Source organism: Zea mays, chromosome 2, assembly GCF_902167145.1.
Source record: "Zea mays cultivar B73 chromosome 2, Zm-B73-REFERENCE-NAM-5.0, whole genome shotgun sequence".
Lineage (NCBI taxonomy): Eukaryota > Viridiplantae > Streptophyta > Magnoliopsida > Poales > Poaceae > Zea > Zea mays.
Window position 1 is genome coordinate 6,988,416 of NC_050097.1, and position 70,894 is coordinate 7,059,309.

General features: G+C 51.1%; 3 protein-coding genes and 1 long non-coding RNA gene across 4 annotated transcripts; 2 read left to right on the forward strand and 2 right to left on the reverse strand.

Annotated features, from left to right (window-relative positions):
- Positions 1-16,181: 16,181 nt before the first annotated feature.
- Positions 16,182-47,975, forward strand: LOC103645876 (MICOS complex subunit MIC60). Its single transcript, XM_008670584.4, has 12 exons — positions 16,182-16,434; positions 16,515-16,578; positions 17,522-18,199; positions 20,366-20,452; positions 20,614-20,769; positions 21,006-21,083; positions 21,431-21,523; positions 21,687-21,806; positions 45,943-46,020; positions 46,141-46,320; positions 46,718-46,819; positions 47,297-47,975. The coding sequence occupies exons 1-12, from the start codon at positions 16,415-16,417 to the stop codon at positions 47,525-47,527; spliced, it is 1,887 nt and encodes a 628-aa protein (XP_008668806.1). The 5' UTR covers positions 16,182-16,414; the 3' UTR covers positions 47,528-47,975.
- LOC109943950 (uncharacterized) lies at positions 18,667-21,678 on the reverse strand. The gene is made up of 3 exons (XR_002267054.2): positions 19,592-21,678; positions 19,385-19,503; positions 18,667-19,289 (listed from the first exon to the last, which is right to left on the reverse strand). It is a non-coding gene; the product is annotated as an uncharacterized lncRNA (long non-coding RNA).
- A 381-nt stretch (positions 47,976-48,356) lies between the features above and the next one.
- Positions 48,357-51,326, reverse strand: LOC100191465 (uncharacterized). The gene is given in 4 exon segments (NM_001136898.1): positions 48,357-48,858; positions 48,997-50,217; positions 50,455-50,524; positions 50,948-51,326. Coding segments are annotated over 4 exon segments (1,863 nt in total). The 5' UTR covers positions 51,022-51,326; the 3' UTR covers positions 48,357-48,360.
- Positions 51,327-52,383: 1,057 nt separating this feature from the next.
- Positions 52,384-55,911, forward strand: LOC103645877 (uncharacterized). Its single transcript, XM_008670585.4, has 12 exons — positions 52,384-52,708; positions 52,807-52,917; positions 53,031-53,093; positions 53,175-53,288; positions 53,401-53,550; positions 53,647-53,724; positions 53,789-54,010; positions 54,079-54,165; positions 54,708-54,827; positions 55,034-55,126; positions 55,314-55,350; positions 55,453-55,911. Exons 1-12 carry the CDS (start codon positions 52,451-52,453, stop codon positions 55,494-55,496), a joined length of 1,377 nt encoding a protein of 458 aa, XP_008668807.1. The 5' UTR covers positions 52,384-52,450; the 3' UTR covers positions 55,497-55,911.
- The last annotated feature ends 14,983 nt before the right edge of the window (positions 55,912-70,894 follow it).

Below are 70,894 nucleotides of genomic sequence, written 5' to 3' on the forward strand. Positions count from 1 at the left end.
CAGAGGCAAATAGATGAAGCTTCCGAAGAGGTTCGTCATCTTGTTCAAGATGATCAAAACCGAAGGCCTCCACGCAGAGAGTTTCACCAGGAAGACTTCCGTAATGAGGATGACTGGTATGACGATTTCCATCATGGAAACTTTGCTTTTGATGATGCTTCTCCTCTCTCAACAGAATTGCAGGCTACACCTTGGCCACAGACTTACAAGCCACCCCAGCTTCCTATATATGACGGTCACTCAGACCCCAAGCAATTTCTAATGAGCTATGAAGCAACTATATCTTCGTATGGTGGCAATACGGCAGTCATGGCAAAATCCTTTGTTATGGCCGTCAGAAGCGTTGCTCAGACTTGGTACTCTTCTCTTCGGCCAGGGACAATCACTTCTTGGCAGAAATTGAAGGATATGCTGATAACTAGCTTCCAAGGGTTTCAGACGAAGCCGGTCACTGCTCAGGCTCTCTTCCAGTGTACCCAGGACCATGAAGAGTACCTTCAGGCATATGTCCGAAGGTTTCTGCGATTGAGGGCACAGGCGCCAACAGTGCCCAATGAGATTGTCATTGAGGCTATGATCAAGGGGCTTCGGCCAGGGCCGTCAGCACAGTATTTTGCCAGGAAGCCACCACAAACGCTGGAAAAGCTACTCCAGAAGATGGACGAATACATTCGAGCTGACAATGATTTTCGTCAAAGAAGGGAGGAGGCTTTCAGGTTTTCTGAGATGACCAGGGGCTTCGGAGGAAGGTTTTACCCGAGGCATGTCAGGTCAATTCACAATTCTACTCAAAATGATGATAAAGGGAGTCAACAGCAAAGGCCACAATACTCCTCACAGGCTTCGGGGCAACAGCAAAGCTCTTTCCGACCACCAGCTCCAAGAGGCAGAGGCGCCAGGGGCTTCGGAGGAAGATTTGGCGATCAACCGAGAAGAATCTTTTGCTTATTCTGCGGTGAGAACAAAGGCCATACTACCAGGATGTGCCATGTTACTATTCAGAAGCAAAAGGAAATAGCTGAAGCAGCAGCACAACAAGCCCAGCCGAAGCAGGTCATGCATACAGCTTCGTATCATTCGCCCTACATCCCAGAATATGTGGGCAACCATCCTGCAGTCTCTGTTGCTTCGGCGAGTCAGCCTCAAGCTTCCTGGCAACAGCCTCCGCCTCCACCTCCGTTGCAACAAGGCCAGCAGCCAGAAGGGAGTCAATATGCTCCGCATCAAAGGGACTTCAGAGAACAGTCCGAAGCTCGCACGGTCAATAGCACTGTGCCAGAATCAAAGCACATCTATTGACAAATATCCTACCTTGATAGTAATATTTTTCATTCAGTTTTATTTTTTGTGTAATAAGGACATTGTTTAGATTTCATGAAAATAGTTCCCACAAGGAAAATATATAATCTTCACAGGCTTCAGTTGTTGAAGTTTAAGGATTTGTCATAACAGAGAGGACCTTCGAACTATCGAAAAAATTCTTCGAAGCAACGAAAAGTCGTTCCAAGGAACGCAGAGTAAGTTTGACGAAGTCACAAAAAGTCGTTCCGAAGGGAGCGCAGTGTAAGTTTTCTGCTCCAAAGTCGTTCCAAAAGGAATGCAGAGCATACAGCGAAAAGTCAACGCTGATTCCGCCTAAGTAAAAGGCGAAGAAGCTCCAAAGTCGTTCCTAAGGGAATGCAGAGCTTACAGCGAAAAGTCAACGCTGATTCCGCTGAAGTAAAAGGCGAAGAAGCTCCTAAGGGAGGCTTATAGCGAAAAGTTAACGCTGATTCACAAAAAGATTATGTGTTTTATCGCGCAGATATGCGTGTACCTTCGGAATATCACCTTACATAGCATAACATCATCACATCATTTTGCATAACATAAGCATCATACATCATACTGCATGTGGCATAAGAAAGAGATATGATATCAATCTTCGGGAAAAACGCTTTGAAAAAGGGGCAAATCATGCCAGGTCACAAGGAGAAACAATATTGATCTCTGAAGTATAGCCTTGAGGAATGTTTCTACGAAGCTTCAACACTTTTCGGGATACTTCGGATATTGTTGTGATAAATGGTAATTCTTCTTCACGAAGCATGAAAAGAAGGGAAGGTGTTTTTTCGCCAGACTCAAAAACGGTACGTATGTAAAGTTTCATGCATCGTAAAGAATTGAACCATAAAGAAAAATAAAACAAATATATTACATAAAGGATTACAAGATATTACACATGTTACATTTAAAATGTTTTTACAATAGCATTTAGTCTTCCCTAAGTACCACTTCTGCAGCTTCGTTCAACAGTCGATCGACGACTTCATCCATAATAGCTTCAGCCATCTTTTTAATCTCATCGTCACCCCTAGGCCGTGCACCCGGAGATACTTCAGTAGGATCTGGGGAAGGACAGGACACGGCTACATTGCTATTACAAATCGCAAACAAATTTTAAAGCCTAAGATTACTGAAAGGGAATTAGGCTTACACCTAGTTCCTAAATAATTTTGGTGGTTGAATTGCCCAACACAAATATTGGACTGACTAGTTTGCTCTAGTGTATAAGTTATACAGGTGTAAAAGGTTCACACTCAGCCACTAAAAAGACCAAGTTTTGGATTCAATAAAGGAGCAAAGGGGCAACCGAGGGCACCCCTGGTCTGGCGCACCGGACTGTCCGGTGTGCCACCGGACAGTGCACAGTACCTGTCCGGTGCACCAGGGGACTCAGACTCAAACTCTTCGCCCTCGGGAATTCTCGGAAGCCGGCGCGCTATAATTCACCGGACTGTCCGGTGTGCACCGGACATGTCCGGTGCTCCAAGGAAGCTCGGCCTCCTGAACTCGCCAGTCTCGGGTTCGCGCGGCAGCCGCTCCGCTATAATTCACCGGACTGTCCGGTGTACACCGGACTGTCCGGTGTGCCAGCGGAGCAACGGCTCCCTGCGGCGCCAACGGCTCCCTGCGGTGCATTAAATGCGCGCGCAGCGCGCGCAGAAGTCAGAATCGCCCATACCGGTGCACCGGACATCAAACAGTACATGTCCGGTGTGCACCGGACACCCAGGCGGGTCCACAAGTCAGAAGCTCCAACGGCTAGAATCCAACGGCAGTGATGACGTGGCAGGGGCACCGGACTGTCCGGTGTGCACCGGACTGTCCGGTGCGCCATCGAGCAGACGCCTCCAGCCAACGGTCACTTTTGGTGGTTGGGGCTATAAATACCCCAACCACCCCACATTCATTGCCATCCAAGTTTTCCACTTCTCAACTACTACAAGAGCTCTAGGCATTCAATTCTAGACACATTCAAAGAGATCAAATCCTCTCCAATTCCACACAAAACCCTAGTGACTAGAGAGAGTGATTTGCCGTGTTCATTTGAGCTCTTGCGCTTGGATTGCTTCTTTTCTTTCTCACTTGTTCTTGAGATCACAACTCCATTGTAATCAAGGCAAGAGGCACCAATTGTGTGGTGGCCCTTGCGGGGAAGTTTTGTTCCCGGCTTTGATTAGAGAAGAGAAGCTCACTCGGTCCGAGGGACCGTTTGAGAGAGGGAAGGGTTGAAAGAGACCCGGCCTTTGTGGCCTCCTCAACGGGGAGTAGGTTTGCAAGAACCGAACCTCGGGAAAACAAATCTCCGTGTCTCATTTGCTTATTCGCTTGGGGTTTGTTTTGCGCCCTCTCTTGCGGACTCATTTATTATTACTAACGCTAACCCCGGCTTGTAGTTGTGTTTATATTTGTAAATTTCAGTTTCGCCCTATTCACCCCCCCCCCCTCTAGGCGACTATCAATTGGTATCGGAGCACGGTACTTCATTAGAGCCTAACCGCTCGAAGTGATGTCGGGAGATCACGCCAAGAAGGAGATGGAGACCGGCGACAAGCCCACTACAAGCCAAGGGAGCACCTCATCGGAAGAGTCCCGCACCAAGAAAAGGGAGAAGAAGAAGAACTCCTCCAAGCGGAAGGAGAAAAGATCTTCCTCTTCTCACCACAAGGAGAAGAAGGAAAAATCTTCTTCTCACAAGCCGCATCGGAGTGGGGACAAGCACAAGAGGATGAGGAAGGTGGTCTACTACGAGACCGACACTTCATCGACATCTACCTCCGGCTCCGACGCGGCGTCCGTCACTTCTAAACGCCAAGAGCGTAAGAAGTATAGTAAGATTCCCCTACGCTATCCTCGTGTTCCTAAACATACACCTCTACTTTCCGTCCCATTAGGTAAACCACCAACTTTTAATGGTGAAGATTATGCTATGTGGAGTAATTTAATGCGATTTCATCTAACCTCTCTCCACAAGAGTATATGGGATGTTGTTGAGTATGGTGTACAGGTACCATCTATAGGGGATGAGGACTATGACACAGACGAAGTGGCCCAAATCGAGCACTTCAACTCCCAAGCCGCAACCATCCTCCTTGCCTCCCTAAGCAAGGAGGAATACAACAAAGTACAAGGGTTGAAGAACGCCAAAGAGATTTGGGATCTTCTCAAGACGGCGCACGAAGGTGATGAACTCACCAAGATCACCAAGCGGGAAACGATCGAGGGGGAGCTCGGTCGCTTCCGTCTTCGCCAAGGGGAGGAGCCACAAGACATGTACAACCGGCTCAAGACCTTGGTGAACCAAGTGCGCAACCTCGGGAGTACAAAGTGGGATGACCACGAAGTGGTTAAGGTTATTCTAAGAGCTCTTATTTTCCTTAACCCCACACAAGTTCAATTAATTCGTGGTAATCCAAGATATCCACTAATGACCCCCGAGGAAGTCATCGGGAATTTTGTTAGTTTTGAATGCATGATTAAGGGCTCCAAGAAGATCAACGAGCTTGACGAGCCCTCCACATCCGAGGCGCAACCGGTGGCCTTTAAGGCAACGGAGGAGAAGAAGGAGGAGTCTACACCAAGTAGACAACCAATTGACGCCTCCAAGCTCGACAATGAGGAGATGGCCCTAATCATCAAAAGCTTTAGGCAAATCCTCAAGCAACGGAAGGGGAAGGACTACAAACCTCGTTCCAAGAAGGTTTGCTACAAGTGTGGTAAGCCCGGTCACTTTATTGCAAAATGTCCTATGTCTAGTGACAGTGACAGGGGCGACGACAAGAAGGGAAGAAGAAAGGAGAAGAAGAAGTATTACAAGAAGAAGGGCGGCGATGCACATGTTTGTCGGGAGTGGGACTCCGACGAAAGCTCAAGCGACTCCTCCGACGACGAGGACGCCGCCAACATCGCCGTCACCAAAGGCCTTCTCTTCCCCAACGTCGGCCACAAGTGTCTCATGGCCAAGGACGGCAAAAAGAAGGTAAAATCAAGGTCCTCCACTAAATATGAAACATCTAGTGATGAGGATGATGATAAAAATGAGGAGGATAACTTGCGCATTCTTTTTGCTAACCTTAACATGGAACAAAAGGAAAAATTAAATGAACTAATTAGTGCCATCCATGAAAAGGATGATCTCTTGGACTCCCAAGAGGACTTCCTAATCAAGGAGAATAAGAAACATGTTAAGGTTAAAAATGCTTACGCTCTACAAGTTGAAAAATGTGAAAAATTGTCTAGTGAGCTAAGCACTTGCCGTGAGATGATTAACAACCTTAGAAATGAAAATGCTATTTTAAATGCTAAGGTTGATTCACATGTTTGTAATGTTTCAATTCCCAATCTTAGAAATGATAACGTTGACTTGCTTGCTAAGATTGATGAATTGAATGCATCTCTTGCTAGCCTTAGATTAGAGAATGAAAATTTAAGTGCTAAGGCTATAAATTTTGATGTTTGCAATGCTACTATTTCCGACCTTAGAACTAAGAATGAAATGTTGCATGCTAAGGTTGTAGAACTTAAATCTTGCAAACCCTCTACATCTAATGTTGAGCATGTTTCTATTTGCACTAGATGCAGAGATATTAATATTGAGGCTATCCATGATCACCTAGCCTTAATTAAAAAACAAAATGATCATATAGCTAAACTAGATGCTAAAATTGCCGAGCACAACTTAGAAAATGAGAAATTTAAATTTGCTCGTAGCATGCTTTATAATGGGAGACGCCCTGGCATCAAGGATGGCATTGGCTTCCAAAGGGGAGACAATGTCAAACTTAATGCCCCTCCTAAGAACTTGTCTAACTTTGTTAAGGGCAAAGCTCCCATGCCTCAGGATAACGAGGGTTACATTTTATACCCTGCAGGCTATCCTGAGAGCAAAATTAGGAAGATTCATTCTAGGAAGTCTCACTCTGGCCCTAACCATGCTTTCATGTATAAGGGTGAGACATCTAGTTCTAGGCAACCAACCCGTGCCAAGTTGCCTAAGAAGAAAATTCCTAATGCATCAAATGATCATGCCATTTCATTTAAAACTTTTGATGCATCTTATGTGCTTACTAGCAGATCCGGCAAAGTAGTTGCCAAATTTGTTGGGGGCAAACACAAGGATTCCAAGACTTGTGTTTGGGTACCCAAAGTTCTTGTATCTAATGCCAAAGGACCCAAAACAGTTTGGGTACCTAAAGTCAAGAACTAAATTTGTTTTGTAGGTTTATGCATCCGGGGGCTCAAGTTGGATACTCGACAGCGGGTGCACAAACCACATGACCGGGGAGAAAAGGATGTTCTCCTCATATGAGAAAAACAAAGATCCCCAACGAGCTATCACATTTGGGGATGGAAATCAAGGGTTGGTCAAAGGTTTGGGTAAAATTGCTATTTCACCTGACCATTCCATTTCCAATGTTTTTCTTGTTGATTCATTAGATTACAACTTGCTTTCTGTTTCCCAATTATGTCAAATGGGCTACAACTGTCTTTTTACTGATATAGGTGTCACTGTCTTTAGAAGAAGTGATGATTCAATAGCATTTAAGGGTGTGTTAGAGGGTCAGCTATACTTAGTAGATTTTGATAGAGCTGAGCTCGACACATGTTTAATTGCTAAGACTAACATGGGTTGGCTCTGGCACCGCCGACTAGCCCATGTTGGGATGAAGAATCTTCATAAGCTTCTAAAGGGAGAGCACATTTTAGGACTAACCAATGTTCATTTTGAGAAAGACAGGATTTGTAGCGCATGCCAAGCAGGGAAGCAAGTTGGCACTCATCATCCACACAAGAACATAATGACGACTGACAGGCCACTGGAGCTCCTACACATGGATCTATTCGGCCCGATCGCTTACATAAGCATCGGCGGGAGTAAGTACTGTCTAGTTATTGTGGATGATTATTCTCGCTTCACTTGGGTATTCTTTTTACAGGAAAAATCTCAAACCCAAGAGACCTTAAAGGGATTCTTGAGACGAGCTCAAAATGAGTTTGGCTTAAGGATCAAGAAAATAAGAAGCGACAATGGGACGGAGTTCAAGAACTCTCAAATTGAAAGCTTCCTTGAGGAGGAGGGCATCAAGCATGAGTTCTCTTCTCCCTACACGCCACAACAAAATGGTGTAGTGGAGAGGAAGAATCGAACTCTATTGGACATGGCAAGAACCATGCTTGATGAGTACAAGACACCGGACCGGTTTTGGGCCGAAGCGGTCAACACCGCCTGCTACGCCATCAACCGGTTATATCTTCACCGAATCCTCAAGAAGACATCATATGAACTCTTAACCGGTAAAAAGCCCAACATTTCATATTTTAGAGTTTTTGGTAGCAAATGCTTCATTCTTATTAAAAGAGGTAGAAAATCTAAATTCGCTCCTAAAACTGTAGAGGGTTTTTTACTTGGTTATGACTCAAACACAAGGGCATATAGGGTCTTTAACAAGTCCACTGGACTAGTTGAAGTCTCTTGTGACGTTGTGTTTGATGAAACTAACGGCTCTCAAGTAGAGCAAGTTGATCTTGATGAGATAGGTGAAGAACAGGCTCCATGCATCGTGCTAAGGAACATGTCCATCGGGGATGTGTGTCCTAAGGAATCCGAAGAGCCTCCAAGTACACAAGATCAACCATCCTCCTCCATGCAAGCATCTCCATCAACTCAAAATGAGGATGAGGCTCAAAATGATGAAGAGCAAAATCAAGAAGACGAACCACCTCAAGATGATAGCAATGATCAAGGGGGAGATACAAATGATCAAGAAAAGGAGGATGAGGAAGAACCAAGACCGCCACACCCAAGAGTCCACCAAGCAATCCAACGAGATCACCCCGTCGACACCATCCTCGGCGACATTCATAAGGGGGTAACTACTCGATCTCGGGTTGCTCATTTTTGTGAACATTACTCTTTTGTTTCCTCTATTGAGCCACACAGGGTAGAGGAAGCTCTCCAAGATTCGGATTGGGTGGTGGCGATGCAAGAGGAGCTCAACAATTTCACGAGGAATGAGGTCTGGCATTTAGTTCCACGTCCTAACCAAAATGTTGTAGGAACCAAATGGGTCTTCCGCAACAAGCAAGATGAGCATGGTGTGGTGACAAGGAACAAAGCTCGACTCGTAGCCAAAGGGTATTCACAAGTCGAAGGTTTGGATTTCGGTGAAACCTATGCACCCGTAGCTAGGCTTGAGTCAATTCGCATATTATTGGCCTATGCTACTTACCATGGCTTTAAGCTCTATCAAATGGACGTGAAAAGTGCCTTCCTCAATGGACCGATCAAGGAAGAGGTCTATGTTGAGCAACCTCCCGGCTTTGAAGACAGTGAGTATCCTAATCATGTCTATAGGCTCTCTAAGGCGCTTTATGGGCTCAAGCAAGCCCCAAGAGCATGGTATGAATGCCTTAGAGATTTCCTTATTGCTAATGGCTTCAAAGTCGGCAAGGCCGATCCTACACTCTTTACTAAAACTCTTGAAAATGACTTGTTTGTATGCCAAATTTATGTTGATGATATTATATTTGGGTCTACTAACGAGTCTACATGTGAAGAGTTTAGTAGGATCATGACACAGAAATTCGAGATGTCGATGATGGGGGAGTTGAAGTATTTTCTAGGATTCCAAGTCAAGCAACTCCAAGAGGGCACCTTCATTAGCCAAACGAAGTACACTCAAGACATTCTTGCTAAGTTTGGGATGAAGGATGCCAAACCCATCAAGACACCCATGGGAACTAATGGGCATCTCGACCTCGACACGGGAGGTAAGTCCGTGGATCAAAAGGTATACCGGTCGATGATTGGTTCATTGCTTTATTTATGTGCATCTCGACCGGACATTATGCTTTCCGTTTGCATGTGTGCAAGATTCCAATCCGACCCTAAGGAATCACACCTTACGGCCGTAAAACGAATCTTGAGATATTTGGCTTACACACCTAAGTTTGGGCTTTGGTACCCTCGGGGATCCACGTTTGATTTGATTGGTTATTCGGATGTCGATTGGGCGGGGTGCAAAATCAATAGGAAGAGCACATCGGGGACTTGCCAGTTCTTGGGAAGATCCTTGGTGTCTTGGGCTTCAAAGAAGCAAAATTCGGTCGCTCTTTCCACCGCCGAAGCCGAGTACATTGCCGCAGGACATTGTTGCGCGCAATTGCTTTGGATGAGGTAAACCCTGCGGGACTACGGTTACAAATTAACCAAAGTCCCTTTGCTATGTGATAATGAGAGTGCAATTAAAATGGCCGACAATCCCGTCGAGCATAGCCGCACTAAGCACATAGCCATTCGATATCATTTTCTTAGGGATCACCAACAAAAGGGGGATATCGAGATTTCTTACATTAATACTAAAGATCAATTAGCCGATATCTTTACCAAGCCACTTGATGAACAATCTTTTACCAGACTTAGGCATGAGCTCAATATTCTTGATTCTAGAAATTTCTTTTGCTAAGCTTGCACACATAGCTCTTTTGAATACCTTTGATCATATCTCTTTTATATGCTATGACTAATGTGTTTTCAAGTTTATTTCAAACCAAGTCATAGGTATATTGAAAGGGAATTGGAGTCTTCGGCGAAGACAAAGGCTTCCACTCCGTAACTCATGCTTCGCCAGCACTCCGAGCAACTCTCTCTTCTTTGGGGGAGAAATGAGCATCAAAGAAAAGAACTTCATCCCTGGGGAAGAGAGTAAAAGCTCAAAAGCTTCGCTTTTTGGTATAATCTTAACTCATTTATTTTATGACCAAAGGGGAAGATAGCACTTAGAGGGCTCTAATGATTCCTTTTTGGCGATTCATGCCAAAAAGGGGGAGAAATGAGCCCAAAGCAAAAGGACCGCACCACCACCACCAAATTCAAAAACTTAGTGCTTTCCAAAGTCTTTATCATTTGGTATCCTATTGTGTTCAAAAGGGGGAGAAAGTAGTATTTCAGAAATGGTATATCAAAACCCTCTTGAACACTAAGAGGTGGATCTCTTTTAGGGGGAGTTTTGGTTAGTCAAAGGAAAAGCATTTGAAATAGGGGGAGACAATTTCAAATCTTGAAAATGCTTTGCAAACTCTTATTCATGTACCTTTGACTATTTGCAAAAGATCTTTGAAATGGATTTACAAAAAGAATTTGCAAAAACAAAACATGTGGTGCAAACGTGGTCCAAAATGTTATATAAGAAACATTCCTTGCATATCTTGTAAGTAGTTATATTGGCTCAATTCCAAGTAACCTTTTCACTTACATTATGCAAACTAGTTCAATTATGCACTTCTATATTTGCTTTGGTTTGTGTTGGCATCAATCACCAAAAAGGGGGAGATTGAAAGGGAATTAGGCTTACACCTAGTTCCTAAATAATTTTGGTGGTTGAATTGCCCAACACAAATATTGGACTGACTAGTTTGCTCTAGTGTATAAGTTATACAGGTGTAAAAGGTTCACACTCAGCCACTAAAAAGACCAAGTTTTGGATTCAATAAAGGAGCAAAGGGGCAACCGAGGGCACCCCTGGTCTGGCGCACCGGACTGTCCGGTGTGCCACCGGACAGTGCACAGTACCTGTCCGGTGCACCAGGGGACTCAGACTCAAACTCTTCGCCCTCGGGAATTCTCGGAAGCCGGCGCGCTATAATTCACCGGACTGTCCGGTGTGCACCGGACATGTCCGGTGCTCCAAGGAAGCTCGGCCTCCTGAACTCGCCAGTCTCGGGTTCGCGCGGCAGCCACTCCGCTATAATTCACCGGACTGTCCGGTGTACACCGGACTGTCCGGTGTGCCAGCGGAGCAACGGCTCCCTGCGGCGCCAACGGCTCCCTGCGGTGCATTAAATGCGCGCGCAGCGCGCGCAGAAGTCAGAATCGCCCATACCGGTGCACCGGACATCAAACAGTACATGTCCGGTGTGCACCGGACACCCAGGCGGGTCCACAAGTCAGAAGCTCCAACGGCTAGAATCCAACGGCAGTGATGACGTGGCAGGGGCACCGGACTGTCCGGTGTGCACCGGACTGTCCGGTGCGCCATCGAGCAGACGCCTCCAGCCAACGGTCACTTTTGGTGGTTGGGGCTATAAATACCCCAACCACCCCACATTCATTGCCATCCAAGTTTTCCACTTCTCAACTACTACAAGAGCTCTAGGCATTCAATTCTAGACACATTCAAAGAGATCAAATCCTCTCCAATTCCACACAAAACCCTAGTGACTAGAGAGAGTGATTTGCCGTGTTCATTTGAGCTCTTGCGCTTGGATTGCTTCTTTTCTTTCTCACTTGTTCTTGAGATCACAACTCCATTGTAATCAAGGCAAGAGGCACCAATTGTGTGGTGGCCCTTGCGGGGAAGTTTTGTTCCCGGCTTTGATTAGAGAAGAGAAGCTCACTCGGTCCGAGGGACCGTTTGAGAGAGGGAAGGGTTGAAAGAGACCCGGCCTTTGTGGCCTCCTCAACGGGGAGTAGGTTTGCAAGAACCGAACCTCGGGAAAACAAATCTCCGTGTCTCATTTGCTTATTCGCTTGGGGTTTGTTTTGCGCCCTCTCTTGCGGACTCATTTATTATTACTAACGCTAACCCCGGCTTGTAGTTGTGTTTATATTTGTAAATTTCAGTTTCGCCCTATTCACCCCCCCTCTAGGCGACTATCAATTACAATACGATAAAAACTATTATTTAATACCTAATTGACCTTCGGCCCCTGCGCTTTTTTCAGCAGCCTCAGCTACTTCTCTAGCATCGTGAATGCCCTTTTCACTTCTTCGAATAATTTCTCCGGCCATTTCTCGGCCACCATTATCCCAGATATCGGTGAAAAATTTTCCACCAATTATGCTAGCTTCGGCCGAAGGATCTCTTGTATCTTCAAAGGACAAGGCAGCTTCGGACTGTGCTAAAATTTTTATATGTTCGCAGCCCTTTTTCTCTAAGATGGTGGCAATCCCTCTGGCGCCAGAGAAGGCACATATATCTCCTCGGCTATTTAGAATTTCTTCGAAGGCTTCAGCTTCGTGGCCAATCCATTCGATAACACCTTCGGGATTGCCTCTCGAAAAGTTTTCCTCACTTGAGAACGCGCCAACCTTGGCGAAGCTAGCCTTTAATTTCTTAACACAATCTACAGATTTGTTGTAGCATCTCTTTTTGGACGAACGAAGCTCTTCAACAATAACTTCTAGGTGATCTGCCCATTGATCGCTGAGTTCACGTTTTGTTTCTTCAAGTATGCGTTCCTCCTTGGCTCTGGCCAGTTGTTTCCGAAGGTCTTCAATTTCGCGTTTCTGAACTTCAGCTTGGCTTTTAAAAGCAGCTTCGTCTTCCTTTATTTTATTTATCAATGAGTATAATATTTTATCTTTTTCCAGACCTTCGTTCCTCAGTTCAATTACTTCGAAACGAAGGTTGCTCAGGGCTATAGTACATCCTTCGTCCTCAGCATCTTTCTGTGCTCTGAGGGCATTGCTGAGTATCAGGCCCTGCAAAGAGGAATATGTCTGTGTTAATAGGTTTAAACAAACGAAAAATTGTAAGCTAGGCTGTCATTTGTCGCACCTTTAAGCTATTGTAAGCTAGGCTGTCAGCCAGATCGTTCTTTGACAGCACCGAAAGTCCGTCTTCTAAAGTTGGGAATCCGAAGCTCCTGCTCATCTCCCGACAGACAGAAATTTCCTTGCTGTCGGGGAGACAATACAAGAAGTCTTCTTCTCCACTGCCATTGAATATTAACGCCCCTTTGGATATTTCAGTTTTTGGGCATAGTGCTGAGCCTCTTGCTCTTCTTTTTCTGATAGTTTTTTCCCCGAAGCATGACAAAGAATATAGTCACGAATTTTGGAGGATGCTTCGGGGGCAATAACACCGGTTTCTTCAACAAAGGTTGGCTTTGTTATTTTTTCTGCCTCACTTTCCAAGGGTTTTATCTTTGTGGGCTCTGAAGGCCCAGCTTCGGTTTCAGTCTCTTGACTTGGAGCTTTAGAATCAGAAATTTCAGTTGTTGTTTCAGGAGTAACAGCAGCCTTCTTCGGAGGTGTGCTTGAAGATTTAATCGTTTCCAGTACATCTAGCACATTAGTCATTCTCTTTCTTTTCGGAGTTACGGCTGGCACTTTTTCATTTTTTACTCTCCCAATGCTTGCTGCAGGACTCAAAACTGCTGATGTTTTGGAGCCCTCAGTTGCTTCCTTTACCTCCTCCATTTTTTCTGTGGATGGCGCTTCGGCCTTCTCTTTCGTTTCTGATATCAAAATCTTTGATTGCTCCAATTTTGTCTCTGTTGGCACTTCGGCCGTTTCTGCGACTTCTGGCAGCAAAGTTGGCTCGATTGGTTTTTCAGCTTCGGCGGCCGAAGGAATTTCTCCAGTAAACTCAGGCACCGAAGCTGGTTCAATATAGCGCGGCCGATGTGTGAGAACCTTTATTTTCTTTCTTTTTGGTTCTGGCTCGTCAGAAGCAATTGTAGCTTCTTCTTTTGCAGAGGTTGTGTTTTTTCTCTTCTGCCTTTGAATGGGATAGCAATAGTCAGGGTAGACAAACCCGATTGCATCGAATACCCGATTCAGCCTCTTCTTCTTTCGGCCTCCGAAGGCTGCCGACATTGCAGTATCTTCGGCCTTCGAATAAGCCCCAAGCAGTTCATCACTTAAATTTTCAATACTTTTTAACCAGTCGTCATCTGGCTTGACGAATTTATCTCCAAATTTAAAAGTGTACTTCAACCTGATAAGTCCACCTTCGTCGGCTTCTTTTACGGTTTCTTGTGGCATTTCCCATTTCTCCGCAAGTGGCCATACCCTGAAGGCAATGTGCTCTTGAACTAAGTCTCTTGTTCCAATAAAAGAGCAGACTGCGCCGAAGGCCCTCTGACATTCTTCGGCAGATTCAGTCATTTCAACCTTCGGCCTCCGAAGGCCGAAGCTTTGCCAAATAGGGCGCATAATTATGCCTTTGATATCTTCTCGCGCTGACAGATCATTTTTCACATAGAACCATTCTGTCATCCAGTCTCCGGGCCATCTTTTCCGAAAGGTTGGCACGGGGCAGCTTGACCCAGACCGAGAAACAAAACTGTAGCAGCCAAAATTGTTGTGATACTGTTCCTTGCCCCAAGGTTTTGTTTCATATAATAATTCATGTATATTGCAGAAGCTTTTTGCGTCAGGCTTCAGACCTTGGCTTCTCACGGCCCACACGAAGACATTCAGTTTTATAATTGCCTCGGGCGTAAGTTGATGGAGATAAACTTCGAATATTTTCAGTACCTCCACAACGAAGCTGCTCAAGGGAAATCGCAATCCAGCTTTCAAAAAGCTTCGATACACTACAACTTCATTCTCTTCAGGGTGTGGGCAAGTTTTTTCACCTTCATCGGCCCTCACAATGGACAAATCCCGGAAATACCTTCCTCTCATGTTGGCAAGATGATTCTTTTTGATAGTTGATTTACCATAAACTGAATGGCTTGGTCGCCATGGCCGATCTTCGGAGTCCTCGCCACCACTGTCCACATCATAGCTGTCACTGTCACCAGTATCTTCGGACAAACCTTCCAGAATCTCCTTAGTAATCTTTTCTGTATTGGTCTTTGACATCGCTATAAGAAACCCCAAGTTTTTCTCTTCGTCAAGGCTCAGCTTCATCTCAGCAACAGCCTTCTTATCTTCAGACATCTTCGGAGACGCTAAAAAACTATTTTCAAAGCCGAAGCTTCAAAACCGAAAGCCTAGCAAATCGCAGTGCACAAGAGCTAAAAATTGAGTAAGCGGGAACAGTTGGCCAGAAAGCGTGTCAAATGAGTTTGCGGTATGCCCGTATTTATACGCCAAGAGCGTTGACAATTCAAAGACCCCGCTTGTCAGTGAATGTTGCTATTCTAGCAAAGGGAAGGTGTTTTTTCGGACCTTCGGCGTAAAGCCTTCGTTCAGGTCGCAATCTGAATTCGTTATTATAAACAAATTAATATTGCGAGGGGCTACTGTTGGGGACCTTCGGCATCCGAAGGTCCTCAAAAACAGGATTTAACAGTATTTCTAGAGTACAATGTGTGAACAGGTATCTTCGGACTAAAGTCGGCATCGCTGTAGACCGGAATAATACGAAGGTTGATACAGAGCCGAAGGTGCGAGCAGGAAAGCTTCGGCGTGACAGCAAAGAGTGGAACCGACTTAAAGATGAAAAGGCTATTCAGACCTCGATAGACTACTATAGAATTATTATCAAATGTAAAGGGCATGAATGTAATTTTACATGGGCTGTGTCCTGTGCCTATAAATAGGTGAACAGTATCCCCGTACTGTTCACGCTGACTTGACATTCACTTTTTGCGTCACGCTTGTATTGTCATCCCCTCTTGACTAAAGGTACACTTGTGATTCAATAATATTTCCGTTTATGCTTGATAATAATAAATAATTGTTCATGTTGTCTTTTACATCCTTTACATTTTTACCTTCGTCATTGCTTAATGATTTTACGAAGGTACGTCCTTCATAACCTTCGTCCGTAAATCATTATATCCTAAGGGAAATAATGCTTCGGAGGACAAAGGATTTTAACAACTAACATTTTCTATGTTGCCTTGTTCTTAACTCTTAGCACTTGAGAACAAGTCTCCAACACTGTCCCCATTGAGGAATGCATCCCTGTGGAGAATTGACATGATTTTGCTCCATTCTAGAGTAGCTTTGCTCTAAAATTTTGGGTGAAGCAGCTCTGCTCCGAAGTCAAGATTGTTTTTTATAACTAATAGCAGATAAATACATTAAATTCTATGTCTAGATTGCTTTTTAAGTATTTTTAAAGGAGCAAAATAGATACTTCAAAAAAAAAATGTACTGCAGGTCTCAAAACTCTACATGCCCTAATCGAACCATCCTTGTGCTTCGGCATTATCCCCAGCTTTTTCTCCAAGCGTCCGTTCAGGAAGCTGTCCGGCAACGAGCCGCTCGGCACTGGGCGGTGGCCGTGCAAGAGCGATCGGGACCGCATCGCTCGTCTGCTCCTCCAGGCCTCCGCCTCCCTCATCATCACTGCAGCGGCGAGAAGAACAAGGGACGGTCCGGCGGTGGTCTCCACTGACATCGCCTACCATGGCTACCATGCTGCGCCGGTACGGGCACTGACTCTGGTCTCAACCCACCACGAACTAGGGTTTCGATGCCTAATGCTCTGTTCTTCCTGCCACTGCAGGTGCATGCGGGATCTGCGCCCGCTGCGGTCTCTCGCGAGGGTCCCCAGACCGATCTTCGGCGAGGTACGCGGTTCCGTTCCCTTTGGTTGTCAGTTAATCAGGTTGTTTGTTCTCGTAGTTGTCTGTTATGTTAGATTTTGGTTCTTCTTAATGCAATGCCCGGGACTGTATTACGCCTGCAGGTCTGAGTTAGAAGATTGGTTTTCCGTTTGAGCTTAGTCAGGACACTTTTGAATTGATGGATTAGCTAGGTAGATTGCTGCTGCCTTAATTAGTTAGAAATGCTGCTAAGGCTGGTAATTGCATATGGTGTAACGGTAGGGATTCTAGAGTTTCCACATTTTGAGGTTGAACAAGGATTTTTTAGAATGCAATGCTGTGACGCTGTGACAGGTGTGTTGATCCCCTTGTTCACATGTCTGAAAAAGTTCCAGGATCTAGGATGATTAGGGGACTCGAGCTAACTGTAGTGTCTACTTGTTGGCTATAAAAGTAATATCAATCCCATTTCATGTTTGGTTCAGGTATTCAATATTGGGATACTTAAGTTCATATCATAATGGATTATTGTTGGTGACTGGAGTACTGATCTCCACAAAGATTATTGAGATGCTTTATTTTTTTAATCAGGAAAACCTATTTTCTGTGAGAGTTTGAAGCTGTTCCCGGCTATGCCTGATTGTTGTAATGTTATTGGTTCCTGTGTAGTAAGCTTTTGATGGAGTTATTTAGTTGTGGTACTTAAGTTCATGTCACAATGGAATGCTATATCCCACTTGGATTGGAGTCTGTGTTACACATGGCCATGTTGTTTGTTGGTTAAACCTAACAAGGGTTAACGATTCTTTTATCTTAGTATGCTATGACCAGTTTTTTTTGTACTTTTGTTTTGATTTCCGCAGAGCACCGAATATAATCCTGCTGTAATTATTTTTTCCTACTGCTTTCATAAAGTTTGTCTAGATAGTATATGTTCAGTGGAACTGACTTGACATATCCGGTCCAGAGTCCAACATTTCTTAAATGTAGAAGCAACTCAACAAAGGCATCTCCAAAGAGTTCTACACAGAATGCTGCCCCAGGTCCTCAAGGACAACCTTCTCAGTCGGGAAGTAATGTTTCAAAGCTTGCTCTTGGAACTCTTGTGGTCGGTGCAGCAGCTATAGGTGCACATCAACTTGGTTATATAGATCTTCAATTTAAGGACAAGACATTGCCTTTTAGCTTAAAGAAGGAAGATGTCGGAAAGGTGGTATATGAAGATCTGAAGATTCCTTCTGAACAGAAGGTTGACCAGACACAAAACATGTCAGGACCAAACACTGAGATTGTTCAAGAGAACAATAATGAGACTCATACTTCAAAGGACTTTCGAAATGGTGGGGTGGGGGCACCAGAGCTTCCAATCAATGGGGATCAGCTTGTTCCTGCAGAAGAAAAGAAATCAGAAACCCTAGCCCATGAGACAAATCCAGTTCCAGATGAACCTGGATCTGATACTGAAATGCCATCTGAAGATTCTCCAGCTGTTGATATAAGGACAGTTGCCATCGATGCTACTGAATCTAGTGAAGTTCCTCATGAACAGCAAACTGATAAGATAGACGGCACAGTTACTCCTGTACAGTCAACCCCAACAACAGTTAGTACTTACGATCACCCCACAGATCCAGACTCACCAAAGGTATATACATATCTTCCTCTGTTGTCATTGTTGCCTTCTTATCATAACATTTGCATGTTGATCAATAGAGATAGTATCTTTGTTTCCTAGTTCCAAATTGGTACTTGAACAGATTCTGAGTGTAACATGGATTCTATATCAGGTTCTATTGGTCTTATTAAATTCCTAAAAATTGCAAATGAAATTCTCTTGCAGTTTGGTTTACAAAAAACATGTTAATATGCCCTACATAGCATAGTTTTCAGATCGCCTGATCGAAGCCACTGGGCGATCAGGCGATTAGGCGTCGATCAGGGCGATTAGTCGCCCCTTATCGACCCTAATCGTCCTGTGTATTCCAGGACACACACACACACACACACACACACACACATATATATATATATATAGTCATATATAACACTATATATAGATATATAATTATATAGTATAGAGGCTTGCAGCAGTATAAATACTTAAATAGTCCATAACAGCACAACAAGTTTATTATTTATATAAGACTATGAAACTGCAAGTCTACAACTTACTAGACCAGTAGATTAGTAGACTATGACCAAGGTCCAAGAAGGCAACACCTATATGGCTATATGAGATCATCATCCAGCTTGAATTGATCACCAGCAGCTCCAGATTCTTCTTCATCATCAATCGCTTTTTCTGCAGCATCTTGGTCATTTTGAGTTGGCTCTCGATGATCATTTCCGTTGTGACTGTCACTGCTACTGCCATCTCCTTGCTGCAAGTCCTGAGCCACTGTAACTTTTTGGCGCTTCCTACTCCTAACATAGGTCTCGGAGTAGGTCCTCCCACCATGTGTAGCTGCTGCCCTAGGCAAGTTTCTGCCCTGGGTAGCTTGAGTTGCACCTAAAACTTCATCTACTGCACTCCAAAGCTCCTCACCTTCTTCAGACTCCTGAACCCACTCATTTTCCCACAAAAGCTCTTCAAGCGCTAGTGGGTTGCTTTTCTTTCCCTTTGAACCTTGCTCTCTTATCTTTGTAAATCTGTTGTTCATCTTCCTGTTGTAGCTCATATAGACCAACTTGCATAACCTTTGATGCTCTAGCCGGTTCCTCTTCTTGGTGTGGATCTACACATGCAAATTCAAGAAGTCATCAAACACTTACTGCATATTTCAGTTACTGCATATGAACATTGAACAAACAACAAAGTAGAGACACTTACTGCTGAAAATTCACTCCAGTTTCTCTCACAACCAGAGGCCGAGCAACAGAGGCTTATAACTCTTTTTGCAAGGGTTTGTAGTTCGAAAGCAAACCCTCCATATGCACCCCACCATAGCACTGAAGTAGACAAACACTATAAGTTTAGTCGCAAACACATAAACTGCATATTTCAGTTAATACAAAGAGAATTTAGAAATAAACTTACAGGGATATTTTCCCCCTATCTCTTATTTCGGTTGGACTTCTCAGCTGCTGTTATTCGCGACTAAAATGGCGGAGAAGGCTGCTGCTGCTGACTGCTCACGTCTAAAATGGGGGAGAAGGCTGGTGCTGCTGACTGCTCACGTCCAAAATGTCTTTTGGCCTCCCAGACAGCATTTAAAGGACTGCTGACTGCTCACGTCTACCCAGGATGTATCTGAAGGGATTGGGCGTCCTTTGGCCTCCCCCAGACAGCATTTAAGCCTAAAATGGCTTTTGGACTACCAGGCCTATCGGCTGATCGCCCAACACGGCGAGTAATCGCTATAAATCGCGATTAGGCGGACGATAAGGACGATCAGCTACCCTGATCGAATCGTTACACCTTATCGAGTTCTAACAACCGATCAGACCGACTAATCGCGATTAGTCGGACGATATGTAATCAGAGCTACATAGTGTGCATATCCCACAGTTCATTGTTGCATTATTGGATCTATATTTGTCTATGACTATTTAACTGGACCAGACAGCTGGCACTCTTGAACAACATTTTGATTGTGAACTGGTTTTTATTTATAGGACTCTTAATTTGAGTACTGGAGCTGTTTGTTTTTGTCAGGAGGGACCCATACAGTTTAGCTTTGCGTTGTCATAAACTATTTTGTTTCTGTCTTCACTTCAGCATCCTCCATTTGTAGTATCCATATAGCACAAATGTTGAGAAACTCTTCTATATTACTATCTTGCTGATTACTGAATCAATCCTTGTCTGTAGGATCTCACAATAGCTGGTGCTGTTGAGCAGAAATCTCTTGCTGAGACTTATTTACTGCAAGATGAACCTGGTCTTTCGAAAGACGCAGTAAGCAAAATATTATAATGTTTTTAGACTACAAGAATATGATAATGACTTTCTATGGGCAAAGTGGTGTCTGGAAATGACTTGAAGACACTTGAATGATAATTCTTCCATGTTATTTACTTGATTATCCTTTTTTTCTTTTCTTTTTTCGGAAAAACCAGACCATTAAAGAGAAAAGAAGCGATGAAGTTGTTCGAGAAAAAAATTCTGAAGATGGTAAGATTGTACTTGATATCATTGAGGCTATTCATGCTGCCGAAAAGAAGCAGGCAGATGTAGATGCATACATGTATTCAGAAGAGAGAAGAAAGTTGAAGGTGCTCTATCCATTCTCGTTTTATCTTTTTGCTTATCTATGGTCTTCATTTGCTGAGGATATAAGGTTCAACACCAGTTTTACCTTTGTGGTTTACACTCTTATTTTCCTCACTTATATTGGTGCCCATAATTATTGTGGATTATAAGCAGTTAAAAAACCACTATGAAAATTATTTTCCCCTAAATTAGGCATTGAATAGTATTGTTTTATGTGGTATGCTTTGCATTTTATCAGGAGAAGTATGAAAAGGAGCTGAAAGACACCAGGGCCAGGGAACTGATGTATGCAGAGGAGGCAGCAATTCTAGATAAGGTATGAAGCAGACGTGATTTAGTACATATTAGTTTTCCTTAGATTCCAAAATGTTGGTAATACTACTTTTAGTGCCTTGAACTAAAGCTTTGGATGTCATAGTGTAATTGTAAAATTAATTAGTATAACTATATCATGTGAGGCTCTGTTTTCCTGTGTTAGTCTGGATATTTTTGAATTTTTCTTTTTAAAAATGCCACAGTTTAAAGCTATTCTTATTGCGATATGCATGGTATCTTCACATTATTCAATGTAGGCTATGATCATAAAAGAATATATTGTTTGCATTGAATTTATGATAGATTATTTACTCTTGTCATATTGTCCAATTATCTTGCTGTTCTCAGGAGCTAAAGAAAGAAAAACTGAAGAATGCTGCTGCCATAAAGGAACTGCAAGAGAAGGCTGAACAAACGTTGCAGGATGAGCTGCAGAGGAAGGTGTGTCAGATTCGATATATGTTTAAGTTCTCTTCTCTTTATGTACTAATTCATTAAGAACCTGTTTGTTTAGTTCAAAATAAGTTAGATTTTATAATCTGGACAGATTATACCCAAACAAACAGACCCTAAGTAACTGAACATAGTACTACTGATTTAACAGGGTGAAGAAACAATCCAACAGATTGAGAAGGCTCAAGAGATAGCAAAAGCTGAACTGGCTGCAGCTGTTGCAAAAGAGAAAGCATCCCAGATTGAACAGATTGCTGAAGCAAATCTCAATGTAAGGACTTAATGCAGTTTTGTTTAGGGTTGTGCTCTAAATGGCTATTCGAGGTTCACATGACATGAACCAGCGTAAAATGCATGTTGGCCTACTGGCACTGTTATGTGGGGCACCACATATCGGCGCAGGTCAAAGGATAATGATAAGAAGATTAGTTGAGGTTATCTAGGGAGATTAACAGATGAGCAATTTTGTTAGAAACTGTATCCTGGCTGTCGCCTGGCAGATATGCCGGCCGCCCTATATGGAAGTATTGTCTGATATAGATAGAGAGGATTAGGGGAGGATCTCAATCACTATGATTGAGGATCTGATTGAGGATCTCAATCACTATGATTGAGGATCTGATTGTACTCTAGATCTTTCCTTAGGTGTAGAAGGCTTCCTTTTACCTCTCACCTTCCTCCCCTATATATTCCTGTACATGTGCTGTCTATCATCAATATACAAACACACGCTTCCAACTCTCTCACATGGTATCAGCCGCCTAGGTCCTGATTCCTGCCCTCCACCCCCCGCGCGCCTCCTCTATGGCGCTGCTTCTCCCCATGGCCGACCTCCAGCCAACCTCTCCGGCCATCACCGATCCTGACGGCGACGTCTCTGCTGATTCTGAGCGCGCGGCCCTGGCTGCCCGTGAGGCTGCTTTGGCTCGCGCCGCCGCTGCAGAGCAGGACGCCGCCCTCGCCCAGCGCGAGCGCGACGCCGCCGACGCCCGCATCCGTGCGGCCCTCGCCCTTGCAGCTCACGAGCGCGCGGCGGCGGCCCTCTCTCCCCCCATCAACGACCTCAACTCCGACGGCACTGGTGCTGACTCCGTCGCCCAGCTTTCCGCCGCTCTTCTCCAACACGAAGCGGCTGCACTTCTCAATCTGCACGCTCAAGCCGTCGCCGTGCAGAACATCCGGGCCCTCGTTCCACTCCTCCTCGACGTCAACTCCACCTTCTACTCTCGGTGGCGTGAGTCCTTCCTCCTAACCCTCACCAAATTCTCTCTGGACTGCCACGTGCTGTCTGATGCTGTCCACCACTCGCCCGACTGGACTCGCATGAACGTCGTTGTTCTGTCTTGGATCAACGGCTCCATCACCGACAACCTCGCCGATACGATCTCCGAGCGCGGTGCATCTGCTCGCGTCCTGTGGCTCGCCATCGAGTCCCAATTTCTTGGGAACCGCACGACGCGCACTCTATACGCCGACCAAGCTTTCCGCTCCTTCACTCAGGGCGACCTCTCCGCAGCTGATTACTGCCGCCGCTACAAAAAGCTTGCCGAAGATCTTCGCGATCTTGGCGAGCCGGTCTCCGACAAGACCCTTGTCCTCAACATCATTCGCGGCCTCAACGAACGCTTTCAAGCGCTCGGCCTTCACCTCCGTCGCACCTCCCCTCTCCCCACTTTTTTGCAGGTCCGCGATGATCTCACTCTGGAGGAACTCACCATGACTAATGCTGCTCCTGCAGCAGCTCTCGCTGCTGTTACTACACCACCTGGCGAGAACAGCAGCTCCAAGTCATCTACACCCACCACTCCCGCTGGGCGTTCTTCACATCAGCGCCCGCCCTCCCACCATTCCGGGGGCGGTTCCGGTCATGGCTCCTCCTCCGGACAACGCGGCAAGCGAGGCAAGCGCGGTGGTAGAACCTCCAGCAACAGCAGCAGCGGCATCATTGGCCCTGCACCCTCCTCCAACTACAACTACTACAACCCTTGGACGGGGGCCATCTACATGTGGCCTGGCCAACGTCCACCTTCGACTCCTCGTCCGCCTGCTGCCTCGCCCCCACCACCACATGCCTTCGTCGCCGGCACTCCTGGTCAGTGGGCTGTCCCTGCTGCAGCATATGGGCCGCCCCCTGCCTACGCCGATCCTTCTACGCCTGCACCCGTCTGGGATCAACACACCCTCGCTGCCAACTTCCAAACTGTCACTCTTCAGCAGCCACCCCAACAAGAGTGGCACTTTGACACTGGTGCCTCCAGTCACATGACATCTGACGCTGGTATAATATCTCATCCCTCCTCTTCCCAGCATCTTCCTACCCATATTGTCGTTGGCAACGGCCATCTTATCCCTGTTACCTCCACTGGCACCACTCGTCTTCCCTATAACCTTTCTCTTCATAATTGTCGGGGACCATAATTAGGGGTACCCTCAAGGCGCCTAATTCTCAGCTGGTAACCCCCATCAGCATAAAGCTGCAAAGGCCTGATGGGCACGATTAAGTCAGGGATCAGTCCACACGAGTGACTCGATCACGCTTCACCCGAGCCTAGCCTCGGCCGAAGGCAGCCGACCTCGAGAGACTTCCGTCTCGCCCGAGGCCCCCTTTTTATGGCGGACACATCACCGGCTCGCCCAAGGCCTTGGCTTCGCTCAGAAGCAACCTTGACTAAATCACCACACCGACTGACCAAATTGCAGGGGCATTTAACGCAAAGGTGGCCTGACACCTCTATCCTGACACGCGCCCCCGGCAGAGCCGAGGTGACCGCCGTCACTCCACCGCTCCACTGGCCAGTCTGACAGAAGGACAGCGCCGCCTGCGCCACTCCGACTGCAGTGCCACTCGACAGAGTGAGTCTGACAGGCAATCAGGCCTTGCCAAAGGCGCCACGGCGAACTCCGCTCCGCCCGACCCCAGGGCTCGGACTCGGGCTAAGACCCGGAAGACGGCGAACTCCGCTCCGCCCGACCCCAGGGCTCGGACTCGGGCTAAGACCCGGAAGACGGCGAACTCCGCTCCGCCCGACCCCAGGGCTCGGACTCGGGCTAAGACCCGGAAGACGGCGAACTCCGCTTCGCCCGACCCCAGGGCTCGGACTCGGGCTAAGACCCGGAAGACGGCGAACTCCGCTCCGCCCGACCCCAGGGCTCGGACTCGGGCTAAGACCCGGAAGACGGCGAACTCCGCTCCGCCCGACCCCAGGGCTCGGACTCGGGCTAAGACCCGGAAGACGGCGAACTCCGCTCCGCCCGACCCCAGGGCTCGGACTCGGGCTAAGACCCGGAAGACGACGAAACTCCGCCTCGCCCGACCCCAGGGCTCGGACTCCGCCCTGGCCTCGGCTGAACGACTTCCGCCTCGCCCGACCCCTTGGCTCGGGCTCGGCCACGGCAACAGAAGGCAGACTCAACCTCGGCTTCGGAGGAAACCCCACGTCGCCCTGCCTAGAGCACGGACCGCCACGTCAACAGGAGACGCCATCATCATCCCACCCCGAATCGACTCGGGTCACGGAGGACAAGACCGGCGTCTCATCCGGCCAGCTCCGCCAGAGGGGCAATGATGGCGCTCCACAAGCTCTATGACGACGGCGGCCCCCAGCTCTCTTACGGAAGCAGGACAACGTCAGCAGGGACTCGACCGCTCCAACAGCTGTCCCTCCATCGGGCTCCGCCGCACCTCCGACAGCCACGACATCACGCCAGCAGGGTGCCCAGATCTCTCCGGCTGCCACATTGGCATGTACCTAGGGCGCTAGCTCTCCCTCCGCTAGACACGTAGCACTCTGCTACATCCCCATTGTACACCTGGATCCTCTCCTTACGACTATAAAAGGAAGGACCAGGGCCTTCTCAGAAAGGGTTGGCCGCGCGGGACCGAGGACGGGACAGGCGCTCTCTTGGGGCCGCTCGCTTCCCTCACCCGCGTGGACGCTTGTAACCCCCCTACTGCAAGCGCACCTGACCTGGGCGCGGGACGAACACGAAGGCCGCGGGACTTCCACCTCTCTCACGATCGGCTCCGGCCGCCTCGCCTCTCCCCCTACGCGCTCGCCCACGCGCTCGACCCATCTGGGCTGGGGCACGCAGCACACTCACTCGTCGGCTTAGGGACCCCCCTGTCTCGAAACGCCGACAGTTGGCGCGCCAGGTAGGGGCCTGCTGCGTGCTGACGAACAGCTCCCCGTCAAGCTCCAGATGGGCAGTCTCCAGCAACCTCTCCGGCCCGGGACGGTGCTTCGTTTCGGGACTCTCGAGTTCATGTCCTTCGACGGCAGCTACGACATGACACTTCTTCCACCGCCGCGCGACCACGACAATGGCGGCCGACAACCCGCCCGCCGGCGGCGGAATCGACGACGTCTTCCCCGCGTGGTGGAAGAGCAATATTCGGGCTCGCTCCGTTCTCTCCCCCGCCAACGGAGGAGGAGGCGGAGCCGTCAAGGCCAGACGGGAGGCCGCGCTTCGTCGGCCGTCGAGCGAATCGACGCCCCCGACGCCCCGACGGAAGGCACGCCGGACGTCGACCTCGCGTTCGAGACGGAGGCGAGCGCCGTCCCCCCGCGGCACGCTGACCTTGAGCAAGAAGACGACGCCGGCGCGCTCGCGGAAAGCCTGCAGGACGTCGCCCTCGAACCAGAGATGACGGCGCAACCAGTCCCCGATGTGACTACGTCGCTCCTCGTCGACCAAAAGGTAACGACTAACTCCCATCTTGCGTCATTTCGACTCGGCCTCAACCCGCCAAACGACCTCGTTTTGGCGGGCGCTCTCATTGAGGCGAGTGCAACCCCACTGAGGTTCTGTATGCGGTCGCCTTGGGACCGACTGACGGACGTCTCGACCTACGGGCCCTCTGGGTCCGAGGAAGATGATGATCCCAGCGTCGGTTGGGATTTCTCCGGACTTGGCAACCCCAGTGCCGTGCGGGACTTCATGACCGCATGTGACTACTGTCTATCCGACTGTTCCGATGGAAGCCGCAGCCTTGGTGACGAGAGCTGCGGCCCAAGCCGCGAATGTTTCCACATCGAGCTAGGGGATCCCACCGAAGGCAACCATCTTGGCATGCCGGAGGATGGTGATCTCCCTAGGCCGGTGCCTCGCGCCGACATCCCACGGGAGCTAGCTGTGGTCTCCGCTCCGGCGGGGGGTTACGACCCACAACTCGAGCAAGTCCGCGAGGCGCAGGCCAGGCTCAACGAGGGAACAGGAGCGCTTGAGCCGATCCGTCGGGACGTCGGACAGGCATGGGTGGGCCAACCCCTGGCCGGAGAAATACGTCATCTGCCCCGAGGTCTCCAGCACCGCGTCGCCAACGATGTCAGGATCAGGCCGCCGCCCGCATCCAGCGGGGTCGGTCAGAACCTGGCAACCGCAGCAATGCTCATCCGCGCGATGCCGGAGCCGTCAACCACCGAGGGTCGGCGAATCCAGGGAGAACTCAAGAATCTCCTGGAAGGCGCTGCGGCCCGGCGGGCCGAGAGCACTGCATCCCGGAGGCAAGGATATCCCTCGGAACCTCATGCCGCGACTTCCCGATTCATGCGGGAAGCCTCGGTCTACACCGGGCGCACGCGCAACACCGCGCCTGCGGCCCCGGGCCACCTCGGCAACGAGCACCATCGACGCGACCGTCGGGCTCACCTCGACGAAAGGGTGCGCCGAGGCTACCACCCCAGGCGTGGGGGGCGCTACGACAGCGGGGAGGATCGGAGTCCTTCGCCCGAACCACCCGGTCCGCAGGCCTTCAGTCGGGCCATCCGACGGGCGCCATTCCCGACCCGGTTCCGACCCCCGACTACTATCACAAAGTACTCGGGGGAAACGAGACCGGAACTGTGGCTCGCGGACTACCGCCTTGCCTGCCAACTGGGTGGAACGGACGACGACAACCTCATCATCCGCAACCTCCCCCTGTTCCTCTCCGACACTGCTCGCGCCTGGTTGGAGCACCTGCCTCCGGGGCAGATTTCCAACTGGGACGACTTGGTCCAAGCCTTCGCTGGCAATTTCCAGGGCACATACGTGCGCCCCGGGAATTCCTGGGACCTTCGAAGCTGCCGGCAACAGCCGGGGGAGTCGCTCCGGGACTACATCCGGCGATTCTCGAAGCAGCGCACCGAGCTGCCCAACATCACCGACTCGGATGTCATCGGCGCGTTCCTCGCCGGCACCACTTGCCGCGACTTGGTGAGCAAGCTGGGTCGCAAAACCCCCACCAGGGCGAGCGAGCTGATGGACATCGCCACCAAGTTCGCCTCTGGCCAGGAGGCGGTCGAGGCTATCTTCCGAAAGGACAAGCAGCCCCAGGGCCGCCCATCGGAAGAAGCCCCCGAGGCGTCTGCTCCGCGCGGCGCCAAGAAGAAAGGCAAGGAGAAGTCGCAATCGAAACGCGACGCCGCCGACGCGGACCTTGTCGCCGCCGCCGAGTATAAGAACCCTCGGAAGCCCCCCGGAGGTGCAAACCTCTTCGACAAGATGCTCAAGGAGCCGTGCCCCTACCATCAGGGGCCCGTCAAGCACACCCTCAAGGAGTGCGTTATGCTTCGGCGTCATTTCCACAGGGCCGGGCCACCCGCCGAGGGTGGCAGGGCCCACGACGACGACAAGAACGAAGAACACCCAGCAGGGGGGTTCCCCGAGGTCCGCGACTGCTTCATGATCTATGGAGGGCATGCGGCGAATACCTCGGCTCGGCACCGCAAGCAAGAGCGCCGGGAGGTCTGCTCGGTAAAGGTGGCGGCGCCAGTCTACCTAGACTGGTCCGACAAGCCCATCACTTTCGACCGGGCCGACCACCCCGACCATGTGCCGAGCCCGGGGAAATACCCGCTCGTCGTCGACCCCGTTGTCGGCGATGTCAGGCTCACCAAGGTCCTGATGGACGGAGGCAGCTGCCTCAACATCATCTACGCCGAGACCCTCAAGCTTCTGCGCGTCGATCCGTCCTCCGTCCGAGCAGGCGCTGCGCCCTTCCACGGGATCGTCCCCGGGAAGCGCGTCCAGCCCCTCGGGCGACTCGACCTCCCAGTCTGCTTCGGGACACCCTCCAACTTCCGAAGGGAGACCCTGACGTTCGAAGTGGTCGGGTTCCGAGGAACCTACCACGCCGTGCTAGGGAGGCCATGCTACGCGAAGTTCATGGCCGTCCCCAACTACACCTACCTGAAGCTCAAGATGCCGGGCCCCAATGGGGTCATCACCGTCGGCCCCACGTACAAACACGCGTTCGAATGCGACGTGGAGTGCGTGGAGTACGCCGAGGCCCTCGCCGAGTCCGAGGCCCTCATCGCCGACCTGGAGAACCTCTCCAAGGAGGTCCCAGACGTGAAGCGCCATGCCGGCAACTTCGAGCCAGCGGAGACGGTCAAGGCCGTCCCCCTCGACCCCAGTGGCGACACCACCAAGCAGATCCGGATCGGTTCCGGGCTCGACCCCAAATAGGAAGCAGTGCTCGTCGACTTTCTCCGCGCAAACGCCGACGTCTTTGCGTGGAGTCCCTCGGACATGCCCGGCATACCGAGGGATGTCGCCGAGCACTCGCTGGATATTCGGGCCGGAGCCCGACCCGTCAGGCAGCCTCTGCGCCGATTCGACGAGGAGAAGCGCAGAGCGATTGGCGAAGAGATCCACAAGCTAATGGCGGCAGGGTTCATCAAAGAGGTATTCCATCCCGAATGGCTTGCCAACCCTGTGCTTGTGAGGAAGAAAGGGGGGAAATGGCGGATGTGTGTAGACTACACTGGTCTCAACAAAGCATGTCCGAAGGTTCCCTACCCTCTGCCTCGCATCGACCAAATCGTGGATTCCACTGCTGGGTGCGAAACCCTGTCTTTCCTCGATGCCTACTCGGGGTATCACCAGATCCGGATGAAAGAGTCCGACCAGCTCGCGACTTCTTTCATCACGCCGTTCGGCATGTACTGCTATGTCACCATGCCGTTCGGCTTGAGGAATGCAGGCGCGACGTACCAGCGGTGCATGAACCATGTGTTCGGCCAACACATCGGTCGCACAGTCGAGGCCTACGTCGATGACATCGTAGTCAAGACACGGAAGGCTTCCGACCTCCTCTCCGACCTTGAAGTGACATTCCGGTGTCTCAAGGCGAAAGGAGTCAAGCTTAATCCTGAGAAGTGTGTCTTCGGGGTTCCCCGAGGCATGCTCCTAGGGTTCATCGTCTCTGAGCGAGGCATCGAAGCCAACCCGGAGAAGATTGCGGCCATCACCAGCATGGGACCCATCAAGGACTTAAGGGGTACAGAGGGTCATGAGATGCCTCGCGGCCCTGAGCCGCTTCATCTCACGCCTCGGCGAAAGAGGTCTGCCTCTGTACCGCCTCTTAAGGAAGGCCGAATGTTTCGCTTGGACCCCTGAGGCCGAGGAAGCCCTCGGCAACCTGAAGGCGCTCCTTACAAAGGCGCCAGTCTTGGTGCCGCCAGCGGACGGAGAAACCCTCCTGGTCTACGTCGCCGCGACCACTCAGGTGGTTAGCGCCGCGATTGTGGTCGAAAGGCAGGAGGAAGGGCATACATTGCCCGTTCAGAGGCCGGTCTACTTCATCAGCGAAGTGCTGTCCGAGACTAAGATCCGCTACCCACAAGTTCAAAAGCTGCTGTATGCTGTGATCCTGACAAGGCGGAAGCTACGACACTACTTCGAGTCCCATCCGGTAACTGTGGTGTCATCCTTCCCCCTGGGGGAGATCATCCAGTGCCGAGAGGCCTCGGGCAGGATCGCAAAGTGGGCGGTGGAGATCATGGGCGAAACGATCTCGTTCGCCCCTCGGAAGGCCATCAAGTCCCAAGTGTTGGCGGATTTCGTGGCCGAATGGGTCGACACCCAACTACCAACGACTCCGATCCAACCGGAGCTCTGGACCATGTTTTTCGACGGGTCGCTGATGAAGACGGGGGCCGGCGCGGGCCTGCTCTTCATCTCGCCCCTCGGAAAGCACTTGCGCTACGTGCTGCGCCTCCACTTCCCGGCGTCCAACAATGTGGCCGAGTACGAAGCTCTGGTCAACGGATTGCGGATCGCCATCGAGCTAGGGGTCAGACGCCTCGACGCCCGCGGTGATTCGCAGCTCGTCATCGACCAAGTCATGAAGAACTCCCACTGCCGCGACCCGAAGATGGAGGCCTACTGCGACGAGGTTCGGCGCCTGGAAGACAAGTTCTTCGGGCTCGAGCTCAACCACATCGCTCGGCGCTACAACGAAACCGCAGACGAGCTGGCCAAGATAGCCCCGGGGCGAACGACAGTCCCCCCGGACGTCTTCTCCCGGGATCTGCATCAACCCTCCGTCAAGCTCGACGACGCGCCCGAGCCCGAGGTACCCTCGGCTCAGCCCGAGGTACCCTCGGCTCAGCCCGAGGTACCCTCGGCTCAGCCCGAGGTACCCTCGGTTCAGCCCGAGCCACCCTCGGCCCGGCCCGAGGTACCCTCGGCCCCCGAGGGCGGGGCATTGAACGTCGAGGAAGGGCAGAGCGGGGCCACGCCAGACCAGGATTGGCAGACCCCGTACCTGCAATATCTCCGTCGAGGAGAGCTACCCCTCGACCAAGTCGAGGCTCGGCGGGTAGCGCGACGCGCCAAGTCATTCGTCTTGCTGGGCGACGAAGAGGAGCTCTACCATCGCAGCCCCTCGGGCATCCTCCAGCGATGCATCTCCATCGCCGAAGGTCGGGAACTGCTGCAAGAAGTACACTCGGGGGCTTGCGGCCACCACGCAGCACCCCGAGCCCTTGTTGGAAATGCTTTCCGGCAAGGCTTCTACTGGCCAACGGCGGTGGCTGACGCCACTAGAATTGTCCGCACCTGCGAAGGATGCCAATTCTATGCGAAGCGGACACACCTGCCCGCTCAGGCTCTGCAGACAATACCCATCACCTGGCCCTTCGCTGTATGGGGTCTGGACCTCGTCGGCCCCTTGCAGAAGGCGCCCGGGGGCTACACGCACCTGCTGGTCGCCATCGACAAATTCTCCAAGTGGATCGAGGTCCGACCTCTGAACAGCATCAGGTCCGAGCAGGCGGTGGCATTCTTCACCAACATCATCCATCGCTTCGGGGTCCCGAACTCCATCATCACCGACAATGGCACCCAGTTCACCGGCAAAAAATTCTTGGATTTTTGCGAGGATCACCATATCCGGGTGGACTGGGCCGCCGTGGCTCATCCCATGTCGAATGGGCAGGTAGAGCGTGCCAACGGCATGATTCTACAAGGGCTCAAGCCTCGGATCTACAACGATCTCAACAAGTTCGGCAAACGATGGATGAAGGAACTCCCCTCGGTGGTCTGGAGCCTAAGGACGACGCCGAGTCGTGCCACGGGCTTCACGCCGTTTTTCCTGGTCTACGGGGCTGAAGCTATCTTGCCCACTGACCTGGAATACGGCTCCCCGAGGGCGAGGGCCTACACCGAACAAAGCAACCAAGCTAGCCGAGAGGAATCGCTGGACCAGCTGGAGGAAGCTCGGGACAGGGCTTTGCTACACTCGGCGCGGTACCAACAGTCCCTGCGACGCTACCACGCCCGAGGGGTCCGGTCCCGAGAACTCCAGGTGGGCGACCTGGTGCTTCGGCTGCGACAAGACGCCCGAGGGAGGCACAAGCTCACGCCCCCCTGGGAAGGGCCATTCGTCATCGCCAAAGTTCTGAAGCCCGGAACATACAAGCTGGCCAGCAATCAAGGCGAGATCTACGGCAACGCTTGGAACATCAAACAGCTACGTCGCTTCTACCCTTAAGATGTTTTCAAGTTGTTCATATACCTCGCACCTACGCAAAGTTTAGTTGTCAAGGAAGGGTCGGCCTAGCCTCGGCAAAGCCCGACCCTCCCTCGGGGGCTAAAAGGGGGGAGACCCCCTCTGCGTCGAATTTTTCCTCGAAAAAGGATCTCTTTTTAGCAGGATTTCTTTCGTGCTTCTTGACTACTTCGGAAAGCGGATCCTGGAAACGACGAGGTACACGTAAGCAGCCAAGGCTGACCGAGCCGAGGGACTCCTACGCCTCCGGGATACGGATACCTCACTCGTCCCTTTCTGCGATAAGTAACTTGCGCTCGGGTAAAGCGACTCCGTGGACCGAACGAGTCATCACGTTCGGAAGCTCTCCTGCCGAAGCAGTCCTTCAGGCTTTCTCGACTAAGTCGGGGACAGGGCCTCATGGACGGGTGAAAGTACGCGTAAGCGGCAAGGCCGACCGAGCCGAGGGATTCCCACGCCTCTGGGATACGGATACCTCACTCGTCCCTTCCGCGAAAAGCAACTCTTGCTCACACAAACATCCCTGTTACCGACAGAGTCCAGATGCTCGAAACAGGAGGAAAAAAGACGCAGCTTCGCAAGCGCGGCGAGGGCGTGTTCTTCTGGCCTCGGCGGCCGCAGAAAGCACACGCTACAAGATGATCTGATCCTGCAGGCTCGGGTCTTCACGCCGAAGGGAGCCGTAGCACCCTCGGCATCGACGACGTCTTCAGCAAAGCCCGACCCAGCCTCGGGCGGCGCCGCGGTCCAGGGGCTCCTCCGGGAATCCGGCCCGAGCAGGCGGCTCAACCGGTTACCCCTGGGGCCTCGGTCAACCGGCTTCCAAGGGCGCCAGCCCGATCCAAGGCCTCGACTGACCGACGTTGGCGTCGGCTCCGCTGACGGACAACACGGCTAGGCTCCGGCCAACCAGGTTCCCCATTCTTGAGCCAACCCCGCCTCTGTTCATACTGATATCGCTACCCCCGGCCTCGGTCCACCAAAGGGCGGCCGAGGGGTTTTTACAACTAAGCTAGAGGAGCCCCACACAACAAGGCCGAACGGGCCGAGGGATTCCTACGCCTCCGGGATACGGATACCTCACCCGTCACCTTGACACGGGGCAACTCATGCTTGGTAAAGCGGTTCAGATAATCAAACAGGCGAGACTTAGTGCTCGAAAATGAGGAAAAAACACGGCTCCGTGCCAAAATTACATACACGTTCAGGCCTCGACAGCCACAATGAACGAACTCACTGGCATTCGAGATGCCGCTACCAACGGAACTCCGGTTCCCCCTCCGCGGGTACGAACAACCCCACTCCGAGGGGGAAGGCCTGCGGAGCAACGGAAGGCCGACGAATGGTGCGCCATCACCCGCTCCAGCAGCGGCGACGACGACGCCTTCTGCTCCGAGGGACCAAGCAGCGGCAACGCCGACCTCGGGCTCGATGCCGCTGCCAGGAGGCCCCCGCCCGTGCCAAAACTTGTGAGGCAAGGACGGGCAGAAGGCCATAGAGTTGGAGGTCAGCCCGTGGCCGGCCCCGGCCATCTCGCCGGCAGCAGAACCTCTTCAAGCTGCCGTGGCGGATGCCGGCACCGCGAGTGGCTCCGAAGCCACTCGCGCCTGAAGGCCAGGCACGCTGCAGCTGCCAGCGCCACGGACGACGGCCGCCTTTCCCTCCGATCACTGAGTGAAGGAGCGGGCCGCCGCCCACGCGGGGGCCGACCTCAACTCGGCGCACTCCCCTCCCCAGCCCTGGTGATGAAAATCCTTGAGGCTGAGGGAGGGGAAGAGGCCGCGGCCCGACTCGCTTTCCCTCACCGTCGAGTCGGAGGTCGCCATCTCAGGTGACCGCCGGCGGAGGGGAGCAGCCGGGCAGCATGATGAAAATCCTTGAAGCCGAACGATGGCTGAGAGGTACCAACTCCCATGGAGTTGCGTTCCTCCAACGAGGAGGCGGAAAGGCGGCGGATACCCCCCATCCGGGGGCTTGGAAGACGGGAAGACCCGACGCTTAAGGGAGGAAGAAGACATGGTTGCCTTACGAAAGGAGCCCCCCTCCTTTTAAAGGCAGCTCCCCCTACGTGCGCCCCCAGGCGCCGCGGGCCGAGTCTTCTCCAACACGCTCCAAGGCCCTCCCCTGCGACTCGGGGGCTGGGCCCCGCATGTCATGCAGGCCGGCTCAGGGCAGAAGAAGCCAAACCGCCGCGCATGGTGCGCACGACCGTCCAGCGGTTACAGGCGACCCCCCATTTTCGCCCAGACCAACGGGCAGAAGGGGCGGGCAACCATGCAGGCGGCATGCAACCGCGCCAGATGGACGCGCTTCTCCGACTTCTGACACGCCAGCCTGGAACCCAGGCCCACGCGTCGAGCAACCGGCGCGCCAGTTGCTGCATGCAAGCAACCGCACCGCCACTTGTGCCACCATCGCGCCTCTTCGGTTGCGAAGCCTATGCCACGACTCGAGGCGACCCAACAGCGCCAGACTGGCGCGTCGGTCAAAGCGACCGAAAGTGGGCCGGCAGTAATAGCGGTGGCAGGCGGGCGGGCGCAGCGGTCACGTCGTCAGCCAGGCTCACGTCCCATCCTGAGACAGCAAGAGAGCCTCCTCTCACGGCGTGAAGACGGTGCACCCGTGACCCGTTCCTCGAACGGATCGCACGCGCGCAACGGCCGCCCCGCCAACCACTCGCCCCGTCGCATTAACTCCGCGGCAGGACACGCGGCGCTTCTGGCGGGAGGAGCGCGCGACGCTTCACCTTCGCCGTAATAACCGCTTCAGAAAAGGTACGCCACGTCATCCGATTTCGTATCCTTTTCCGTTTTCCTCTTTCTCTATCTCTTGCAACAGGGACCGGGAAAGGGGGATACCCCGAAAGGGATCCTTCTCCGCGAAGGAACCGGGCTCCGAGCCCCCCATTACTGATCAGGGGTTCGAAGGCTGGCCCCCGAGGGTTCAACAGTCGCCTCAGATCGCGTGGGCCCGACACCCACTACTGGTCAGGGGTTCGAAGGCCAGCCCCCCGAAGGGCTCCATGGCCGCCTCAGGCTACTCGGGCTCCGCGCCCATTACTGATCAGGGGTTCGAAGGCTGGCCCCCGAAGGGTTCACAGTCGCCTCAGACACCGAGCGAGGGATGACCAGGGGTACGTTCGATACATAACCGAGGCTCGGGCTGCGCTCCCGAGGTACCCTAGGACATTTCCGAGACCAGCGGGAACGATCTTGTAACGGAATCCCATCGGAGGGAGGCATCGAGCCCTTGGACCCCGTCGCCAGGGGACCGGGTCCGGCAAATCACCCGCAGGTACTTTTGGGCGTGCCTCTGGGCCCCTAGCCGACCCCCAACGAACGGGGCACGGGCGTCCACTCGGATTACCCGCTTGCAGCTAACCGGAGACACCATGTTCGGTGCCCATCGAGGGTAACATGGCGCACTCCCCCCCCCCTCCTTGCGGAAAGGCGACGTAGGGGCGTATGTAAAAAGCCGAGTCTGTCCCTGATCGTCCTCTCGCCCTGTGCAGAGGCTCGGGGGCTGCTCTCGCAAAAACTGGCTCCGGCCAAATCGTTGACAGCGTCAACATACCAGCCCGAGAGCTTGGGCCCCGACTGTGCACCCGGGCTACGGCCAGTTCGCATGAGGGAACGACCAGACCAGCCGAAGCGTTAAGCGAAGTATTAAGACCTCGAAGGAGTGTAACCACTCCTCCGAGGCCTCGGGGGCTACACCCGGCGGGTGCGCTCGCGCGCACCCACCGGAACGAAATGCAACCGAGAAAGGCTGGTCCCCTTGCAAAAAAGTGCGACAAAAGCCTCCAAGCGAGTGCTAACACTCCCTTCGAGGCTCGGGGGCTACTGTCGGGGACCATAATTAGGGGTACCCTCAAGGCGCCTAATTCTCAGCTGGTAACCCCCATCAGCATAAAGCTGCAAAGGCCTGATGGGCACGATTAAGTCAGGGATCAGTCCACACGAGTGACTCGATCACGCTTCACCCGAGCCTAGCCTCGGCCGAAGGCAGCCGACCTCGAGAGACTTCCGTCTCGCCCGAGGCCCCCTTTTTATGGCGGACACATCACCGGCTCGCCCAAGGCCTTGGCTTCGCTCAGAAGCAACCTTGACTAAATCACCACACCGACTGACCAAATTGCAGGGGCATTTAACGCAAAGGTGGCCTGACACCTCTATCCTGACACGCGCCCCCGGCAGAGCCGAGGTGACCGCCGTCACTCCACCGCTCCACTGGCCAGTCTGACAGAAGGACAGCGCCGCCTGCGCCACTCCGACTGCAGTGCCACTCGACAGAGTGAGTCTGACAGGCAATCAGGCCTTGCCAAAGGCGCCACGGCGAACTCCGCTCCGCCCGACCCCAGGGCTCGGACTCGGGCTAAGACCCGGAAGACGGCGAACTCCGCTCCGCCCGACCCCAGGGCTCGGACTCGGGCTAAGACCCGGAAGACGGCGAACTCCGCTCCGCCCGACCCCAGGGCTCGGACTCGGGCTAAGACCCGGAAGACGGCGAACTCCGCTCCGCCCGACCCCAGGGCTCGGACTCGGGCTAAGACCCGGAAGATGGCGAACTCCGCTCCGCCCGACCCCAGGGCTCGGACTCGGGCTAAGACCCGGAAGACGGCGAACTCCGCTCCGCCCGACCCCAGGGCTCGGACTCGGGCTAAGACCCGGAAGACGGCGAACTCCGCTCCGCCCGACCCCAGGGCTCGGACTCGGGCTAAGACCCGGAAGACGACGAAACTCCGCCTCGCCCGACCCCAGGGCTCGGACTCCGCCCTGGCCTCGGCTGAACGACTTCCGCCTCGCCCGACCCCTTGGCTCGGGCTCGGCCACGGCAACAGAAGGCAGACTCAACCTCGGCTTCGGAGGAAACCCCACGTCGCCCTGCCTAGAGCACGGACCGCCACGTCAACAGGAGACACCATCATCATCCCACCCCGAATCGACTCGGGTCACGGAGGACAAGACCGGCGTCTCATCCGGCCAGCTCCGCCAGAGGGGCAATGATGGCGCTCCACAAGCTCTATGACGACGGCGGCCCCCAGCTCTCTTACGGAAGCAGGACAACGTCAGCAGGGACTCGACCGCTCCAACAGCTGTCCCTCCATCGGGCTCCGCCGCACCTCCGACAGCCACGACATCACGCCAGCAGGGTGCCCAGATCTCTCCGGCTGCCACATTGGCATGTACCTAGGGCGCTAGCTCTCCCTCCGCTAGACACGTAGCACTCTGCTACATCCCCATTGTACACCTGGATCCTCTCCTTACGACTATAAAAGGAAGGACCAGGGCCTTCTCAGAAAGGGTTGGCCGCGCGGGACCGAGGACGGGACAGGCGCTCTCTTGGGGCCGCTCGCTTCCCTCACCCGCGTGGACGCTTGTAACCCCCCTACTGCAAGCGCACCTGACCTGGGCGCGGGACGAACACGAAGGCCGCGGGACTTCCACCTCTCTCACGATCGGCTCCGGCCGCCTCGCCTCTCCCCCCTACGCGCTCGCCCACGCGCTCGACCCATCTGGGCTGGGGCACGCAGCACACTCACTCGTCGGCTTAGGGACCCCCCTGTCTCGAAACGCCGACAATAATGTTCTAGTTTCCCCCTCGCTCATTAAGGATCTTATTTCTGTCCGTCAATTTACCACTGATAATAATTGCTCTGTTGAATTTGATCCTTTTGGCTGCTCTGTGAAGGATCTTCCCACTCGGCGCGAGATCTTCAGATGTAACAGCTCTGGTCCACTATACCCCCTGCGGTTCCCGGCCTCTGCTCTTCTTGCATCTACCCTATGGCACCAACGACTTGGACATCCCGGTCACGCCGTTTTATCACATTTAGCGCAGTCATCCGCAATTTCCTGTAATAAAAACACTAGTACTCATCCTTGTCATGCTTGTCAACTCGGACGACATGTCCGTCTACCATTTCCTATTTCTTCCTCCCGCGCCACCTGTAATTTTCAGTTAATTCACTGTGACCTCTGGACATCACCCATCACCAGTGTGTCTGGCCACAAATATTATCTTGTTATTTTGGATGACTGCTCTCACTATTTATGGACATTTCCCTTACGTCTCAAATCTGACACCCTTTCCACCTTAACCAATTTCTTTGCCTACGTTCGTACGCAGTTTGGTGTCCCTATCCAGAGCATCCAGTGCGACAATGGCCGCGAATTTGACAACCTTCAAGCCCGCAATTTTTTCTCCTCCCATGGAGTCCATCTGCGCATGTCTTGCCCCTACACTTCAGCTCAAAATGGTAAGGCTGAACGTGTCATCCGTTCCATCAACAATATCATCCGCACCCTCCTCGTTCAATCCAGTGTTCCCCCCAATTTTTGGGCTGCGGCTCTTGGGACTGCGACATACCTCCTCAACATCCTACCCACAAAAACACTCGCACTCTCTACACCGCATTTTGCTCTCTTCGGACACAAACCATCCTATGACCACCTTCGCGTTTTTGGCTGCAAATGCTACCCCAACCTTTCTGCCACCACTCCACATAAATTATCCCCTCGCTCAACCCTTTGTGTCTTCCTTGGCTATTCCCCCCACCACAAAGGCTACCTATGCTTTGATCGCCACTCCAATCGCACCATTATCTCCCGTCATGTGGTTTTTGATGAAACCTCGTTCCCCTTTTCTGAGGCTTCTCATCCACCTCCACCAGCGGCCTTCGATTTCCTTGACAATTATACTAACCCGGTTGCAGCTCCTTTTGGACTGTCGCCCGTGTCTTCTTTTTCAGGTACTCGCATGCCACCACCACCCCCACCGGTGGCCCCTTCGCCGGCTGTGCCCCTCATCTCCTCCGAGGTGGCATTTCAGCCACCTGCCGCGCCAGCTGGGCCTACCCCGGTGTCCCAGTCTCCTGCCCGGATGACTGGTCTCCCAGGCGCATCGGCACCAACAATACTGCCGCCTGGGTCTACTACCGTGCCCGACGTCCATAGAACGACAGCTCCTGCTGATCGTTTCTGCGGACGGGTCTACTCTCGACGCCCGCCCACCGCTACTGCTCCAGCACCTTCTCCGCCGACCGCCACTGCACCACCTATTCCTGCTGGTGCAGTCCCGGTCGATCCAGTGGTCAACCACCACAGGATGACAACCCGTGGCAAGAGTGGTCTTCGGTTTCCTGCTCTTTTTGAAGCCGCCGCACTGTCCCCCATTCCGAGGACATATCGCGCAGCCCTTACTGATTCAAATTGGCGCTCCGCTATGGAACAGGAATATTCTGCTCTTATTGGTAACCACACTTGGGATCTTCTGCCCAGACCGCCGAATTGCAATGTTGTGACTGGCAAGTGGGTTTTCAAACACAAGTTCAAAGCTGATGGTTCTCTTGAGCGCTACAAGGCAAGATGGGTTCTTCGGGGTTTCACTCAACGCCCTGGTATTGATTTTTCAGAAACTTTCAGTCCAGTGGTCAAGCCAGCTACAGTCCGGACAGTTCTTTCCCTGGCTCTCTCACACAAATGGCCGATTCACCAGCTTGATGTCAACAATGCTTTTCTTCAGGGGACCCTGTCAGAAACTGTTTACTGTGTTCAGCCCACCGGTTTTGAAGATTCCACTCATCCTGATTATGTGTGCCGTCTCAATCGGTCACTTTATGGCCTCAAACAGGCCCCTCGTGCCTGGTACAGTAGATTTGCTTCTCACTTGCTTCAAATTGGCTTCGTTGAGGCCAAGTCTGACACTTCATTATTCGTCTACCACAAGGGCACAGATATGATTTACCTTCTTCTTTACGTGGATGATATTGTGCTAACTGCTTCGTCCATGAATCTTCTCCGGCGGACCATTACTGCTCTCCAACAGGAATTTTCACTGAAGGATCTTGGCCCCCTTCATCACTTCCTGGGCATGCATGTTCAACAATCTGCTTCTGGCATCACTCTTTCTCAGCGCCAGTATATGATTGAGATACTTGAGCGAGCTGGTATGAGTAACTGCAAACCCTGTACAACTCCTGTTGATATCAACCCCAAACTTTCAGCCGACGGTGACCCTGTCTCCGATCCCACGGAATTCCGCAGTCTTGCCGGCGCTCTACAGTACCTCACCTTCACCCGTCCGGATATTGCATATGCTGTTCAGCAAGTCTGTCTCCACATGCACGACCCTCGGGAACCTCACTTGGCTGCTCTCAAGCGTATCCTGCGCTATATCCAAGGCACTCTTCAGATGGGCCTTCACCTCAGTTCCTCTCCGCAAATGGAACTTGTGGTTTACTCTGATGCTGATTGGGCTGGCTGTCCAGACACTAGGAGATCTACTTCCGGTTATGCTGTTTTCCTCGGTGCTAACCTCGTCTCATGGTCTTCCAAGCGCCAGCACACGGTCTCCCGCTCCAGTGCCGAAGCCGAGTACCGCGCTGTTGCCAATGCAGTCGCTGAAGTATCCTGGTTACGACAGTTGTTGACAGAACTGCATGTTCCTCTTCCCAAGTCCTCATTGGTCTACTGTGACAACATCAGTGCTGTTTATATGTCCTCAAATCCTGTTCAGCATCAGCGCACCAAGCATGTGGAAATTGATCTTCACTTCGTCCGTGACAAGGTCGCCCTCGGTGTTGTTCGCGTGCTACATGTCCCGACGACTTCTCAGTACGCCGACATCTTCACCAAAGGCCTACCATCAGCAGTCTTCACTGAATTTCGGACCAGTCTTACCGTTCGCTCCACGGACGCTAACACTGCGGGGGGGTGTTAGAAACTGTATCCTGGCTGTCGCCTGGCAGATATGCCGGCCGCCCTATATGGAAGTATTGTCTGATATAGATAGAGAGGATTAGGGGAGGATCTCAATCACTATGATTGAGGATCTGATTGAGGATCTCAATCACTATGATTGAGGATCTGATTGTACTCTAGATCTTTCCTTAGGTGTAGAAGGCTTCCTTTTACCTCTCACCTTCCTCCCCTATATATTCCTGTACATGTGCTGTCTATCATCAATATACAAACACACGCTTCCAACTCTCTCACAAATTTGTTGAGAGTTTTTAGGAGATTTTATAGGAGAAACTCTAGCAGATTAGGTTGAAGCCGGCCAATCAGCCGACCTATTTATGTAATCGAGATATGAGAAATAAAGTAAGAAAGAAGTTATCTCCCAAACCTTTGTCTCCTCTGCTGGGTTTTCCCCCTTGCTGCCAACATAGATCGGCATCCAGTCGATCGTCCTCGCCACCTGCGGAGCCAGGGACCGCCGCCCGATCCCCTGCCTCTTCCGCCCTACCACTGAGCCCATAACATCTTGGTATCCAGAGACCAGATTTGCATCCCACCCACCACCACCACCATGGTCTCCACCAACGACGATCCAGTGGCCAAGGCCTTGGATGCCATCAACCAAAAGCTGGCCACCCTAGACACCCTGCACACCACCATACAACGCCTAGAACAGCAGCAGGAGGATAGCCAGGCGACCATTGATCGCCTTGATCAGCACCAACATGAGATCACCCCTTCGGAAATTAATAGCCGCGAGGCGGCCACAACGCCAACCATGAAGACCGCCCACCTAGATTTCATCATCTGGATTTTCCACGACAAGATGTTATGGGCTCGGCCGTAGGGTGGAAGAGGCAGGGGATCGGGCGGCGGTCCTTGGCTCCGCATGTGGTGAGGACGATCGGCTAGATGTCGATCTATGTTGGCTGCAAGGGGAAAGATTGGAATTAGCAGAGGAGACAAAGGTTTGGGAGATGACTTATTCTTACTTTATTTCTATCGGTGGGTGCCTACAAAGAGCGCTTCCTCGAACTGCTTCCTAGGGCCGACCCATTGAGCACTGGATCAAAAGATCCTATGAACGCCAGGAACAGGCGGTTGTAGCTGCACAGGCGTTGGCTAGCAGACAACCTCGATCCAGCCGCGGTTTGCTTCCAATGCCATCGGTATCCTAGGTGCCGTCACCCGCTGGTCCGGACTCGTCCACAACATCGTCCGCCTGGCCATCCAGTACCGTTGGGCGCCCTATCCGCCGGCTCTCCCCAGAGGAGATGGACGAACGCCGATGCCTGGGACTATGCTTCAAATGCGATGAGAAGTTTGCAAGGGGTCACAACCGCGTCTGCAAACATCTCTTCCTGGAACTCAACGACGGTGAGAGCGACGACGTCAACGCAGAAGAACCGGTCGCGAACAACCTCGTCATCTCCCTCCACGCCATCGCCGGGGTCACGCCTAGGAAGACCATGCAGGTCTCGGTTGATCTGGGCTCGATCAACGTCATCGCCCTCATCGACTCCGGGTCTACACACAACTTCATCTCCGAGACCACCGCACGAACATGCCTCCCTATCGTGCAACGGGGGAACATGAGTGTCACCATGGCTAACGGGGAGAAGTTGCCATGCCTGGGAGTCTTCAGATCGGTGCCCTTCGTCATCCACAACGCCACCTTCTCGGCTGATCTCATCATCCCGCCACTAGTCGGGTTCTTCGTCATGGTGCTCGGTACCCAGTTGCTCGCCATGCTAGGCCGATCCCCTAGGACTTCGCCAAGCTGTCCATGGCACGAAGGACGACAGATGGAGTGGCACGACCTCGTCGGGTCCCCACGACCGCGCTTGCTCGTGGCAACGGGCCGGGATGTTCTCGACGCCATGCTCACCTCCTTCGACGACCTGTTCTAGGAACCTTGCGGACTGCCGCTGCAGCGAGCCTGCGACCACCGGATCCATCTACTGCCAACCACGACACCCATCGTCGTCCGGCCATACCGGTACCCGGCGTTGCAGAAGGATGAACTAGAACGCCAGTGCAGCGACATGCAGCAGTAAGGACTGATCCGCCACAACACCTTTGCCTTCTCGTCTCCGGTTCTCTTGGTCAAGAAATCAGATAGGACCTGGCGTTTCTGCGTCGACTACAGAGCCCTCAACGAGCGCACCATCAAGGACTCCTTCACCATTCCAGTCGTTGACGAGCAGCTCGATGAACTTCGTGGGGCCAAGTTCTTCACCAAGTTCGACTTCCGTTCCGGCTATCACCAAGTGCGCATGGCCACCGGTGACATCCACAAGATGACATTTAGGACACACGAAGGCCTGTACGAGTTCCTGGTAATGCCGTTCGGCCTCTCCAATGCGCCGGCCACATTTCAGACACTCATGAACACGGTACTTCATCCATTCCTTCGACGCTTCGTCCTGGTCTTTTTCAACAACATCCTCGTCTACAACGATACCTGGTCAGAACATCTACATCACCTGCGGGCCGTCTTCAACACACTCAGGGACCACTCCCTGGTGCTCAAAAGATCCAAATACTCGTTCGGTGCAACGTCGGTCTCCTACCTCGGCCACCTCATCACGACGAAAGGAGTGGCCATGGACGCTGCCAAAGTTCGGGCAGTGGTCGACTGGCCACCACCACGATCGGTCCGAGCACCGCGTGGCTTCTTGGGACTCCTGCGCTACTACCGCAAGTTCATCAAGTCATACGACGAAATTGCAGCACCACTCACCACGCTACTCAATAAAAATGGGTTCTTCTAGACCGATCAGGCCACAAAAGCATTCCTCCACCTGAAGACAACACTCACCATGGCTCCTGTACTCAACCTTCCAGATTTTGGACAGGACTTCATCATCGAGTGCGACGCCTCGGGCACAGGATGTGGCGCTCTGCTGCACCAGGGGACAGCGCCAATTGCCTTTTTAGTTGAGCACTGGCGCCACGACACTGCGACCTTGCTGCCTATGAGCGCGAGCTCATCGGTCTGATACAGGCTGTGCGTCATTGGCGCCCATATATTTGGGGCCAACCATTCACCAATCAGACGGACCATTACAGCCTGAAGTTCCTGCTGGATCAGCGTCTGGCAACCATCCCTCAACACCACTGGGTAAGCAAACTGCTTGGGTTTGATTTCAGGGTGGAATTCTGACCAGGGCGTACCAACATAGCAGCAGACGCCCTATCACGCCGTGACACGGACGACACCACCATCTTCTCCCTGTTAGGACCGACGTTCCAGGTGTTTGATGAACTTCGCCAAGCAGCAGCAACTCTGTCGGCACTCGTCGCATTGCGCGACGAGATTTGGCCAGCGAACGCACAACACCATGGGTGTTCGTCGATGGACTTGTGTTGTTCAAGGGTCGTGCCTATCTACCACTCGAGTCTAGCAACCTCCATAACGTGCTCGTGTCGACTCACGACGCTGGGCATGAAGGTGTGGAGAAGACACTTCACTGATTTCGTCGGGATTTCCACACACCAAGGGCACGAGCCATCATTCAAGACCTAGTTTGTCACTGCATCACGTGCCAGCGCAACAAGACCGAGCACCTTCATCCAGTAGGCTCCTGGCTCCCTTACCCGTGCCAACGTTCGTCTGGTCGGCTATATCAACGATTGTCTGGTGGGCTATATAGCCTGGAGCTGCCGCCCACTGCTCGGATCCACAACGCGTTCCACGTTGGATTACTGAAGAAGTTTATTGGCACATCTCTGGCATCCCCACCACCACTTCCTCCGATCCATCATGGTGCTGCACAACTCCAACCGGAGCAAGCTCTGAAAGTCCGTCAGGCCCGGGGAATTCACCAGATCCAGTGGGATTTGCTGCCAAGCTCAGCTGCAACTTGGGAAGACCTGGACGAATTCAGAAGACAATATCCGCTTTTCCAACTCGAGGACGAGCTGCTCCTCGATGGGGGGACAGATGTTATGTGGGGCGCCACATATCAGCGCAGTTCAAAGGATAAGGATAAGAAGATTAGTTGAGGTTATCTAGGGAGATTAGCAGATTAGTAATTTGTTGAGAGTATTTAGGATATTAGGTTGAAGCCGGCCATGAGCCGGCCTATTTATGTAATCGAGATATGAGAAATAAAGTAAGAAAGAAGTTATCTCCCAAACCTCTGTCTCCTCTGCTGTCTTTCCCCCCTTGCTGCCAACATAGATCGGCATCCAGCCAATCGTCTTTGCCACCTGCGGAGCCAGGGACCGCCACCCGATCACCTGCCTCTTCCGCCCTACCGCCGAGGCGCCGAGCCCATAACAGGCACTGTGGTGCCTCTCAAATTGGCTTTGCGCCTCTGATCGCAGAGCGGAGGCCTGTCTAACTTAAATGATTTAGTTGGTGCGCATGTGGTCTTGAACTCTCTGATTTGGAGTATTATGTATTGTTTTGGGTTATACTGAATACTAGTAGTGGCAGTTTCTGCCCACGTTGCTTCCCTATCACTCACATTTCCTTTTGAATGTTCCCATATCCCATTCTTAGCCAGTGATTGCTTTTAAAGCAGCACGATGACTGGATGTCTGTTGTCTAAAACATAACTTTTTATTTTGGTTCATCTGTAAGCTGCATTGATACTGATGTAGGTTCAGCATTTCTGACTATTTTCTCTCTATGTCATAATATATGTTCTGGATTATGATGAACAAGGACACTTTACTACTCAATTCTCACAGTTTGTTCAAAGTCTGCCATTCAAACATTGTCTAGATGTTATATCCAGCAAATCTTAATTAGAGCCAGCAAATTTGATTATATATGTTTGCTGTGCCAGTATATATCTTAAATGGCTAGAAAAACAAGTTATGCATAATTTCAGCTTGCTTCCACTTGGTTCTAACCTTATTTGGTGCTTTGATTTCAGATTGATGCTCTGTGTATGGCATTCTATGCGCGATCTGAAGAAGCTAGGCAGAGCCATTCAGTTCATAAACTTGCTCTGGTAAGTTAACTTGAAGCCCAATATGTGCTTGCCTCGAGGTTCTAACCATCAAAAGCTTTATGGTCAACTTATCCTCTCTTTTCATATATCGTAATGACAGAATTCTTTATTTCCATGCAGGGCACTCTTGCTTTAGAACACGCTTTATCCAGTGGATCACCAATCCGATCAGAAGTGGGGCTATTGCGAAAATCTGTTGAAGGCATTGACAAAGATTCACTGTTAGAATTGGCTTTTTCATCACTCCCAGAAGATGTTTTAGATTATGGATCAGATACCAGGATGGGGTTGAAGCAACAGGTATGTTCTCCTTTTTTGTGTCTGTAAACAAAAGGTATATTCTTTGCGATGCAATGAAAATGAAGCGTCTGTTCATACCCATATTGTGTATGTGACACTATACTAAAATATCAAGCTATTTCTGTGTACAGCGTACTTTATTATTCTGAATGTTGGAGTTAGAATACTTACAGTTGTTAAATAGAATGTATAACATTCCCAATGACAATATGCTGACTTTACTATGCATCGAGCAATTGTTATGTAAAGAAATGCATAGATTATGGCTGAAATCAGAATTAAAAAAAATGCAGACCACAATTTTTTCTGTTTTTCTTGTCATGAATGCTTGTTGAAAAACATCAGCTTGGCACCCAAAAGCTAAGTGCCGAAATAAGTGTATCTTTTTCTCGTGCAGTTTAACTCCTTGAAGGAAACTATCAGACATCTCAGCCTTCTACCAGCAGGTGGTGGTGGAATCCTGGCACACGCTGTTGCACGTGTTGCTTCTTCAATCAAGGTAAAAGCTAAGGAAATTATTTTTTTAACCAGTTTGATAAGTGATTATACAATTGGAACTTCTATATTGATGTTCTTGGAATAGTTTTTTTTTTCTGTTATTGCTATTCCTGTATCTTTTAACCAAGAATCGTCTAATGATCTGATAATACTGAAATCTATAGTAGCATGTCTCATTTTTACTTATAGGGCATGCTGTGTTGTGTCACTGGCTCACTGCCACCACTTCTGGTGGTCCTACCGTCCTAGTGGACCTCTTGGGGCCTTAGTACCTTGCTGGATTTTAAACTGAGGGGTGTCTGGTTTTTAGGGACTATTTTTTTAGTCCATCCATTTTATTTCATTTTAGTCCATAAATTACCAAATACAAACGTATTTTAGCAATTTATGGTATAAAAGGTAAGAAAATAGATGGACTAAAAATTAGTCCCTAAAAACCAAACACACCCTGAGTTGCAACCATTCCATCTGTTTTCAGATTAAAGGCGATAACTCTGGAGATGGCATTGAGTCCCTTATAAACAAAGTAGAAAGCATGATTGTCAATGGAGACTTGAGTACAGCGGCCGATGCCTTGGAGCAAGGGCTACATGGAACTGAAGCAGAGGAGATAGCTACCGAGTGGGTGAAGCAAGCCAGGAAACGCGCTCTTGCAGAGCAGACACTTGCTCTCCTTCGCGCTTGTGCTTCTTCGACCACGTTCTCGTGATTTTGACAACCATTTCCCCTTCCTTTTCTTCGACCGCATTTGCCGGTACTCCTTGCAACCGCATATTTTTTCCCCAGACCATGCTGCAAATGTGTGGACGGTGAGCGAGAAGACTAGATACAATACTGTATGAGCCACTCGGTCTCAAAGTGGGCCCCTGCCTAGCTTTCCTCCTGTAAACAGAGCTAATAAGTTCTGGCGTTCTGCCCTGTATCTACTTGCTGTTCTTAACATTTTAGTGGCCAGTTAAAGCAATGTTTTTGGATCCAATTGCTGAAGGATTCTTTGTATCTGTAGTATCTGTAGTCATGTACAGTTCAACAAGGGGTCAGTGGACACTGGACATAGTGGGCGAAAAGAACCTTATGCTCCGTTTGGATGTCGATATTGAATTGAAATGAGATGTAATTCTAATTCTATTATTTGGATGTCACTGAATTGGAGTTTAGAATTGTGTGGTCCAATTTCACTTAATACAAAGGAGTATTGGGAGAAAGTTTTTAGTTACAGTCCAATTCTAGTGAATTAGGACTTTGATTATAAATCTCAATCCATGCAACTAAATAATAGAATTCTGGAAAGCTGATTCTAATAACTAATTTATAATATCTACGTCCAAACGTTGTATTAGGAAGCACCTTAAGCATCTCGAATTCTCAACGTTATCTGGTCTAAAAAAATTACAAACGGTCTAAATAGAAACTTTTCCAGCAAAACAATCCGAAAAGAATGAACCCATGAGCTTTGTACCTACGAGTAATGCCATCATCAAATCGTATTGCTACATCTCGAACAAATTAATTAACGCACGTCTAAATCTTCCATTGTTATTATTAACACCCGAAATCGAAGGACCTGCGCCTCTTGTCACTGGCGCCCGGCAGCGGCGGTTGCTGCTGGCGCTGCCGCGACGACGACCTCCCGCCGAGCCCGAGCTTCCCTAACAGCCGGCTCAGGGTGCTCTTGGGCTTCCCCGGGCGGTGGATCTCCGCGACGCTCATCGCCGGCGACGGCTCGTGCTGGGCCGCCGCGGAGCCGTCCTCGTCCGTCGTCACCTCGGACCGGGCTGCCAGGTCCAGATCGTCGTCGGGCCTCCGCGGCAGTACGCAGTTATCGGAGCTGGAGCCCTGGTCGGCGTTGTCCGACACGAAGAACCACCCGGACACCGTGGTGCGCAGCCGCAGCTGCTCGAAGAAGAGCACCTGTACCACCACCCGCAGCGGCAGCCGCTCGTTCTGCGCCGCGTGCGTGCACGCCTCGAGCGACAACTTCTGGCAGTTCATCAGCCGGCACAGCTGCTCCCGCTCCGAGTCCGTCAGCCACGGGTGCGCCTGCATCGAGGCGCGCACACACACGTGTACGTATCATCACATGTATTCACACGATCATTATTCAGTCGATTCGTTCAAGACTCAGATGCAGCAGGCAGATTGATCAAGAAGAAAACAATGGGGAACGGTTGCTTTTACCTTGAGGTAGATATCAATGGCGCGGTAGAGGCCGTCGTCGATCGCCCGGGCGTAGTCTGGGACGAGCGCCGCGATGGTCTGGAACTTGGACGGCTTGAGGTTGGCGTCCGTCCCGACCTCCGCGAGGTACCCGTCGACTAGCTTGCCTACCGAGCTGACTGGCATGAGCTCGCCCGGCGGAGCGTCGACCAGCTGTCCCTCGTCCGTGGTCTCCGGTAACACGGCGAACGCAGGCGGGGTTGTCATCATGAACTGCTCCAGCATCCGCTGCACGCTGTCCACGTCGTAGAGCGTCTCCGCGGAGTATCCGGTGTTGGGTATCAGCAGGTCCTCCAGCGCGGCCTCCTCCAGCTGGTCGCCGGCCCTCCTCTCCAGCGCGTCCCGGCATGCCGCGGCGGCGTGCAGGACCGTCGCGACGCGGAGCAGACCGAGCAGGAACCGCGTCGGTGCGACGCCCTTCTCGACTGGGAGCATCGCGACAATCTCCTCCAGTAGTGTCCTCTGGTCGCCGCCCGAGAGCACGGCCGCAGCCCCCCCGCGGCTGCTGCCGTCGCTGTTGTCTCCGAGGCGCCTGAGCCCGGAGAGGTGGCGCCTGGCGTAGTGCATCAGCGAGCCGGCGACGTTCTCGGGGCTCATGCCCCTGGACCGCACCGCCGCAATGAGCCGCTTGTAGAGCGGCAGCGGTAACGAGGACGCCTGGTCGTACCACCAGCCCGCGCCGGGCGACCGCGGCCTCCCGGCGGCGCCGATGCCGGTCCAGATCGCCGTCTCCTCGAGGCTCTTGGCCGTGAAGTACTCCAGCATCGGCCACCCGGAGAGCGTCGGGTCGGCGCACGCCTTGTCCGCCAGCGAGTCGATGCACCGCTGCACGATGAGCAGGTCCTCGGCGGCAGGGAGCACGGCGTCGTCGCACGTGCCCAACGCGCGCACCGTGTCGCTCCAGCCGGCCAGCACCTCGGACAGGAACGACTCCGCCTGCTCCACGAGGTTCCCTTCGCCGTAGTCCTCCGTCATGGCGAGGCGCTCCGCCGCGCACCGCAGCGGCACGGCGTTGCCCGCGTTCAGCTCCGTCTGGACGTCGTAGCAGAACCTGGCGGCCAGCAGGAAGGCCTCCGCCCCGCCGGGGACGTCGTCCAGACGCACGGTGCACGGTTTGCTGCCATCGCCGGTGGACTCGTTCACAAGCTTCTGCAGCGTGCCGCTACGGCTGGTCAACGGAATCTGAGCAATTAACGAGAATGATGCAGATGGCATTTAGTTGCACGTCGTCAGCATGTAAAACAAGTGCAATTTACCAAACTTGCAAGTTATCTGACAGTCTAAAAGCATCACTGATCACACATCGCATAGATTCATGTACTGGAACGTCAATTCATTCGGTGGGGGCATCACGCATCTGACAGTCTAGCGTTCAGAAATGAAGGATGTGATGAGCATTGGGACATAGGAAACCAATACCTTGTGTAGGTGGAAGGACGTATCTCCTACTTCGACGACCACATCGCTTGCGAGCTCCGATACGCAGGTCCTGCAAGAGCCCGGAGAGGTACCAAAGATCAGTGGCTAAAAATATTTTTTGTTGTCTGCACAGCTTTTCAGAAAGGTGTTATCTGAACAATGAATAGGGACATCCGATTGGTCATTGAATTAGCTAGGATCGGTACTGAACTACTACCACTACAAGATCATCGATCCTAAATGGGCAACTTCGATCAGATTATATCCTCATCACACTATGGATGCAATTAAGAAACTCTAATAATGCCAGCGCTGCAACTAGAAACAAAACGGAAGTAGAAAACAAATCCGCAACCGATCTGCGACATGCAGTTGTCCACCTCAAACAAAAAATACAAAAAGAAAAAAAATCATGCAAGAAGATCGCCCGCGTCAGAGAATGAAGACGGGACAGTGGCCATGGCCGGGGGATACGAAGGTGTGTAGGTCGTACCAGGTGTTAGGGTCTTGGAACTGGAAGCAGTCCGCTGGCTTGGATCCGATCACCCTGGTCGCTGGCGCCGCCATGAACCAGCCGTTCGGTTCTTCTTCTTCCCACGGACGATCGATCCGGGATCGATGGATCAAACCACGCGGCGGCGAGACTGGATGGCCGTCCAATGTGCGGCCGGGCCGCGCACACCGAGAATCCGCGAGAACTGTAAGCGTGTGCTACGAGAAACCTAGCCTGTCGTCTCGGTCGGCCGGCCGGCGATTATCGCCTGCCGCGTCCGGCGCCACGTGACTCGGGCGGGAGTTCGGAGGACGTCGCAAGTCGCAACGCACGCACCGGATCACCTGAGGAGCCAGAACGTGCGCGACGGGGGGTGCGGCCGAGCCGAGCACACTTGCGGTGGCCTGCGGCTCTGCCCAGGGTTAACAAAAACCGTTTTAATTTAATTTCCTGTTAACCACCGAAAACAAAAAACGAAAGGTTTTTGATGGATTTCGAATTTCCTAGCCAGTTTTCAAATTCAAATTAAAAATCGGCTTTTGTGAACCCCGTCTGAAAAACCATGTGCTTGTTTACAATTTAGGTTCCTTCCTAATCTAGTTATCACAAGAATCTAAGGTGCTGTTTGGTTCAAAAATTGTAACGCAAATGGTAATGGTAATTGTTTCGGCTCGATTACTGGCGGTAACAAATTTGAATAGGCTAGTATTAAATTTTAGTGTGGTATCTGATTACGGTTGTACTAAAACAAACATGATTTAACGTTATCCGTTACCCATTACGTTACAAATATGTGAACCAAACAGCACCTAAATATCACGAGATTTGCATAGGAATGGAGATGAAGGAGTTTATACGATTTAGAAAGCGTGGGCGATGGAAGAAATTATCGTGGATTTACAAAGCGGTGGATTTCTTCCATCGCGACGATTTAACGGTTTCTCAATCCACGTCGATTTGAATAATTTTCACAAAATCGGACTAACAAACGAAGAGTTTTGGCGGCTAGAAGCCGATGGTTAGAATCGAAGCCAAAACAAAAACATACCTATGTTTTCCTATCGGGTTTTTTTCATGTTTCTCAAAAATTAAATTTGAATTTACAAATCAGTCGGGAAATTCGAAATCTGTCGAGAATCCTGACCAAGAAACTGTGCTTTCTTAGCAAAAACACGTTTTTACCTAAAATACAAATTATTTATCTAACAAATAATTGTTAAACATGGGACATATCAGATTACGCATAAAAACATGCAGTTTTTTATCATAATTTGATCTGTTTTCTTTTTCATTTTTTTGGATTTTAAACGTGCACGCCCACGCTACGGATACTGGGCCGGGCCTAAGCAAGCTATTGATGAAAATGGGCCTGTTCCTATGTTGGGCCCGTTTCAAACGGCAAACTCTCGAGCGAAGCGACCGACGGGGATAAGTCGCCCGAGCCAAATCCGACGGGGTTGCCAGCCGGCGGTTGCTTCACTCGCTCGCTGCAGCCGCGCGGCGATGACGGCCACCGCCAGCTGCTTCTCCAGCCCCGTCGCGTGGGCGCGGCCTCGCGCCGGCCCCGCAGGCGCGAGTGCGGCCTTGCGCGTGGGCCGGTGTCCCGCGGCCGCGGTAGCGGCGCACGACGTGGCGTTCCACCCGGACGTGTCCCGCGCGGCGGATTCGCTGCAGGCGGAGTTCCGCGCCGTGGACCGCGCCATCGCTCTCAACTCCTCCCGCGTGGCCGCCGCCTTCCGTCGCGCGCGCGTCGCCCCGCACGTAAACCCCCCTTCGTTTCACCCTGGTCCTCTGCTTGGCATCCGAGCTCACACCGCAGGTGAACACAGAGTCACGTTTGTGGCGTGTGTTTGTTTCAGCATTTCGGTGGGTCCACGGGGTACGGCCACGACGACGGTGGCGGCCGGGAAGCGTTGGACTCCGTCTTCGCCGACATTGTTGGTGCGGAGGCTGCCATTGTGCGCCCGCAGGTCCCACCTCCGCACACAACGCAATCTCGTTTTTTTTTCTGGTTACAGTACTGTGTAACCGAGCTCCTCTCCTCTTTGATGAATCAATCAACTAATTGCTCCACTGCTGCCAGTTCTTCTCAGGTACCCACGCCATTGCCTGTGCGTTGTTTGCGCTTCTGAGGCCTGGGCATGAGGTGGGGACAGGATGAACTGAATGAACAATCCTTGGCAGTGACATTTGAGAGTTGAGACTGATTAATGTTGGATTCCTGCAGCTCCTGGCAGTCGCTGGGCCCCCGTACGACACCTTGGAGGAGGTGATTGGGATCAGGGGGTCGGCCAATGTAGGGTCACTCAAGGATTTCGGAGTGACGTACCGAGAAGTTCCGGTGCGTCAATTTCTCTCTTCACTCCCCTGTAGTGCCTACTGTGTGTCGCCATGTGCTGTGGGGCTGTAGCCTGTGGAAGTGTGGATGGTTACTGATGAGACTAAAGCTATAGCTTGTAGCAGATGGTGGCCTTGATTGGGATGCTCTTGCTTGCTCCATCAGGCCGGAAACTGGGTGTGCCTTCATACAGAGATCGTGTGGATATTCGTGGCGCAAGAGCTTAAGTGTAGCAGATATTCACAAAGCTATAGGTTTGATCAAGGCAAGATTGTTGTGTTTTGTGACCATCAACTTTCTGTATCTATAGTAGCTTTTCTCTGTGCTGACAATTTTTTTTCTGGTTTTGATATCATTGCAGATGCAAAATCCAAACTGCATGGTGATGGTTGATAATTGCTATGGTGAATTTGTTGAGATATCGGAACCTGCAATGGTGGTATGTCCATGATTTTCACTTTCTCCTGAAGACGATCTCTATTTCATCTTGTGTTTCATGGCAGGGAGCAGACTTGATTGCTGGAAGTTTGATAAAGAATCCAGGTGGAACTATTGCGCCTTGTGGTGGTTATGTTGCTGGGAAGGAGCATTTAGTCGAAGCAGCTGCAGCCCGTCTATCTGCACCTGGCCTTGGGGTGGAATTTGGGTCAACACCTGGCCATGTTATGCGTGCGCTGTTTCAAGGCCTGTTTCTTGGTCCGCAAATGGTTGGAGAAGCAGTAAAAGTAGGTTTGCTAACTGCAAATGGTTGGAGATACAATGCATGCACTTGATGATATAATATGATCCACAGGGAGGTTTGCTCATTGCGGAAGTCATGTCAGCCAAGGGATACAAAGTTGAACCACTTCCGAGGGTTCCTCGTCATGATATTGTGCAGGTGAAATCTAGCCTTAGATAACTAGCCAGCACGTGTACATAAACACAAGCATGACATTGTAAGGCCCTGTTTATTTCCTTTCAGGATTATATAATCTAGCTTATGAATTATATAAGCACCTATTGACCTGCTTATGGATTATTATAATCTATGTATCTAGATTATATAATCCACCTAATAATCTTTGTTGTTTGTTTACCTCTCAACTTATTTTAGCTGGATTATATAATCTGGAGGGTAAACAAACATGGCCTAAGTCTGAAGTTTTTTCTTCCTTTTTTGTGTTTAAAGAAGGACAGATAGTTATAATGCGTAGCACATTGACAAAGCTGACATAAGGGGAAACAGACTGCAAAATAAAGATAAATGGATGAGAACATGAGAATACAGACTGAAGGAATATTCTATTTATGAAATCGAATCTCAGACAGAAGGCCAACCCTCTTTACAATATTTCATACTGCACATCATAGAGATAGAAGTGTTGAAATTTTTTAAGGCCAACAAACAGACAATGAGGACTTCGAAAAATAAAATTGCAGGCAGTGGAGCTTGGCAGCAGGGAAAGACTCATAGCATTCTGTGAAGTAGTGCAACAAACTTGTCCAGTAGGATCTTTCATCAAACCAACTGCTGGGGAAACGCCTGGCTATGCTTCAGAGGTGTGTTTGTACCTTCCATCATGGAACCGCTCTTACACTTCATGCTGTTATTTTAGTTACAATGTATAAATAGTTTATTTTATGAACTTATTTTCTGATGAAATATACACATGTTCTAAATATTACATGCTCCAGTGTTAAACTGCATACTTTGCTTGCTGGTCTATCAAACTAAGCTACTAGAGTGATTAACCCACTTAAATCAGGTCATTTTCGCCGACGGGACATTCATAGATGGAAGCACAAGCGAACTGTCATGTGATGGGCCCTTGAGAGATCCATATGCCGTCTTTTGCCAGGTGAGCTGGGATCCTCATGTAATTTTTACTCAGGGCCATTTTTGTTGAGTTTAACCTCTTATTTGCCCTGTTGCATGCAAGTGGTTCAAATACTTAAATCTCTTGCTGAGAATCTTAGCCCTGAGACAACAAATAAAATCTTTCCTCATACTTGCACTTTGGTCACCATTGAAACGTACTGGTGCAGGGAGGAACACATTGGACGCAGTGGGCACTTGTCCTTGGTAATGTTCTGAAGGTCATATAAACGTGCGGTGTGATAATGTTGTCACATTTCTTGTATGGGCATGCTCTTTTCCTATCCTAACTCTGTACTCGTTTACTAGGAATGGTGGATACTCACTCCGTCTCAGTTTATAAGGCTTTATAAGGCGTAACTACTTTTTATTCTTGTCCCATAATATAAGGCGTGCTCTCTCTAGGCGTACGTACATCAATGCAGTAGTATAGAGAAAATTAAATGTATTTCTTGATTTTTGAACTAGAGGTGGTTACACCTTATATATTGAGACGCAGCGGGTATTGTGCAACAGTGAAGAGGCAGGCGTCACTAATATGCGAGCGCTTGCACTTCAGTGGATACGGACAACGACAAGCTGTCGTTAGTGTTACCCGACTACTACCTCCCCTGCTGCTCATGTGGACAAATCACCAGCGACCTCACCACCAGTGACCCCACTTTTAACCTCCCTATTTACTCACCACCAGATATTTTTTAGGGACTCAAACATGATGTATGATTTAGCATATGATCTATGAGCACAAAGAATATGCAAATTGCTGTATTGTGTATATAGAGGTTTGTTTTACAAGTTTTTTTATTATTCAGCACTAGTTAGTTTGAGACAAGAGACAAGCATCAAGCCTCCCCTGATGAAATTCCCAACAACCATATAGACACGGAGCGGAGTTGTACTATTGTCGATGGAAATTAAAGCTCAAATCTTGCAGGCGATAATCTGAGTGTCGTACTGCAAACGTGAAGCGCTGGAGGATCATGAGTATCGACGCATGGACATAGGACGGCGAGACAGCAAACGTGAAGCGCTGGAGGATCATCGCCAGTGCCACTTTGGCCTCGACCATGGAAAGGTTCTTGCCTACGCTACGCATACCGAAGGGCCCATGCCGAAGGGCAGGTACGCGCCGAGGTGATACCTCCTGCCATCAGCAAACCTCCATCGATTGAACTCGTCAGCGTCGGTGCCCCTAGAGATTTTTGCAACCATGGCACTCTCTTTAGCGGGCTTCACACTATTGCACCTCCATCTAGGGGTGGTAATGGATCGCGATCCAAATGGCTCTTCACAATTTGGTAGGGCCCTAACTTATTTATAGTTCAAAAATGAATAGAAACAAAGCCCGATCCTAATCCGATTCGACCCTTAAGTTTTATAGTGTAAAATTTGAGGCCCATTGTCAGCCCTCCATCCAAGCAATTGCAACGATGACATTATAATCTCTCACGAACTGAATAAATGGCATCAGGCTCCCCTGATCGTCATTAATAATCGTCATTAATAGTATTCCCCTCTCGGTCGTGCCCCTGGCTTCGTTTGCACTCGGGCTCCGTTACTCCGACGTGAGGTATGACCTAACATCTCCCCTGTGCTCGACCGTCTCCTGACTTGTTGTTCTTATCTCTTCGCTCTCTGTGTTCGTTCTCGTTCGTTCCCCAACACCCTTCCCTTACCTTCTCTCGTCGTGTCTGGAAGGGAGGATACCACCGACGGCGGATCCCGCGTCGCCGCCGCTGGTGAGATCTCCTCGATTGTGTCGTCTTCCACTTGTTAGCTCTGTAACCCTAATTCTTGGTGCCATGGATTCCGACATGGAATCTGCCGCTGAGCTTTGTGCCCAGAAATTCTCCGCGGCCGTTAATGCAGCCCGTGACACCGTCAGTGCTTCTGATGCCGCCTGTGTGGTAGCTGGTGACCTCTGCGCCACAACATCAGTAGGTAACCATGTGGTTTCAACGCTTGATGTTCTTGAATCCACTGTGGAGGCGGAAAAAATTGCTATGTGTTCGTATCAACAGGCCAGTGCAGTCGTCGTTTGTACTTAGGAGACATTGGCCAAATACTCATGTTTGCATTCTGAAAACTTAACTGAACCAATGGTGCCTTGTGATGCAATTTGGGCCATAATGATGCAATGTGAATCAATATGGTGCCTTGTGATGCAATTTGGGGCGTAATGATGTAGTATGGTGCCTTCCGATATTTGTGGCATGTGGTTTGTAGCAGCCCTGTGATGGATTTTTGATAACCTGAGGGTTGTTTTAATGTTGTGACACTTGTTCTTTCTAGCAGCCCTGAGATGTAATTTGGCTTGTGATACATGTGAGATCGTTGCTTTGTCCTATGATGCTTTCTTTGAAAATATTGAACTGTATGCTACACTTGATGTTTTTTTTGTCAAAAATAGCTTATGGTTGTTCTTTGCTGTGGCAAGTGAGTGTATCGAGGCCAGTGATGGTACTGAGGCCAATGATGGTGCATATGGCTACTTGTTGTTGTTTCTTTGAAAATATTGAACTGTATGCTACACTTGGTGTTTTTGTCCAAAAAAGCTGAGGGTTGTTCTTTGCAGTGGCAAGTGATTGTAGTGAGGCCAGTGATGGTACTGAGGCCAGTGATGGTGCATATGGCCGTTTGTTGTTGTTTCTTTGAAAATATTGAACTGTATGCTACACTTGATGTTTTTTGTCAAAAAAAGCCGAGGCCTGTTATGTGGCAACTGGCAAGTGATGGTGTCGGCGTTTCGACCCCGGGGGGTCCCTGGACCGACGAGTAAATTGTCGCTGCGTGTCCCAGCCCAGATGGGTCGGCGCGAGACAGAACACAGGGGGGAAACAGCAAGGGGAAACCGCGGCCTCGTGTTGTCCTGCGCCCAGGGCGGATGCGCTTGCAGTAGGGGGTTACAAGCGTTCGCGAGGGAGAGAGAGAGAGCGAGAGCCTTATGCGTCGGCCCGTTCTCCCGCGCGGCCACCTTCTCGTACGAGAGCCCTGGACCTTCCTTTTATAGATGTAAGGAGAGGGCCCAGGTGTACAATGGGGGGTGTAGCAATGTGCTAACGTGTCTAGCAAAGGGGAGCCAGAGCCCTATGTACATGCCGTCGTGGCTGTCGGAGAGGTGTTGCTGCCCTGTTCATGTGATGTTGTGGCCGTCGGAGAAGTGCTTGAGCCCTGTGGAAGCACAGCTGTCGGGGCTGTCGGATCCTTGCTGACGTCTCCTTGCTTCCGTAAGGGGCTGAGAACCGCCGTCGTCATGGAGCACGCGGGGTGCCATCATTACTTGTTTTACCGAGGCGAGCCAGATGGGACGCCGGTCTTGTTCCCCGTAGCCTAAGCTAGCTAGGGGTAGGGTAATGATGGCCCCCTTGTGATGTGGTCGGTCCGAGCCCGAGGTCGGGCGAGGCGGTAACTCCTCCGAGGTCGAGGTTGAGTCCGAGCCCTAGGGTCGAGCGAGGCGGAGACCGTCTTCCGGAGTCGAGGCTGAGTCCGAGCCCTGGGGTCGGGCGAGGCGAAGACCGTCTTCCAGAGCCGAGGCTGAGTCCGAGCCCTGGGGTCGGGCGAGGCGGAGTCCATCTTCCGAGGTCGAGGCTGAGTCTGAGCCCTAGGGTCGGGCGAGGCGGAGTCCATCTTCCGAGGTCGTGGCTGAGTCCGAGCCCTGGGATCGGGCGAGGCGGAGTCCGTCTTCCGAGGTCGAGGCTGAGTTCGAGCCCTAGGGTCGGGCGAGGCGGAGTCCGTCTTCCGAGGTCGAGGCTGAGACCTAGTCCTGGGGTCGGGCGAGGCGGAGCTTCCTATGGCGCCCGAGGCTAGACTTAGCTGCTGTCGGCCTCACTCTGGCGAGTGGCACAGCGGTCGGAGCAGGGCAGACGACGCTGTTTTCCTGTCAGGTCAGTTAGTGGAGCGGCGAAGTGACTGCGGTCACTGCGGCCTTGTCGACTGAGGAGCGTGCGTCAGGATAAGGTGTCAGGCGATCCTTGCATTGATTGCTCCTGCGATACGGTCGGTTGGCGTGGCGATCTGGCCAAGGTTGCTTCTCCGCGAAGCCAGCCCGAGCTGGGCCTCGGGCGAGTCGAAGGTGCGCCCGTTGCTTGAGGAGACCCTTGGGCGAGGCGTGAATCTGCCTTGGTCTACTGTTCCTGCCCGAGGCTGGGCTCGGGCGAGACGAGATCGTGTCCCTTGAGTGGACGGAGCCTTGACCGGAATCGCGCCCATCAGGCCTTTGCAGCTTTGTGCTGATGGGGGTTACCAGCTGAGATTAGGAGTCTTGGGGGTACCCCTAATTATGGTCCCAGACAGTAGCCCCCGAGCCTCGAAGGGAGTGTTAGTACTCGCTTGAAGGCTTTTGTAGCACTTTTTTGCAAGGGGACCGGCCTTTCTCGGTTGCATTTCGTTCCGGTGGGTGCGCACGAGTGCACCCGCCGGGTGTAGCCCCTGAGGCCTCGGAGTAGTGGTTTGACTCCTTCGAGGTCTTAATGCCTTTCGTGATGCCTCGGCCGGTCTGGTTGTTCCCTCATGCGAACTGGTCGTTGCCCGGGTGCATAGTCAGGTTCCAAGTTCTCGGGCTGGTATGTTGACGCTGTCAACGGTTTGGCCGGAGCCGGGTTTGCAAGAGCAGCCCCCGAGCCTCTGCACAGAGCGAGAGGACGGTCAAGGACTGACTCGACTTTTATCATACGCCCCTTCGTCGCCTTTCCGCAAGGAGGAGGGGGGGAGAGCGCCATGTTGCCCTCGGAGGGCGCCGAACATGGTGTCTCCAGTGAGTTGCTAACGGGTGATCCGAGTGGACGCCCGTGCCCCGTTCGATAAGGGTCGGCTAGTGGCCCAGAGGCGCGCTCCAAAAGTACCTGCAGGTGATTTGCCGGACCCGGTCCCGTTTGATAGGGTCCGAGGGCTCGATGCCTCCCTCTGATGGGATTCCGTTACAGAATCGCTCCTGCTGGTCTCGGAAATGTCCTAGGGTACCTCGGGAGCGCAGCCCGAGCCTCGGCCATGTATCGGACGTACCCAGAGTCATCCCTCACTCTGCGTGCTCTGAGGCGGCTGTCGAACCCTTCGAGGGCCAGCCTACGAACCCCTGATCAGTAGTGGGCGCGGAGCCCGAGTGGCCTGAGGCGGCTGTCGAACCCTTCCGAGGGGCCAGCCTTCGAACCCCTGACCAGTAGTGGGCGTGGAGCCCAAGTGCTCTGAGGCGGCTGTCGAACCCTTCTGAGGGGCCAGCCTTCGAACCTCTGATCAGTAGGAGGGCTCGGGGCCCGCTTCCTTCGCGGAGAAGGATTCCTTTCGGAGTATCCCCTTTCCCGGTCCCTGTAGCAAGAGAAAGAAAGGGGAAGAGGAAAATGATACGAAATTGAATGATGTGGCGTACCTTTTTTGACGCGGTCATCATGGCGGAGGTGAAGCGTCGCCCGCTTCGCCTGCCAAAGGTGTCGCCTGCCCTGCCGCAGAGTTAATGCGACGGGACGAGTGGTTGGCGGGGCGGCCGTTGTGCGTGCGCGAGCCGTTCGAGGAACGGAACACGGGCGCGTCGTCTTCACGCCGTGGGAGAGGGTTCTCTCACTGTCCCAGGAGGGGACGTGAGCCTGCAGACGACTTGACCGCTGCTTCCGCCCGCCTGCCGCCGCCATCACTGCCGGCCCACTTTTGGCCATATCGACCGTCGCGCCTTAACCAAGTGTAAGTCGCCTCGTGCGGAAGGTGACGAATGAGGTATCCGTATCCCAGAGGCATAGGAGTCCCTCGGCTCGGTCGGCCTTGCCGCCCGAGGCTTCTCTTGCTCAGTTAAAGAAACCCTCGACCGCTCTGCGATGAGCCGGAGCCGGAGGCAGCAATGTCAGCATGGACAGAGGCGGAGTTCGCTCAAAAAGAAGACTTCGTCGGCCCAGGAGCAGGTGACTTCCCAGGCCGACGAGGCCTAGCAGCGACGGGTGGAACCTGGCTAGGTCGTCCACTGGTGGGACCAACCCTGGAGTCGGGCTGCCGAGGCCATGAGCCGGGCTGATGTCCTCGAGGGACAGCTGGCTGAGGCTTCGGGACGGCCGGTCCAGCCATCTGCTTGGGCCGGGTTCCTAGAGGAGACCCTGACGGCGATGGCTCAGGCGCGATGCTGACATCTTCCTTCGAGGTGGAGATCCTTCGACTGTGTCGCCGTCCGAGGCTGGGTCGGATTCCGCCGAAGGTGGAATCGATGCCGAGGGTGCTGCTGCTCCCCCTATTGATGTCTGAACCTGCAGGAACAGTTTATCTGTAGTGTGCGTATGTTTTTTGCGGCCGTCGAGGCCCAAACATACCATCGTCGTGTTGTAAAGCTGTGTTTCTTTTCCCCTTGTTTCGAGTATCAGGACTTGTTCGTCGGTAACAGAATTGTTTATCCGAGCGAGAGTTACTTATTGCGGAAGGTGATGAGTGAGGTATCCGTATCCCGGAGGCGTAGGAGTCCCTCGGCTCGGTCGGCCTTGCCTCTTACGTGTACTCTTACTCGTCCATAAGATTCTGTTATCGATATAGTCGAGAAGGCATGAAAAATCGTTTCGGCAGAAAAGTTTTCGAGCGTTAAGACTTGTTCGGTCAGCGGAATCGCTTATCCGAGCGTGAGTTACTTATCGCAGAAGGTGATGAGTGAGGTATCCGTATCCCGGAGGCGTGGGAGTCCCTCGGCTCGGTCGGCCTTGCTGCTTACGTGTACTCCGTCGTTTTCAGGATCCCACTATCGAAGTAGTTGGAAAGCACGAAAAATGTTCTGGCAGAAAGACTTTCTCCGAGGAAAATTTTGACGCAGAGGGGGTTCCCCCCTTCTAGCCCCCGAGGGAGGGTCGGGCTTTGCCGAGGCAAGGCTGACCCTTCCTTGACGGTTAGACTTTATTTGCGTATGTAAACGAGGTGCATGAACGACTTGAAAACATCTTAAGGGTAGAAGCGACGTAGTTGTCGGATGTTCCAGGCGTTGCTGTAGACCTCGCCTTGACTGTTGGCCAGCTTGTATGTTCCGGGCTTCAAAATCTTGGCAATGATCAACGGCCCTTCCCAAGGAGGCGTGAGCTTGTGGCGCCCTCGGGCGTCTTGTTGTAGCCGAATCACCAAGTTGCCCACCTGGAGGTCTCGGGACCGAACCCCTCGGGCATGGTAGCGTCGCAGGGACTGCTGATACCATGCCGAGTGTAGTAAGGCCATGTCCCGAGCCTCTTCCAGCTGGTCCAGTGAGTCTTCTCGGTTGGTCCGATTGCTTCGGTCGTCGTACGTCCTCGTCCTCGGGGATCCGTATTCTAAGTCTGTGGGCAAGATAGCCTCGGCCCTATAGGCTAGAAAGAACGGCGTGAAGCCCGTGGCTCGGCTTGGCGTCGTTCTCAGACTCCAGACCACCGAGGGGAGTTCCTTCATCCATCGCCTGCCGAACTTGTTGAGGTCGTTGTAGATCCGTGGCTTGAGTCCTTGCAGAATCATGTCGTTGGCACGCTCTACCTGCCCATTCGTCATGGGGTGAGCTACGGCAGCCCAGTCCACCTGGATGTGGTGGTCCTCGCAGAAGTCCAGGAACTTCCTGTCGGTGAACTGGGTGCCGTTGTTGGTGATGATGGAGTTTGGGACTCCAAAGCGATGGATGATGTTGGTGAAGAACGCCACCGCCTGTTCGGACCTGATGCTGTTTAGGGGTCTGACCTCGATCCACTTGGAGAACTTGTCGATGGCGACCAGCAGGTGCGTGTAGCCCCCGGGTGCCTTCTGCAAGAGACCGACGAGGTCCAGACCCCACACAACAAACGACCAGGTGATGGGTATTGTTTGCAAGGCCTGAGCGGGTAGGTGCGTCTGCCTTGCGTAGAGTTGACACCCTTGGCAGGTGCGTACAATCCTAGTGGCGTCGGCCACCGCGGTTGGCCAGTAGAAACCCTGTCGGAAGGTGAAAGGGAATTAGGCTTACACCTATTTCCTAATTGATTTTGGTGGTTGAATTGCCCAACACAAATAATTGGACTAACTAGTTTGCTCCAGTGTATAAGTTATACAGGTGCCAAAGATTCACACTTAGCCAATAAAAAGACCAAGAAATGGGTTCAACAAAGAGATCTAGGGATAACCGAAGGCTGCCCTGGTCTGGCGCACCGGACTGTCCGGTGCACCAGGGGACTTCAAGCCAAACTTCGCACCTTCGGGAAAACTCAGAGGCGCTCCGCTATAATTCACCGGACTGTCCGGTGCACCACCGGACAGTGTCCGGTGTCCCAGAGGAGAGCGACTCTGAACTCGCCAGCTTCGGATTTCTGCTCCGCTATAATTCACCGGACATGTCCGGTGCACACCGTATTGTCCGGTGAGCCAGTGGAGCAACGGCTACTTCGCGCCAACGGTCGACTGCAGGCGCATTGAATGCGCGCCAGCGCGCGCAGAAGTCAGAGCACGCGCGGGTGGTACACCGGACAGTCTACATGACTTGTCCGGTGCACCACCGGACAGCCAGGCGGGCCCACATGTCAGAGCTCCAACGGTCGGAACCCAACGGCCTGGTGACGTGGCTGGCGCACCGGACAGTGTCCGGTGGCGCACCGGACTGTCCGGTGCGCCATGCGACAGCAGCCTCCACCAAACGGCTAGTTTGGTGGTTGGGGCTATAAATACCCCAACCACCCCACATTCAAGTCATCCAAGTTTTCCACCTTCCAACCACTTACAAGAGCTAGGCATTCAATACAAGACACACCAAAGTGATCAAATCCTCTCCCAATTCCACAAAAGCTTTAGTGTTAAGCGAGAGAGATTTGTTGTGTTCTTTTGAGCTCTTGCGCTTGGATTGCTTTCTTTCTCATTCTTTCTTTAGATCAAACTCACTTGTAATTGAGGCAAGAGACACCAATCGTGTGGTGGTCCTTGTGGGAACTTTGTGTTCCAAGTGATTGAGAATAAAACCTCACTCGGTCCGAGGGACCGTTTGAGAGAGGGAAAGGGTTGAAAGAGACTCGGTCTTTGTGACCACCTCAACGGGCAGTAGGTTTGCAAAAACTGTACCTCGGTAAAACAAATCCGGTCACACTCTTTATTTGCTTGCGATTTGTTTTGCACCCTCTCTCTCGGACTCGATTATATTTCTAACGCTAACCCGACTTGTAGTTGTGATTAAGTGTGTAAATTTCAGATTCGCACTATTCACCCCCCTCTAGGCGACTTTCAATTGGTATCGGAGCCCGGTGCTTCATTAGAGCCTAACCGCTCGAAGTGATGTCGGGAGATCACGCCAAGAAGGAGATGGAGACCGACGACAAGCCCACTACAAGCCACGGGAAAGCTTCATCGGAAGAGTCCCGCAACAAAGGGAAGGGGAAGGAGAAGAAAGCCTCTTCCCACAAGTCGCATCGGAGTGGCGACAAGAAAAAGAAGATGAGGAAGGTGGTCTACTACGAGACCGATACTTCATCACCTTCCACCTCCGGCTCCGACGCGCCATCCATTACTTCTAAGCGCCATGAGCGCAAGAAGTTTAGTAAGATCCCCTTACACTATCCTCGTACTTCTAGACATACTCCATTACTTTCCGTTCCATTAGGCAAACCGCCAACCTTTGACGGTGAAGATTATGGTAGGTGGAGTGATTTAATGAAATTTCACCTAACCTCACTCCACAAAAGTATATGGAATGTTGTTGAGTTTGGAGCACAGATACCATCCGTAGGGGATGAGGATTATGATGAGGACGAGGTGGCCCAAATCGAGCATTTCAACTCCCAAGCCACAACTATACTCCTCGCCTCTCTAAGTCGAGAGGAGTATAACAAGGTGCAAGGATTAAAAAGCGCCAAGGAAGTTTGGGACATGCTCAAGACCGCGCACGAGGGAGATGAGCTAACCAAGATCACCAAGCGGGAGACGATCGAGGGGGAGGTCGGTCGCTTCCGGCTTCGCAAAGGGGAAGAGCCACAAGACATGTACAACCGGCTCAAAACCTTGGTGAACCAAGTGCGCAACCTCGGGAGCAAAAAGTGGGATGATCACGAGATGGTTAAGGTTATTCTTAGATCACTTATTTTCCTTAACCCTACGCAAGTTCAATTAATTCGTGGTAATCCTAGATATACACTAATGACTCCCGAGGAAGTAATCGGGAATTTTGTGAGCTTTGAGTATATGATCAAGGGCTCAAAGAAAATCAATGAGCTAGATGATCTCTCCACATCCGAAGCACAACCGGTTGCATTCAAGGCAACGGAGGAGAAGAAGGAGTCTACATCAAGTAGACAACCAATCGACGCCTCAAAGCTCGACAATGAGGAAATGACGCTCATCATCAAGAGCTTCCGCCAAATCCTCAAACAAAGGAGGGGGAAGGACTACAAACCCCGCTCCAAGAAAGTATGCTACAAATGTGGTAAGCCCGGTCATTTTATCGCAAAATGTCCATTATCTAGTGATAGTGACAGGGGCGACGACAAGAAGGGGAGAAGAAAGGAGAAGAAGAAATACTACAAGAAGAAGGGTGGCGACGCCCATGTGTGCCGCGAGTGGGACTCGGGCGAGAGCTCCTCCGCCTCCTCCTCCGACGAGGACGCCGCCAACATCGCCATCAACAAAGGCCTTCTCTTCCCCAACGTCGGCCACAAGTGCCTCATGGAAAAGGACGACAAAAAGAAGAAGGTTAAATCCAAATCCTCCACTAGATATGAGTCCTCTAGCGATGATAATGCTAGTGATGAGGAAGATAATTTACGTACTCTTTTTGCCAACTTAAACATGCAACAAAAAGAAAAGTTAAATGAATTAATTAGTGCCATCCATGAGAAGGATGACATCTTGGACACCCAAGAGGACTTCCTTATTAAAGAAAATAAGAAGCATGTTAAGGTCAAAAATGCTTACGCTCTAGAAGTAGAAAAATGTGAAAAACTTTCTAGTGAGCTAAGCACTTGCCATGAGACTATTGACAACCTTAGAAATGACAATGCTAATTTGTTAGCTAAGGTTGATTCAAATGATTGTAATGTTTCAATTCCAAATGATAATGTTGAGTTGCTTGCTAAAATAGAAGAATTGAACATTTCTCTTGCTAGCCTTAGGATTGAAAATGAGAAATTAATTGCTAAGGCTAAAGATTTTGATGTTTGCAATGCTACCTGAAAGTCGCCTAGAGGGGGGTGAATAGGGCGAAACTGAAATTTACAAAGTTAACCACAACTACAAGCCGGGTTAGCGTTAGAAATATAATCAAGTCCGCGAGAGAGGGTGCAAAACAAATCGCAAGCGAATAAGGAGTGTCACACGTGGATTTGTTTTACCGAGGTTCGGTTCTCGCAAACTTACTCCCCGTTGAGGTGGTCACAAAGACCGGGTCTCTTTCAACCCTTTCCCTCTCTCAAACGGTCCCTCGGACCGTGTGAGCTTCTTCTTCTCAATCAAACGGGAACAAAACTTCCCCGCAAGGGACACCACACAATTGGTGCCTCTTGCCTTGGTTACAATTGAGTTGATTGCAAAAAAGAATCAAAGAAGAAAGCAATCCAAGCGCAAGAGCTCGAAAGAACACAAGCAAATCTCTCTCACTAATCACTAAGGCGTTGTGTGGAGTTTGGAGAGGATTTGATCACTTGGGTGTGTCTAGAATTGAATGCTAGAGCTCTTGTAAGTGGTTGAAGTAGGAAAACTTGGATGCAATGAATGTGGGGTGGTTGGGGGTATTTATAACCCCAACCACCAAACTAGCCGTTTGGTGGAGGCTGCTGTCGCATGGTGCACCAGGCAGTGTCCGGTGCGCCAGCCACATCACCAAGCCGTTGGGTTCCGACCGTTGGAGCTCTGACTGTTGGGCCCGCCTAGATGTCCGGTGGCACACCGGACATGTACTGTAGAGTGTCCGGTGTGCCACTTCGCGCGTGCCTGACTTCTGCGCGTTCTAACGCGCATTTAATGCTTCTGCAGGTGACCGTTGGTGCGAAGTAGTCGTTGCTCCGCTGGCTCACCGTACAGTCCGGTGCACACCGGACATGTCCGGTGAATTATAGCGAAGCAAATTCCCGAAGCTGGCGTGTTCCAGAGTTGCTCTTCCCTAGGGCACCGGACACTGTCCGGTGAATTATAGCGGAGCGCCTCTGGATTTTTCCGAAGGTGAGGAGTTCAGCGTGAAGTCCCCTGGTGCACCGGACACAGTCCGGTGGTGCACCGGACACAGTCCGGTGCGCCAGACCAGGACTGCCTTCGGTTATCCCTTGCTCTCTTTGTTGAACCCAATTCTTGGTCTTTTTATTGGCTAAGTGTGAACCTTTGGCACCTGTATAACTTATACACTAGAGCAAAACTAGTTAGTCCAATTATTTGTGTTGGGCAATTCAACCACCAAAATCATTTAGGAAATAGGTGTAAGCCTAATTCCCTTTCAATCTCCCCCTTTTTGGTGATTGATGCCAACACAAACCAAAGCAAATATGGAAGTGCATAATTGAACTAGTTTGCATAATGTAAGTGCAAAGGTTGCTTGGAATTGAGCCAATATAAATACTTATAAGATATGCATGGATTGTTTCTTCATTTTTAACATTTTGGACCACGCTTGCACCACATGTTTTGCTTTTGCAAATTCTTTTGTAAATCCTTTTCAAAGTTCTTTTGCAAATAGTCGAAGGTAAATGAATAGGATTTTGCGAAACATTTTCAACATTTGAAATTTTCTTCCCCTGTTTCAAATGCTTTTCCTTTGACTCAAACAAAACTCCCCCTTGATAAATTCCTCCTCTTAGTGTTCAAGAGGGTTTTAGGATATTGATTTTGAAAATACTATTCTCTCCCCCTTTTTGAACACAAGGAGATACCAAATTGAAAAATCATACCAATTGAAAAACTCTTTTTAAAATTAGGTGGTGGTGCGATCCTTTTGCTTTGGGCTAATACTCTCTCCCCCTTTGGCATGAATCGCCAAAAACGGAGTCATTAGAGCCCTTAGAATTACTCTCTCCCCCTTTGGTCATAAATAAATGAGTGAAGATTATACCAAAGATGAAGTCCTTTTCTCCCCCAAAGATAGAGAGTTGCTCGGAGTGATGGCGAAGGATGAGTTACGGAGTGGAAGCCTTTGTCTTCGCCGAAGACTCTGATTCCCTTTCAATACACCTATGACTTGGTTTAAAATAGACTTAAGAAGACATTAGTCATAGCATATGAAAGAGACATGATCAAAGGTATATGAGTGAGCTATGTGTGCAAATCAACAAAAGAAGTTCCTAAAATCAAGAATATTTAGCTCATGCCTAAGTTTGTTAAAAGTTTGTTCATCTAGTGGCTTGGTAAAGATATCGGCTAATTGATCTTTAGTATTGATGTACGAAATCTGGATATCTCCCTTTTGTTGGTGATCCCTTAAAAAGTGATACCGAATGGCTATGTGCTTAGTGCGGCTATGCTCAACGGGATTATCCGCCATGCGGATTGCACTCTCATTATCACATAAAAGAGGAACTTTGGTTAATTTGTAACCATAGTTCCTAAGGGTTTGCCTCATCCAAAGTAGTTGCGCGCAACAATGTCCTGCGACAATGTACTCGGCTTCGGCGGTAGAAAGAGCTACGGAATTTTGCTTCTTTGAAGCCCAAGACACCAAGGATCTTCCCAAGAACTGGCAAGTCCCCGATGTGCTCTTTCTATTAATCTTACACCCTGCCCAATCGTCATCCGAATAACCAATCAAATCAAAAGTGGATCCCCTAGGATACCAAAGCCCAAACTTAGGAGTATAAACCAAATATCTCAAGATTCGTTTTACGGCCGTAAGGTGAGCTTCCTTAGGGTCGGCTTGGAATCTTGCACACATGCATACGGAAAGCATAATATCCAGTCGAGATGCACATAAATATAGCAAAGAGCCTATCATTGACCGGTATACCTTTTGATCGACGGATTTACCTCCTTCGTCGAGGTCGAGATGCCCATTTGTTCCCATGGGAGTCTTGATGGGTTTGGCATCCTTCATCACAAACTTGCTTAGAATATCTTGGGTATACTTCGTTTGGCTTAGGAAGGTGCCCTCTTGGAGTTGCTTCACTTGAAATCCTAAGAAGTACTTCAACTCCCCCATCATAGACATCTCGAATTTTTGTGTCATGATCCTACTAAATTCTTCACATGTAGACTCGTTAGTAGACCCAAATATAATATCATCAACATAAATTTGGCATACAAACAAGTCATTTTCAAGAGTTTTAGTGAAGAGTGTAGGATCGGCTTTTCCAACTTTGAAGCCATTAGTGATAAGAAAATCTCTAAGGCATTCATACCATGCTCTTGGGGCTTGCTTGAGCCCATAAAGCGCCTTAGAGAGTTTATAAACATGGTTAGGGTACTCACTATCTTCAAAGCCGGGAGGTTGCTCAACATAGACCTCTTCCTTGATTGGTCCATTGAGGAAGGCACTCTTCACGTCCATTTGATAAAGCTTGAAGCCATGGTAAGTAGCATAGGCCAATAATATACGAATTGACTCAAGCCAAGCTACGGGTGCATAGGTTTCACCGAAATCCAAACCTTCGACTTGGGAGTATCCTTTGGCCACAAGTCAGGCTTTGTTCCTTGTCACCACACCATGCTCATCTTGCTTGTTGCGGAAAACCCACTTGGTTCCTACAACATTTTGATTAGGACGTGGAACTAAATGTCATACCTCATTCCTAGTGAAGTTGTTGAGCTCCTCTTGCATCGCCACCATCCAATCCGAATCTTGAAGTGCTTCCTCTACCTTGTGTGGCTCAATAGAGGAAACAAAAGAGTAATGTTCACAAAAATGTGCAACACGAGATCTAGTAGTTACCCCCTTATGAATATCGCCGAGGATGGTGTCGACGGGGTGATCTCGTTGGATTGCTTGGTGGACTCTTGGGTGTGGCGGTCTTTGTTCTTCATCCTCCTTGTCTTGCTCATTTGCATCTCCCCCTTGATCATTGTCGTCATCTTGAGGTGGCTCATTTGCTTGATCTTCTCCTTCATCAGTTTGAGCCTCATTCTCATTTTGAGTTGGTGGAGATGCTTGCGTGGAGGAGGATGGTTGATCTTGTGCATTTGGAGGCTCTTCGGATTCCTTAGGACACACATCCCCAATGGACATGTTCCTTAGCGCGATGCACGGAGCCTCTTCATCACCTATCTCATCAAGATCAACTTGCTCTACTTGAGAGCCATTAGTCTCATCAAACACAACGTCACAAGAAACTTCAACTTGTCTAGAGGACTTGTTGAAGACTCTATATGCCCTTGTGTTTGAATCATATCCTAGTAAAAAGCCTTCTACAGTCTTAGGAGCAAATTTAGATTTTCTACCTCTTTTAACAAATATGAAGCATTTGCTACCAAAGACTCTAAAATATGAAATATTGGGCTTTTTACCGGTTAGGAGTTCATATGATGTCTTCTTGAGGATTCGGTGTAGATACAACCGGTTGATGGCGTAGCAAGCGGTGTTGACCGCCTCGGCCAAAAACCGATCCGAAGTCTTGTACTCATCAATCATGGTTCTTGCCATGTCCAATAGAGTTCGATTCTTCCTCTCCACTACACCATTTCGTTGTGGGGTGTAGGGAGAAGAGAACTCATGCTTGATGCCCTCCTCCTCAAGGAAGCCTTCAATTTGAGAGTTCTTGAACTCCGTCCCGTTGTCGCTTCTAATTTTCTTGATCCTTAAGCCGAACTCATTTTGAGCCCGTCTCAAGAATCCCTTTAAGGTCTCTTGGGTGTGAGATTTTTCCTGCAAAAAGAACACCCAAGTGAAGCGAGAATAATCATCCACAATAACTAGACA

Bases quoted from the DNA above. Each gene is read 5' to 3' on its own strand.
- LOC103645876 (XM_008670584.4), top strand. From the start codon at position 16,415: ATGGCTACCATGCTGCGCCG. The intron at 21,807-45,942 runs GTAAGGACTTAA...CTTTGATTTCAG, and splicing joins TTGCTGAAGCAAATCTCAAT to ATTGATGCTCTGTGTATGGC. The intron at 46,820-47,296 runs GTAAAAGCTAAG...ATCTGTTTTCAG, and splicing joins GTGTTGCTTCTTCAATCAAG to ATTAAAGGCGATAACTCTGG.
- LOC103645877 (XM_008670585.4), top strand. From the start codon at position 52,451: ATGACGGCCACCGCCAGCTGCTTCTCCAGCCCCGTCGCGTGGGCGCGG. The intron at 53,094-53,174 runs GTGGGGACAGGA...GGATTCCTGCAG, and splicing joins TTCTGAGGCCTGGGCATGAG to CTCCTGGCAGTCGCTGGGCC. The intron at 54,166-54,707 runs GTGAAATCTAGC...ATAAAATTGCAG, and splicing joins CTCGTCATGATATTGTGCAG to GCAGTGGAGCTTGGCAGCAG.